The sequence below is a fragment of the Lemur catta genome, chromosome 5 (assembly GCF_020740605.2).
Source record: "Lemur catta isolate mLemCat1 chromosome 5, mLemCat1.pri, whole genome shotgun sequence".
In the NCBI taxonomy this organism is placed as follows: domain Eukaryota; kingdom Metazoa; phylum Chordata; class Mammalia; order Primates; family Lemuridae; genus Lemur; species Lemur catta.
The window spans coordinates 12,043,933-12,115,474 of NC_059132.1; the positions used below are offsets into that span (position 1 = coordinate 12,043,933).

The 71,542-nt window shown below is 43.8% G+C and overlaps 2 protein-coding genes across 4 annotated transcripts; one reads left to right on the top strand and one right to left on the bottom strand.

Annotated features, from left to right (window-relative positions):
* The first annotated feature begins 348 nt into the window (after positions 1-348).
* SPINK6 (serine peptidase inhibitor Kazal type 6) lies at positions 349-10,694 on the top strand. The gene is made up of 5 exons (XM_045552674.1): positions 349-463; positions 664-797; positions 3,075-3,097; positions 9,466-9,581; positions 10,461-10,694. The coding sequence occupies exons 2-5, from the start codon at positions 740-742 to the stop codon at positions 10,504-10,506; spliced, it is 243 nt and encodes an 80-aa protein (XP_045408630.1). The 5' UTR covers positions 349-463; positions 664-739; the 3' UTR covers positions 10,507-10,694.
* A 761-nt stretch (positions 10,695-11,455) lies between these two features.
* On the bottom strand, positions 11,456-23,807 carry LOC123638868 (sperm-associated acrosin inhibitor-like). 3 transcript variants are annotated; one of them, XR_006735496.1, is made up of 6 exons: positions 23,641-23,807; positions 23,060-23,150; positions 22,086-22,123; positions 20,965-21,080; positions 19,851-20,008; positions 11,456-11,819 (listed from the first exon to the last, which is right to left on the bottom strand). XR_006735496.1 is itself a non-coding variant. In XM_045552676.1 (5 exons), the coding sequence occupies exons 2-5, from the start codon at positions 23,124-23,126 to the stop codon at positions 19,966-19,968; spliced, it is 264 nt and encodes an 87-aa protein (XP_045408632.1). In that variant the 5' UTR covers positions 23,127-23,136; positions 23,641-23,807; the 3' UTR covers positions 19,630-19,965. The 3 variants fall into 3 exon arrangements, 2 of the variants coding, with proteins under 2 accessions (XP_045408632.1, XP_045408631.1); XM_045552676.1 differs by lacking the exon at positions 11,456-11,819 and having other exon boundaries at positions 19,630-20,008; positions 23,060-23,136; XM_045552675.1 differs by lacking the exon at positions 11,456-11,819 and having other exon boundaries at positions 19,630-20,008.
* Between the last annotated feature and the right edge of the window lie 47,735 nt (positions 23,808-71,542).

Below are 71,542 nucleotides of genomic sequence, written 5' to 3' on the forward strand. Positions count from 1 at the left end.
ACATATATTACTCATTTCAAATATCCAATTCAATAATTTTAAAAATAAATCTTCTTTTTCTTAAATTGAAAACAATATATTGACTCCCCTGTTCATTTTGACTCAAACTTTGAAAATCACTGGCATTTGACTATAATAATAATTTAAAATTTAACAAGCTGATTCCTGCCCAGAAAATGCTTGTTCTAATGCAAAATACTTGTCTCCTTTAGGTACACCTTGGATGATCTGGACTCTGAAAATCCAAGTTACACCCAAGATTCCATTCCCCTGTGGTTACTCACCTGGACCACAGACATGTAGGACCTGTCTGAAAAAGACATAGGGATCAAGTGGAACTCAACTGGTGAATCATCCCTTTAATGCAGTGAAACCTTAGGGGGAAGAGCAGGGAGGATGTATTGGCTGTTAGGGAAATGTAGGCTACTGGTAGAAAATGACAGCTCTATTAGTAAGGTCTAAGGTGCGACTCCCATAATTGTCCTAATTTTTAAGATTGATGGGGCACATGAAACATTTCTTTAAGTTGGTGACAGGTCCCAATAAATGCCTAAAGTGTATAGGACTGCATATGGTTTGAGAATATGGTTTTTATAAAGAAGGTGGAGATCCCAACTCCCTCTATCATGTCTATATATATATGTGTCTGAGTGTGTGCTTTAGTGCTTTCTGGGAATTGTCTTGCCAGAGAACCTGAGCTGGACAAAGCAGCCTTGATCTGAGTGAACTAACTGGCACCATGAAACTCTCAGGTGTCTTTCTGCTCCTCTCTCTGGCTCTTTTCTGCTTTTTCTCAGGTGAGTTTTTTCTTAAAATTAAGATCCCACATATATATACTGAACTGGAGATGACAAGAGCAGTTGTCCATCATATTTCAAAGTTCTACCAATTTTGATATAAAAGGCCAATCCTAGGAGATCATCATAATGATGATAATGATTGTGGCGATGAAAATGATGTTGGTAATAATGATAAAAATAACTGTTATTTGTTGAGCATATACTATATTCTAGGCATGTACTAAGACGGGCTTTTATGCATTATCTTCAATACTTATAGTAAAGTATTTGTATTCCTATTCTACATCTAAGAAACTGTGGCACAGAGAAGTTAAGAAAATTGCCAAAGAACTTGCAACTAGTAAGTATAATAGAATTTGGAATTTGAATCCAGATTTTCTAGACATCACGGTTGATGTTTGTTCTGTGGAACTAGTCTGGAGGATGGATAAATGGCATTAAATATTGGTTTACACACGTAAAAACACATTTTCAATGGGATTTAGCTGATGAAGAAGCCATTATTCACTGCAGCTAGTCATATTTACAAAAATAAATACACTTAGAAATATGAAAAAAATGGATAAAAGATTCCTATGATATTCTGGAGTAAACTTGACTACTAAAGCCAAATAACCTTCATGGCTATTTCAATTACTAGCTAAGATGGAAGAAAAAGATAGATCTACGTTAAAATTTAGTTGCAAAGATAGTCTCAGAAATCAGTTGCTATCCTCTGTCACTTCTCTTGACAAAGGTGAACTGATCTTTCACAGGAGCTGGTTGACTAGTACATTTAACATACCAAAGCACGGGTGCCTCACAGACACACCGGACAGTATTTGGGGGGACATCTGATGTTAAGGGTCTTCATGTTGAAACAGACAAAAGTGAATGTCAGTCCTAACATTTTCATTTTATAGCTATGTGACCTTTCTGAACCTTATTTTTCTCAGATTAGCATAGGGATATAGAAGGACTATCTCTCTATGAGAAATTAAATGAGAAAAATGCATGTAAAAGGCTTAACAAAATAGATGAGGCATAGCAAGTGTTTAACAAACATCTGTTAATATTATTATAGCCATTATTAAAATTTAATAAAAAGAGTACTAGATTGAACTCAGGGTGTTAATCCTGTTTCTGCCTTGCCAGCTCCTACATACACAACGTTGTGCAAATCCTTCTTCTGATCATGGTGAAGAACTGACTGAAAACTGTAATAGTTAATTTTCCCTCACCATAAAAAATCTCTGAGAATATTTATAAAAATACAAACTCCCCAGACCTTATCTGGTCTTACCTAATGGAATTTTTAAGTGGTTGCTAGTTATGAATCAATGAGGTTGGTAATCACTGCTGAAAATGATCGGTAATGTACTTTCAAATTTACAAAAGACTTGTTCTCTCCTTCCCCCTATTGAAAGAGCTTCCACTCTGAGGATTTTGCAGTGGTCCTCCCATAAGTGCTGGCCAGTGTTGGAGATGGATTGCACCAATCCACACTCTCTCTCGCTGAGGTGGCCTTGGGCTTCCACCTGAAGGGTGTTGTGAAAGGAGTCGCACAGAAATGGCCACCGATCAAAACTGAGCAGCCCCTACCAGGACAGGACCTAGGATTTTTATTATTTCAGTATTTTAAACCACTGAGCTACTTAGTCACAATCTAAAATCACACATACAAATACTAAGAGGGAGGAAGAAGGAGAGAAACAAAACTGTATATATGGGCTCTTTTTCAGGAATTTAGAGATATGTAGAAGGAGAAAGGAGTTGCAGAAAAGAGAATGAGTTGGTCCTTACCAGTGTATATCTGGGCCAAGTCTTAAAAGTTGAGCAGTTTCCAATGCAAAGAACAAATGACAAACTTAATCCCTCTCCCAGTTGCCTGCAACAAAGGCTTTTGGGAGGAACTGCATGGAATGAACCTTGGAGTGGCAGCGTCAGAGAAGCCTTTCCAGTCCTACTTCTCCAAGGTGAAACCAGAGATGATAAAGTTGTTCCCACAGTAAATTAGTGACGCGGCCAGGACTGTAACATAAATCTCCAGATCCTTCTACCATTTTCTGCCACCCCACCTGAACCTCCAACAAATGTTACCCTGTCATGGTCCATGTACTTAAATCACCTAAGAAGTGAGGAGGTGTAAAATGTAAGAAATGCAACGACATACTGTGGCTTCTTGAGGTGGCTAAGAACCAGGAACTGGGATTAGGGATTTCCTAATTTTGTAAATACCACTGTTTGCACATTCATAAATTACAGTGTTTGGATTTTGTGCTTTTTTTTTTCCAGGTGTCTTCAGTCAAGGAGGACAGGTAAGTGTCTATTTTATGTATTCTTTCAACCTGGGGGGTGCTTGGCCAGGTCTTCACTGGCCAAAATGAGGTTTGTCTATGGGTAATAGAGCAAAAGCAATGAACAGGTAGACCAAACGCAGAAATCAGCAGAAACTGCTATTTTTTAACTATAATCTTTCTGTGAGTATGCCATCTTCAGTTTAAAAGAGCCTACACATACATTCTCACATTTTTTCAAAGTAAATATAAATAAAAATAGGATGGATCTGAGATAAAATTCATAATCCATCACTGATTTCATTGTATGATCTTAGGCAAGTTAGCTTTTCTAAGCTGCAATTTCCACAACTATGGAGAAGGGATAATATTACTTCATAGAATTGCAATTATATTTAAGTTGCATGAAACATGTGAAAGCATTTGGCAAACTATAAAAGGTTATATATGAATTAATTATTGATTGGTAATTAATAGTTTCTGAAGGAGTTAGGGCAGAGGTTATTATTTCTTTTTCATAAATAACTGAAAGTGTATAGGAAACTAGCTTAATGTTCTATATTGAGAATACACAGACTGGTTCACTCAAACTTAAATACCATTTGGGGTTAAAAATTGGAATGGGCACAAATTATCTTCATTCTTGGGCTTTTAGCCCCAAATTAATTCACCAATTTCTATTTTTCTTGTTTTAACTATCAAATGACAATACGAGTGCTATTTGTTCTGCCAATCCTGCTCCTGTGTCCATATTAGTCGTTTCTATGTAGTGTTGGCACTAGTTCTTGTTTAGCCTTGGTGTGTTTTGGTATACCCTTGACATCAAAACTGCCAGACACCACTGCCAACTGATTGACAAAGGAGTTGAAAAGTATTTTTCAACCCTGATATATCCATTGTATTATATAAGACCTTTGGTTCCCAGCTTCCGCATCTCAGAAATGAGGATGCATCTTACAATTGGTGATGCCTTAAAATTAACTGCCTGTATGTGTGTGTGTACTTGTGTGTTGTGTATATCTAACATATCCACACATATATGTTGATATTGTCTTATAAAATTATATTTCTTAAAATTGACTAATGTTTAAATAAGTATGATAGCACAGTGTATACCTGCGGTCCCCAACTTCCGGGCTGTGGCCCGGCACGAGTCTGTGGCCTGTTGAGAACCAGGCTGCACATCACTGCCTGAGCCCCACCTACCCCTTCGCCTCCATGTATCCCCCCACCCCACCCACCCTCATCTGTGGAAAATCTGTCTTGCATGAAACCGGTCCCTGGTGCCAGAAAGGTTGGGGACTGCTGGTCTATACCAAACATGAAAACAAACACATAAGGAAAGGACATAAGATGCAGCCATATTTCATATCCCATTAGCTAGTAAAAAATGGTGATAAGACCATTACATATAGATTTAAGAGATAAAGACTTTAATATCAGTTTTCTCATTAACACACAAGTCACTTCTCCTCTTTGGGCCTTGATTTCTTCAGTGTTTTCTAAAGTTCATTTAAAATCTACTATTTACTGATTCTATTCCTTCAGATAGGCCAAAGTCTTACAGTCTGCTTACTTCAGGATCACTTGCGAAGCTTAGTAGATATACAGATTCCCAGGCACCACGCAAGACATGGAATAATAATCACTGGATAGGGGATTTTGAATCTGCATTCTAAATAATTATCCTGGTGACACTTATACACAATAACATCTGAACAGGTTTTTCTAGGTAAGAGGAAGCAAGTTGTACCAGGAAGCAGTGGCTTTGGAGACAGATAATATAGATGAGTCCTAATTCAAATGCTCATTTGCTGTGTGATTTCGGGAATGTCTCTTCCCTTCTCATTGCCTGTGTTTCCATACCTCTAAGATGAAGGTTTGGATCCAGTGATCTCTAAAACCCCTTCCTGCCCTAAATGTCTGAATCATTGTGACCAAAGTCTGCCCTGCCAAAGCTGCTGTCTCTTCTCCACTCAAATATAAAGGACAAGGAGGGCACCACCCTTTCAGATGGCACGAGGGCTTCCATTTATTTCTCTTCTGCATGGCTGGAGGAAGGGCGGAAGTTTCAATGCCAGGCAGAAGATGTTAAAGCTAACATTAGGAGCATGCCTGCTCAAGTCTGATCCAGCCAAGACAAAAGGAAGTAAGATTTCCCTAGCACTCAAGTCATTCTCCTCATGCCAAGAATTCTCTCCATGATAAACATCTGATGGAAGATTACAGGTAGCATTCTAAATTATAGACTTTTAAAAATATCACCTTCTTTTGAAAAGATTATTCAAGCCAAACCAAAAGCATGTTCCCAGAGTTTTGGAATTCATGGACCAGTAAAATTTTCCTTATAAATGTAAATGACTAATAGCCTGCTGGCTCCTTAATTTACCAAGGAAGTACATTAATTAACATTATATTATAATAACAATAATTCTAAAATAAAACTACTATTTACCATCACTAGTGTTTCATTAAATAAATTGTGGTATAACACCAGAATGTTTAAAAGACATATTCTCAGAATAAGAATAGTCCTTGGAACTGAATCAGTTTTGCTTTTTGAATCACTTACTACATAGCCTTTGATGTTTTTTATTTTCCTACCAGGCTCTGTATTTGGGAACCATATCCTCAAATTGCTGTTTAGATGAATAGTTCGAATTGGAATTAACAGAACAAGCCTCTCAAAAACAATGACTGGCAATCATTTTCTGTACATTACTTTTTGGGACAGCTAAGTTTATTTTTGTTTGTATTTTAAGATAAAGATTGGTGAATTTTAATACGGTTAGTAAAACAATTCTCTATGACCAGAATGAGTTTGGAATTCTTCATTTTTCCTAATTAGTTTGATTTTACTTAAAATTAATATGCTGACAGAATATCTAAATACAGTTTAGCGATGTTACCCAGCATCTACAACTTAACTAAAAATCAGAAAACTGAAGTCTCAGAAAGAGGACCTGGCTGGCTTAAGTCTACCAACAGCCACAAAGCTGTGGGGTCAACATCTCAGGACTCCTGACTCTATGTTGAATGAGCTTTCCATGGCTCCACACTACCTTTAATCAGCAACAGAAAGCCATTGTGCAGTGCATGTGAAAGAGCTTTGAGGAATATAATTTTCCAAACAAATATAAGGTAATGATTACTATCCTCACTTCTTAAGCAAAGAATATGATTAAAACAGTAGTTTCAAATAAGATGACTTGTCTCTCCGTGCAGGAAAAATATTGAAACTAGGAGAGAAGGGAGGCAGAGAGAGCAGAACTTACTGTCCTGGTTCAGACAGGAAATGTGGAGGGCTGATGTAGGTAGTAAATTTAGAATTGGCAAAAAAGACACAAAAGGTAACACAAGGAGAAAGAAATGGTAATGTTTCCATTTGAGGGCATATTGGGGAATCTGAAGAACGGTTCTATCATGAAAAATGAAAAAGTTAAAATGCAAAAGCAGTTTGGAAGGAAAGGAAGAGTTATATTTTGAACATAAATGAGTCAAGCATGAATCAGAGTATTGATCAAAGGTGTCTTGTACACTTCTGACAACTGAGAATTAGAGTTTGAGATATTGAGGAAAACTCAAGAAAAAAAGTCTAGGATTTATCAGTACCAACTGGGAAAATATATGTTCTTAGAGAGAGAAAATCAAGTATATAAAACTCTCCTGAAAATGAACATAATAGTCAGGAGGAAATAAGAAAAGACAGCAAAAGAAGAACTGACATATTACAAAAGTTTGGACAGAAGTTTCAAAAGGCTGGAGTGATCCACAGTAGCACATATCATAAGGAAATCGTAAAAGTTTTATAAATAGCCAATGGGCGTATCCTGAAAGGCATCATGTCTCAGAGTAGTTTCAGTGGAGTAGAAAGGGCAAGAAAGCTGGGGGAGGAGGAGCCAAGGGGAGAAAGGGTTAAGAAACTGGTATGGTAAAGAATGGAGGCGATTTAACCACATAGGTAAGTAATGTCTTTCAGTAAAGGGAAGAAAGGATGTCCTCCTACACCCCAAGTCTGTGTGTGTGTGTGTGTGTGTGTGTGTGTGTGGTGTGTGTGTGTGTGTGTGTGTGTGTGTGTGTGTGTGTGTGTGAGAGAGAGAGAGAGAGAGAGAGAGAGAGAGAGAGAGAGAGAGAGAGAGAGACCTTGTGAAATTGTCACTGGCTTTAATTGTAAACCTAAAATATTAACAATCTTGAGTGTTTAGTTGAGTTAATAACAATATAAGCTCAATTTTCCAAGCAAGTTACATGATTTTGTTGTCACTATTAGCAAACATGACTAATGTGGGTACTAAAAATGTCGCTCCCTTCCAAAATATTCTAGGAGGTGCTGTTCTTCTAAGAACCACAAGGGGTCAGGCTGATACTGAATATTGGCACCCATGCGCCTGGAAGGAGTCTCTGGAAACTGGAATATCTAGGGAGATAAATGGAGTTTCTTGTGAAATCCAACACCCAACACCAATCTAGACAACATAAAAAAAGAAAAAAATAAATAAATCTCGCCAAAATAGAGTAAGAAATAATGAGATTCAAAAATTCTAGAATGTTATATAATTTACATTGCTAGGGTTTATAATAGCAATATTCCACATGATTCTTGATTTACAAAGTGTTTTCATGGGATTGATCCTTACAACGGCCCTAGAAGATAGGTATTATCACCTCCCTGTTAAATATGAAGAAAATTAAACTTAGAGCAATGAAGTGTTTGCATAATGTAATGCAGCTGATCAGTGAGAGAAGCAAATTTCAAACCCAGGTCGGTCTAATTCTATCTATAGGATAACCCTCCAACATTAGAGCAGCATTGGGGCATTTCAATCGGATCCAGAGGGATTACAGTTCTCCTGGGTTAGCTAAATGCCTCCTGGAGAAACTTCAAAGGAGAAAAGTTAATCCTCCCTCCACTCCCAGTCTAGACTTGCTTTGACATCTACTGAGAAGCCAATTGTTTGGATTCTAGTTAAAGGAGTGGAAAACAAAAATATAAAAGATAAGGGAATCTGGAGATGAGGTGTGGCATGTAGTTTTTGTTTCTCTGGTTCTTGGTTAAGAAGTTTGAAGCGTAGGTGTTGAATGCTTTGTCTAAGATAACACAACTAGTCAACAGTGGAATGATTTCTGTAACGTGATTCTCAGCTTAATTCAGAGATCACTGAAGGCCACTACAATTTAGAAGTGTGAAATGTATCTGTTCTAAGGAAGTTTGCTCAGATACCAGTGATCGATTTGGTTTTATATATTGAAATCTTTTGCTCTTCCTAGTCTCTGTCCAGGGGACAGGGAAAGGGGGTAAGTGAATTTGGGGAGGGGGGTGAGATCTAGAATTCTCAAAGTAAGTGCCTTCCCCAAGTGCCATTTCCTTATCTGCTTTCTAAGGACAAAAGAGGCTGCATCACAAGATCAGAGGGCCGATTGCCAGGGAAACAATTGATATTATTTTAATGGAACTAGGATAGAGATATAGCAAATTTTCTTTACCCATGTGTAAATGTTTCCGCATTCCACATGGCTGATATTTGGAGTAGTTCAGTTTAACCTATTACATATTTCCAGTACCCTGGAAATAATGGCTTAAATGTCATTTGTACACAAAATGTTGACTCAATTGATATTGCATTGAAAAGAATCTTAAAACCGCAGACTACTTCTGAAATATCAGTATAACTGAAAGACTTTATTAGTGGCATAGATGAGTAGTACCATTCCTTCTACAGCACCCATGGTAATAATTATTAATCAATCATAAAATATGTTCTCAATGAGACCAAATGCAACCTCAGAATCCTTCTAAACACAGTGGCTTAAGCAGCCATTACCAAATCAGTGTAGAAGGTATAAACTTGAAATTCTATAAACAGACTCTGAGACAGAGTAAGTTCATATAAAGACATTCGAATTTTGTTTTCAAGAGACAATAAATGAAAGTTGCATCCACAGGGAAAACTAACAAGCCATCGGGTAATGTCTGGGGGCCCCTTGCAAAGATCATTCATGTTTTTATAGTAATGCAGAAGGAATGCTATTAGAGTACATTAACACAGTTAATAAATCTCATTTAATGACCAAAATTATTCTCAACTGGAGCAATTTAATGTTGGAATAAGTCTTACCTATATCATTGACAACATCTTTAATTTACTTCTAAATATAATATTATAATGTATTTCTTATAATGAGATTCCTGTGTCTCAAAGAAAAAGCCTCAATTATTTTTAATGTATTTTGTTTAAGCAGATATGGAGAACTATTTCTATTTCAGGATGCTTTATGTCATGACTGCATATACACAGCATTTAAAGTTTGCTGTCCAAAGCTTATGTTCTGAGGGACAGTCTCTTAGATAAAATGCGCTGATGTCAACGTCACTGTGCTTACTTTGGTAGATTGACTGTGGTGAGTTCCGTGACCCCAAAGTTTACTGCACTCGGGAATCTAACCCCCACTGTGGCTCTGATGGGCAGACATATGGCAATAAATGTGCCTTCTGTAAGGCAGCAGTGTAAGTATCATACTCACCAAACCTGTCCCTTGCAAACACAAGCTTCCCAAGTAAGACTAATACACTTTCCTTGAGGTATTCTAGAAATCCCTACCTATACTGCCTCATAGAGGCTGAAGAAATAAGCTTCAGGCTAATAGACTGAAAACAAATGGGTGAAAGCAACAACAAAAAATTATATAATAAATTATTTGAAAACATAATAGCCTTATTTTGTTATTATTAATTTTGATGCATCTTAGCATATCAAAAATGTATACATCTTATACATAATAAAACTTTGTTATCTTTAATAATTTCAATAAATTCTCTTTTTTATTTCTAATTAAAAATTTCAATTTCAATAGCAATATATAATGGACATGTTTACATTTATATAAAACATATCTAACTAATTAATACCAAACTTTTCTCAGGAGAAGGTCAGTGGGATAAGATAAGATGTGAATTAATGGATACACATTACTGACAGGGCCTGAATGTGTGGCCTGCTACAAAATGCCAAATGCCTGAATATTTTGTTTAAGTTTTTACATCTTCTGTCAGGATAGAACTACAACACTATAGTCTCAGCCATTATTTCTCCTGTCACTTTTACCTTTTCCAACTGCATATATATTTACTCTGGGAGAATGAGCTATTGATACCAAACGGGATAAGGCTTATCAAAACTCTGAGATTTATTTAAGATTCATGCTGTGTCCACAGTTAGGCCAGATGTCACCTCTGAGTGCATTTAATTAACCTCTGCTAGATTATAGGGATGGATATCTATAGAATCAAATGATTCGATAGACCATGACATAGATAGATCTGTGTCCAACCACTGTTGGACTTATGATACTGCCCTGAGCATATATTTGTCTTTCTTTTTTATAGGAAAAGTGGTGGAAAGATTAACCTAAAGCATCCTGGAAAATGCTGAACGAGAGCCAGTGTTTTGTGCTGGCTCGCCAGCTCTCTCATCCTTCCTTTGTTGTTTCTACTTATACTTTTCTCTAGCAGATCCCTTGAGTGCATAACGACACACCTTCTACTCTGCCTGGGTCTTGAGGAGTTTAATGTATATCTATTTCCCTTGATTTGCTTGTTAATAAAGTAACTTCTGCAGAACAGTGATTGTGTTTTTACTTTGAGATCAAGAAAACATACAGACACAACGTGGAATAATTGACCTGACATAAACTTGGATCAAGAAACTTGTTTTTCTGATCTAAATCAACCATCCAGCCACCATGGGATCTTAGGGAAATTCCTTCTTTTCCCTTATTCTTGGAAACTCCATGTGGAGAATGAAGGATTTTGACAACATAACCATATGTCATGCTTATAGTTATTTAAAAATATCTGTTATTTAAGTATTAGATTGCATTGGTTCTTCCCAATTTCAGAAAAGGTAGATTGTATTAACGTAAAACATTCATACTCTGGTTTCTCTTCAAAATGAATAAATCTTTCACCTTTAACTAAAAAAAAAAAAGTAAAACATTCATCCTCTATGGACCACAGTTTTCTCATATATCTGGAATGGTAAATTTGGACTGTATAATACCTAAAGACATACAAAATTTGGCTTCTCAGTAACATCATAGGATCTATAAGATGGAAAGAAGTAAATTAATATTCAATAAATGGTGACTATTCGATAAATGGTGAATAGATACAAAATCTCTAAAAGCGTATACATTAAAGAATGTAGTCAATTTTGAGCTTGATCTTGGAATGAGAGAACTGGATGAAATATTAGAAATCCTAAGGCCTAGAGAAAGTTTAATTAGTTACTTTCTGAAGAAAACAGCTTTAGGTAAGAGAAGACTGAAGGTTATTTTTTTATTTTTTTTATTTACTTATTTTTTATTTCAGCATATTGTGGGAGCACAATTGTTTAGGTTACATGTATTGACTTTGCCCTGCCCAAGTCAGAGCTTCAAGCGTGTTCATCCCCAAAACACAGTTCTTTAGATAACAATCTCAGTCTCCATGTAGCTGGCTCCGTCCAATGAAGATACACAATTGGATATTTAAATATCTCATTCTGAACAATCCAAATGGAAGTCTTGGAAACTGCCCCTTTGAGTACTTTCATGTAGTAGAGCATGCTTTTACAAATAACATCTTCCTGGGGAAACTCAGACAAAATACATCTCCAGATGCGACGTAGTAACCATCATTCCAGCAGCAAACATTTACCAGGTGCCCCCTCTGTGGTAGATTCTATTCCGAGTGCCTGGGATACAGCTGTGGGTGAGGATTGAAAGGACCAATGATCCCTCAGTACTTAATGAAACTTACATTCCAGCAAAAAGACATAGACTAAAACAATACATACAGTAAACAAGTAAATATTATAACAAGGTAGAAGGTGATAAAGGTTATAAGAAAAGATTAAGCATGATATGCTAATGTGGATGAGAAATGCTTAGGGAGGGGAGGTGGTCAATTGCAGCAAGAAATCAGGTGGTTAGAGTAGTTCTTATTGGGAAGACCTGGAGATGAGGGACTTGGTTAAGCAAATATCTTGGAGAAGAGCAAAGGGAGAAGCAAAAACATAGCCCTTGAGGCTGTGGAGCATGCCTGGTTTGTTCAAGGTTCAGCAAGGAGATGACCGAGGACGACTGAGCAAGTGCGCAAGTAATAGATAAGGACAGAGATGAGCCCAAATCCTGAAAGACTTTGTAGTTAGTGTTAAGATTTTGGCTTTTACCATAAAGCATAAAATGTGTTTCTAACCATAAATAGTAAGATTATGTTTCTTATTTAAAAATCTCAAATATATTTTATGTACATAGACGTTACCCTTTATGCATATAATTGAATAGGACAAAGCCAAACTGAAAGATGCTTCCAATATCTAGGTAAAGAGCCAGCAAGTAGATTAGGTTATGCTAGGGAAAATATATAAGCAATGCTCTTCTATGCTTAAAGAATATTCTCCTTGATGGATAAAAATGACCACATAATATAGAATTTGGGTACATCAGTGATAAAAAGGTGGGTCTTCAAGGACCAGAATATGAGTCATGGCTCTAATGTAAGCTATACAACTTCGACCAATTCATTTTGACTTCTTTGTATCATTATTTCTTCATCTGCAAAATAAGGATAATAGTACCTACCTCCTCATTTTATGGTGAAGATTAAGGACATGATATATGTAAAGCCCTTAAATAGTCTCTGATACATGATAAGAGTTAACAAAATCAACAGTATTTATTATGCTCTGTCATCAATTTCAGCACTATACTGTCTTCACTGATCAGGATATTTTTGTTCTATTTCTCAGCATATAAAAACAGCACTTCTCCCCCCCGCCCCCCAAGCATAGCTTTTAAAATGTCTACCTTCTTTCTGTGTATCTTTTTTGGAAATCCGTACCTCAACTGCTTTGTTCCCCTGTCCTCTTTGTGTCTGCAGACTAGAGCTCATTAGGGAAATTAAACACTTTTCTCTCCTTGAGTTTCTATTCCCTGAAAGAATTTAGCTACTTCTAATGTAAACATGTAGAGCATTATATGTAGTTTAATAACAGAATCACTGTGCATCTTTGAAAGTATTTCCTTCTCCTCTCTTCTATTGGGTCCCTCCCCTCCAGCTGGGCCAGATTCGTATCAGCTGTCCCCAACACAAAAGGTTCGTTTTCACCACTTTGTGCTTTTTTGCCTAAACGGCCTCTTGTGTCATCTTTTGCTGCACCACCTAATCCTTCCTCCTTCACACAAATATCTTATCTGCATCTTAATTCTACCATTTATTTAAAAGCTTATTTCAGGGGCCATATCTGAAAATTGTTGTAATACCATCTCTTGTTTAGTTCTGAGCTCTTCTTTGAGAATTAAAGGAAAACAATTTTAAAATAAATCACAGAGAACCAGAAATCTTACATTTCTTAGAAGAGACAAGTTACATACAACCCTCTCCCAAAACTAAGTCATAATATAAGGATTTGGGTTCCAGAGATGTACATATTTGTCAAACCTCAACAAATATATAATATTTGTGCATATCATAGTTTGCAAATTTTCCATCAAAAGAAGAGAGACAACATTAAGTCTTAACTATGATATGCATAGTGAATTGTTGTTCATAGAAAGAAGGGTACTGATATCTGCAACTTACTATGAATTGCAATTGCATCAAAGATGGATTAAAAGATAGATATATATGTGACAATATATATGTAGAATGTTAAAATAAATAGAAACAGTAGAATGGTGGTTACTAGGGCTGGGGATGGGAGGAAATGGGAAATGTAGGTTAAAGGGTACAAATTTGCAGTTAGGTAGAATTAATAATTCTAGAGATGTAATGCATAGTGTAATATACAGCATTAGGACTATAGTTGATAATTTTTATTATATACTGAAAATTTGCTAAGAGAGTAGATTTTAGGTGCTCTCTCTCTCTCACACACACACACAAAGGTAACTACGAAAGGTGATAAATATGTAAACTTGTTTGAATACAGCAATCAATTCACTGTGTGTGTATATATATACATAAACATGTACACCTTACAAATATATATATACACAATAAAAATAAATTTAAAAAATAAGTATGGTGAAATATTAATGATACACTCTAGGTTTACAGATGTTCACTGTAAAATTCTTTTAACATTGCTATATGTTTGAAAATTTGTATTAAAAAATGTTTTTAAAAATGGCAAAACATATATAGGCTCTGCCAAAAGGGTCAGATGTTCACAATTCTGTTTATGTCCCTTATTATTGTGATTTCCAGGACAGAACACACTGTTTCAAGTATGGCTTGTACTCCTTGCTCCAAAGAATAAAAAGATAGTTAATTTATTTGATCTGAACACTCATATCAGCAATTTTATCTTCAGAAGACAATGGGAACGTAGTTCAAACTGGGTCATACCAAATTGGTAACATTAACTGTCCTCAGGCATTTTTATTCTCCCACTCCAATTGTTACCAAATTTTCAGTATATAACACAAAATTATCAACTATAGTCCTAACACTGTATGCTACACTGTGCATTACATCTCCTAGACTTATTCATCTATCTTTATTACATCTTTCTTAGCTTTTCTCCTCTTACTGGGTTTTGAAGGTAAACTCGCGAAAAAAATGATATACCATGTCAATAATTAGTCTTGAGTGAAGGGGTTGCTATCTGTCTATGACTTCTTGAAGTGAAATACACACATACACACACGTACACTAAAGTAAAAAAGGGTAAAACATGAAAAAAGGCTAGAGAAAAAAAATTACTAAGACTGAAATAACCCATTACCAATAATGTCAACTAACCTATTTACTGAGTATGGCACACATATATCATCATATTTAAATTTAGCAATAGCTGTGAAGTTGTAGCCCCATTTTATAAAAGAGAAGTTTATAAATAGAAGTTGTGAAAGGAGGCATCCTTGTCTTATTTCTGATCTCAGGAGAAAAGCTTTTGTTCTTTCACCATTGAGTTTGATGTTAGCTGTGAGTTTGTCATATATGACCTTTATCATGTTGAGGAAATGTCCTTCTGTTCCTAAAGCATAGAGATTTAAATGATGTGTCCATGATCATATAGTCAGTGAGATGCAGAGTCTGAATTTAAACCTGGGATAGTTAACATTAATCCCATATTCCTAACCTATAAAGCACACAATCATAGTAACTTGAGTGACTTGGATGTAAGCGTTTGACGATTAAATTATTAAAAACCAAAATAACACAACTAAACAACTAGGGTGACTTTTTAAATTCAAAAGCTTCTAAAAGGATGAAATGAGAATATGAAATACATAAAGGTCAGGGATGGGTTGCTAATCGGGAATGGAGAGAGGGTACAAGCATGGATGCAAAAAAGACTAGTAGTGAGAATAAAGAAAAGTAACTCTCAACTTAGTTGCTACAAAAGTGTATGAGGCCATCGTGAGCAAGGGAAGTGGTAGGGGCAGAGGGAATCACACAAATCTCAAGTCAGCAACAGCAGCGATTACCTACATTATTTTATTTATCTTTCATATAAATAGGTTGACTTAAACACAGTTCTTAAGTTCTCTTTACCCAGGAAACTGTTTGCTCACTCAGGAAAATCTAGCTCATTTTTTGGCAATAATCTTGTTGGATGTGCAATGCTTTGAAATGTTTTATAGACTTAAACAGACATCATTAAATACTTTCTTACTGAGTATTTAAAGAAGCATTGAGCCCCTCCTATAGATGTCATAATTAATTATAGGTTAATTTCTGAGACTTACTGAAAACTTTCATATTCTTTTATGTAAGTGAAACCAGCAGAATCTCACGAACACATCACCATGTCTGAATTCCCTCCCACTCCTCTGAGAACACTGGCTTTTTGGTTCTATAATCCTAGAATCTGGGAAGAGATTTGCTTCTTCGTGCTAATAAGCAATGCGCATGTCTGGTTTGTAGGAAACTAGAACTGCTCAGAGGGGAAATAGGACCCTACAGAGATACACTGGGAAGGACAGAAATGTGTACTCCAGTAAGTAGACCAAGTAAAGAAAAAGGGTGACAAAAGACAATAATCATTCTTTATGATAGAAATCCTTCTTTGCTCCTCTAGCTCAAGTGTCATCGCCTCAAATGGGGGTGAGGATTCAACACCCCTTGTCCTCACCATCAGTCCAATCTGCCTGAGAAATCACTCTGTGTTCTCAGTACAGTTTTATTATAGACAGTCTTTCAATCTGTTTTTTCCAGGGGTGCTGAGCCCTTGAAAGGAACTGGATTTGGAGTTAGACAGAGGTCTTTGGTTTGGGTTCTATTAGGAATTATGAGTTACATCATACTTTGATAAAGCTCAATAGTGTCATATGTCCAGCAATAATAAGAGTTCACAGAATTTTAAAAAATATTTAATAAATAACCGTGATGTGTATAAAGTCTCTATGCATACTTTAAAGTGCCACTCTTAGGATATATGCTTCTAATAAAGGACATCTCTTCCAGTTCTGGTGCAACAGTCCTGAAACACACTCAACTGGATTGACAATGAGCTCTGATAACTTCTAATATATATTTTTGGGGGGTTTTTTGTTCTACATTTCATGCTTATCTTCTTGTTTTTGATTAATAATTTTATTTTTAAAACATTTTTAATTTCACAGCAATTGAGCAGGAAATTCAGAGAGTTCCTACGTATGTCCTTTCCCCGACACACACTCAGCCTCCCACACCATCAATATCCTCCGCCATTGAGGAGTTGAGAAACAACTCTAATACTTTATCTTTTTTCTAAGATAGGGTCTTGTCCTGTCTCCCAGGCTGTAGTGCAGTGGCCGGATAATAGCTCACTGCCGCCTGGAATTCCGGGCCTCAAGTGATCCTTCTACCTTGGTCTCCCAAAGTGCTGGGATTACAGGCTTGAGCCACTGCACACAGCCTGCAGCACTTCTTAAAAAATTTAATTAACTCAACAAATATCCTCTACACCGGTACCAAGAAATATTATTTTTAACACATTAATTTTTTTACATGACTCTTTTATTCCAAAATCATAGATGATTTTTACCTGTCAAAAAGATAATGTACAAATTATTTCGCCTGGCATTCAAGTCCATTTACAAACTGTTAGAAACCTCTTTTCCAACCTTATTTATTCTCTATCCATCTATGACCCAGTGCTTTGACCACACTGAATGGGCCACAGTCTCAAGCACGCCAGGACTTCTCTCGTGCCTTTGCTGATGCTGCTCTCTCATTCTGGAAGATAATTACCACCCACTGTCTGCACCGCCATTAAAGAATGCTCATTTTCTCATTTGGAAAGGCCTTATACCTTCTTTCATGTGTCCTACAACTGTAGAAATCTAAGAGCAAAATAATTTTTACTCTGTGATAGTCCTCAGAAATAATTTTGTTGCTTTCTCATCTGTATTTCTACTGGACTACTATTATATTTAATTCAACATCTGTCATATTCTGTTACCTTTCACAAATAGTCTTATCCCTTAAAATGAGACCTATTTAAGGTCAGAGAAAATGTTTTCTCTCTTTTTCAATTCTTGTGTTTGGCACTTACTCAATAAATACATCACCAGATAAATGGATGGATGGGCAGGTGAATGGATGGATTTACAGATGAAAGAAAGATTCAGCAAATGTTTGAGAATATACAAGAAAACTACAAGATGTAAAATACAGTATTATTTCCACTGTAAAATTTCCACTGAAAATTAGCCCACTACAAAAATTTTGAGATGTACCTTTTTATCTATATAGCTAACCTAAAAAATTAGTTTAAGATTTGTTGATGAAATCTAAATTGACTTTCTCCACTTTGTTTTTAAAAAATTTTCTTTTTTTATCTTTTTATTTTGAAATAATTTGACTTACAAAAAAGTGGTAAAAATATTCTAAAATATAGCACATATATTTTACTCAGCTTAAACTATTAAAGTATAAACATCAAAATGAGAAAATTAATATTGATATGCGCTATTAATTAATCTATCACCAATTGTTCCAGAAGTATAATTTTTTCTGGTGTGGGATCTAATCTACAACCACATTTAGTTGTTTTGTCTCCTCACTCTCCTCAACTGTTTTTAAGGCAACAAATATTTTCTTGGAGAAAAATTCAATTGTAAGAGTTTAAATAGAAATTATACTACCTTGGAAATTCAAATTATTGCCACAAAGTAAGTACTCAATGTTTGTCGAGTAAATAGTGAAGTAAGAGAATTTATTTCTTTATGGACTCCTACAAAAGGGATGTAAGAAGAAAACTAAACAACAAAAAAGGAGAAGATAAATTTTTGGAAATTAAATCATACTAAATTAGAGTGGAAATTAGAGGAGAATTTTACTATTTTTTTACATTCACTTCTAGTAAAATAAGTCTAGTAAAATAAGTCCACTCAGCCAAATGTAAAATATTTGGATATTTTGCAACAGAAAATATTTTGGAAAAAATAAACAAATTCAGTCACTGTTTAAACCATACTATACCAAATATTTAGGTTTTTCAGAGATATCTTGTCAATTGACAGGACTAAATGTCTCACTTAAATCCCCATTCTTAGCATATTTTGATACCACCTGGAAATTGATTCTCAATATCTTTCATCTTATTTAAAGACTAACTAAATTAAAAAGGTGAATAAGATATGACTTACTATCTTAAAATGCTTTTAGCCGTGTTGAGGAGTATGGACCTGTATGGAACTTTTCACCCAAGCAAAAGAACACACATTTTTTTCTCAAGTATACATGGAATATTTTCTAGGATAGATCACATGTTAGGTCACAAAACAAGTTTTAAAAAATTTAAGAAAATTGAAATCCTCCCAAGTTCTTTTCTGACAACACTAGAATGAACCTAGAAATCAGTATCAGTAAGAAAATGGGAATATTTTAAAAACATAGTGGACCACATATATGCTGATGGTTCACATATAGGTCACTCTTTTAGATGTGAAAATTTTTACTGAAAAGGAAAGCAGGACTGATACGGTCCTGTGGCAGATTGGTAATTATCTTCTAGTAGTCAGTCTACATTTCTGCCATTAAAATTAAGCTTTCAATGAACACTGGCCACCCAAATAAAGCCTGCTTCTTGTTAGTTGAGAGATGGAAGGGAATGGAGACACAATGGACTTGGACCACAAATGAATATCCTAGGTCGATGAAGACAAGTAGAGTTGCCTGGCAAACCAGGTTCACCACTCTCTCTCTTGACTGATTTATGGGAGGGAAAAACATATAATTTGTTTCTCCCAAGCCTCAGAAATACTATAGTATCTTTGAACAGACTCTGCAAATGCATTTAGTTATAGACATGTCCTACATCTTAGAATTTAAGTCCATATTGCCTAACATTCATGATCATAAGATCCTAAGATTTATATGGGGCACTTGTTAGAATTTAAGTTCCCAGATACCTCTCCTAGAGGTTCTGATTCTTTAGGAAAAAGAGGAGCTCAGGTACCGATAACACTCACGTAGTGTATTATTTGGTCATCTTTGAAAATGTTTCCTTAATTATAGTTACCAAAAGTATTCATGTATATTAATCCACTACCAAATCAAAGAAAGAAAAGACATTTTAATAAAGATAATATCATTTAACATTTCATTGAGTGAAATATTTATAATTGTAAATTACATCAGGTTTTGTATTATCAAATACACAATCAAGATAATGGTTTTTCAAACTGTCATTGAGTGATTGAGTGCAGAAAATAAAAATTATTTTAATAACAGGTTCTTAGCATCAGAAAGAATCTTCAACATCTTATATTCCATCTCATATGCTATAGAAGGATTTACCTGGTCATCTAGGAATTTAAGGCCCTGATTGAGAAGACACTAGCTGGTTGTAGAATCCACCATAAAATAGGATTACATAAAAGCCATAAGAATTTGTAAAAATAAGGTTAAAAAGTCAGCATCTACCATAACGACGAAATTCAACTCCTTCATTTTCTCTGTAAATAAAGAAAAATAGAGAAGGAAGAAAAAATTATTAACAGAACATTTTAAATTTCCCAAGTATTGCATAAAATACTTCTCAGTGAGGAGGATTTGAACACAGGACAATTTGGAGAATCTGTGCTCCATTTCTCCAAGCAGCTGGGCCTCACCTGTTTGCCAACCCTATACAAGTTCTCTCGCCATGTGGGGCTACTTGACTTTTTCTATATGCCTGGTCTTGGAACCTGCCTAGACCTGAGACAGGAGTGGATTAGAAATTGTTTTAGTGGTTCTTCTCCAGAAGCAAAAACAAACTTTGGGATTAAATGTGCAAAGATTTAATAAGAGGAAATACCTGTGAGAGCAAACATGGAGGGAAGGGGGAAGGCTAGCTGAACCTTTCCACTGTAAACTCCTTCAGAATGAAGGTGACAGGACAGGAGATTGGGTGAAAGTGTCCTAGACTGCCCTGTACTCTAAGGAAGGGTTGGAGGCAGTCATGGAGTTCAGGAAACAAAATGGATCATAAAAGGGGTTTCTCCCTAGCATTAATGGGCTGATTGCGATGGATTTCAGAGTTCTGTAGTTAGTCAGATTTCTTGCTCAATTACACTCCTGTAGTTGGACCTACCTCATGGAGATTATCATTCAGCATCTAGAATTTGGATTACATTATTTTGGTCACTAGTCTTCCATTAGTAAAGGATAATAATTAAATTAAGTTAAATTAATTGATTTATACATTTGCAGAATATCTAGCAGAGTTATAGAGAGGTCAAATACAAAACTACTTTTAAAAATGAGAACTTCAGAAGAAGGTACAAATGTGTTCCTGTGACTTTTATGGAGCTCATACGGTTATTTTCTGTATAGATTGTGCCTGGGTCATCAGAAACATGGGTTTTCCTATCATTTTGTGGTGGTTCCTTCATTACTTTAGAAGGTCAGATATTTAATCTCGTGCACTTACAACTTTGCACTGCAGAATTGACATCTATTGCTATAAGTGTGGCCATTCTTTGCACAGACTGGATCCATTTCTCTGGTGCAATGATGTAGTCTATCTGCATACACTTTACAGTCTGGCTGTTAAACATAAAGAAAACACATAGAATTTATTAGATAATGAACTTTTTGAAAAAAATGGTTTTTATTCTATATACATAATGCCATATTACACATCAAGATAAAATAAATATATCTATATTGAGGTTTAAAAATAAACATTGAAGTACCCACAATCCACTTAAACATGAAATATTATCATATCTTTTTACATACCCAATATAATTTTTTTAAAGCCATAAAAATGACTGAAGTTATTTTTATAATTTAGCCACCCTGCCCCCACTTCTTATACCCAGGCCAAATCTCCCCTGTGATTTTATACCACAAGAAATCATAAAATTGAATTATTTATTTGCTCATCCCGTCTTTCTCAATAATTTCATTGCATATGCAAGTATTCATTATATGTGTTTGCATATATGTGTATAACTATATATAGATATAGCTATATACACAATTATTTTAGTGTTGGCAGTATTGGCAATTTGCATAAATAAACAATATTGTGTGCATTATCACATGTTCTACTTTTTAAATTTTGTGACCTTTATCTATTCAGATGTTTAGAACTATAGTTCATTTTCTTCACCTCTATGTAATATTCCACTATGTGACTATATTAAAAATATTATTTTATCCACCTTTAAGTGTATTTTTAGGTTTGTTGTTTTTAATCCTCTTGCTTTGCTAAGATGAACAATTCTACTTTAAACATCCTTTAATGGATATTAGATGTTCATGTATAATAAGGCTTATGCCTGTTAATGGAATTTTTGAATAATGGGATATTTTTACCTTGTCTCTAACCCCAAATGGTTTTATATGGCTGACAAGATTCTATTTCTTGACCTCAGTATAATAATAACATGGCAGGGTGTTGGTTTTTATTTTGTTTTTGTCTTTACTTTTCAAAGGATCATTCTGTTGTACCTTTTATTTGGTAAAATTTGCTGTTAAAATTTATAATATAAACATATTGAAAGTTTCCCTTTTCCAATTTCCAAGTTCATCAGTATAACTTACCGGACTGCGAGTTTGTGTTTTAGATCCCAAAGAAGTTTCTGCAACCAACACACAAAAGAAAAATTAAAAATAACAAGAGGGGAGAAAAGCATAGTTTTTGGTGAGAAATGTTCATACTTCTTAACAGTAGAAATCTATCAAATTGCTTCCAGATGATCCTGCAGATAATAAGGCGAGCCTTTTGTGGCATTATGAAAATAATACATTCATAAAACCACTTCAAATCTGGAAATGTTTTATAATTACCAATATCACTTGTAACAAATAATTTTATGTATTATTTAATAATCCCCAAGGACTTTCCTTTGAAGATATAATACTGGATTTTTTTTTTAATTTTAAAGATAGGACAGCCTAGTCAGAGAAGATAATGCCTTGTATAAAGTCACTAAGTATGTCTTCCATATAGTGAAGATATGAAGAAATTAATTAGTAATTAATTATTACTCAGCTCTAAGGTCAGGGATCTATGCAATACCTCACAGTTACTTTATCCTGACATTCACGAGCCACTTTGAACTTTAAGAAAGAACTCAGCAAAAGGCACAGTGAGCTCTCTCCTTAAACATGGCCTTGACTTTAGAGGACTCGGAGCTTGCAAACAACAGATTGAATTGCCAAGGAATGCCAGATCTAGCAGACGACACTACTCCCTCTTTTTTGAATTTCACAACCATGGAATCTGACCTCCAAAAAGGTAACTATCTCTAGTTACAGACGAACAAAAATCTAAGGTGCACAGCCCGTTCCAACTCACCATTCTGTCTCCACGTCTCTAAGGTAGAAGATGAGAAAAAGCAATTCACCGATGCAACTTTAACAAGGCATTGGTAACATGCCCTGTTTCATTTTACCAGTTTTAAGGATTGCAAACTCAACAAAATCAGTCCTTCCATTCCTAGATTATAGTAGTTGTTTCCTGCGTTGTCTAAGATATGTGAAATGCTTGACCCAGGACTGAAAAGTTTACTCACCAGAATAAAGAGGAAATGCCAAAGCGATGATGAAAGTAGCTTTGATACATGATGACAAGAAAGGCATTTTATCAAGCCTGCGGAAAGAAACCTTTAGGGATGTTTATAACACATGACACAGGCAAACTGCCCCTTTCCGAACAACAATCTCTTAAAACAAAAGGATCTTTTCTAACCCCCTAGATTCCTAATTATAGTGGATTCTTCCCTTTGTTCTTTCCCCAATCCTTAGGATCAACAAGACTTGACATGTGAATAGAAGGCCTCCCAGAGACTTGAGAGAAACCACAGGTAAGTCCTCTTCGCACATTTAAGGAGGAGCTGTTCATTCTCCCAACATTTTTTTTTTTTATTTCAGCTCATCATGGGGGTACATAAGTTCAGGTTATATACATTGTCCATGTCCCGCCTTTTAAGTTAGCCTACAAGGGAAGTGGCTGCATTTAAGGAAATATCCACATTGGAATCTCAGTTTTTCCTCAGAAAATAGAAACAGTTATTTCAGGGAGGAAGGACCTGGAGCTGTCCTCACAGCAATGCTGGACCCCAGGGCTACCTCCGTGAGTCCCTGACTCACCTACCTGAAACAGAGAAGCTAGTGGAGGGTGAGGCCAGCAGCTCCAGAGATTGTGTCTATGTTGTTTCCCTTCCTTCTCAGCCACCTCCACCCAGCTGAAGGGTCTCTTTTATTTCATGTGGGTAAAACAAATGGCCCATGGCAGGAAAGACACGGAGTTATTCTGTGTTCTGCCTGGAGGCTGCAAAGTAGTAACAGTTCTCAGCAGATCTTCCCTCAGCAAGAGGTCTGGGACAATTTGATCTTTTGTACCCAGAAGTGTGGGGAGGGGAGAAGACAATTATAGTGCTTGGAGATCCTGAGATAGAAAAGAAATGTGAAAGCTTTCCAAGCCGTTGAGTTGGAAAAGATAAGAGAAAAAAAGACAAAAAAATGAATTTGGGGAATTGCAATTAGACACATGCTTAGACTTTAGTATTTTGCAACACTAGAAACACATCAGACTTCAGTACAACACAACAGAACTATCGTTCGATGCAAAACCAGGAATAGACATTAGCTGGAGACATGTAACCTATGTCCAGTTCTACATCCAAGATTGTGAACCAATTGTTTATATACGAGACCTGAGCAAGGATATGTTTGAAAAGCTCCTGGATGAGTCTCAAGGCAGCCAGCTTTGGGAACCCGGCTAAAGAGAGGATGTGAAGAGTAGAAATCAGGGAGAAAGAAGGCTCAGGGGTGAAATCAAAGGGACCACATTAGATAATACCTTAAATTATATGTTAAATAATTTGAACTTTACCTCAGGGTTAAGTGGAAGACACTGCCTGGTTTAAAGTAGGGATTTAATCAGAATTATTTAATTTTCCCAGTTTGATTTCTGGAAAAAACTTTGGAAGTTGAAAGTCCTGAGTTCAAGTCCCATCTGCCACTGAATAAACTTAACACAATATTCAAACTTTCTAATCCACAATTTCCTCATTTTAAATGTGAAAATAATTTATGTCTCATAGGTTTGTCATAAATATTAGGGATACAACGTTAAAACATTTGGCACTTAAATTATTTATTTTAGTTATACTTGTCACCCTAATTAACCTGCCTTTTTTTTTTTAGCAGCAAATAAAGCCAAGACTAGAAAACAACCATTGAGTCTAGCACTGTTCCATGCTAATTTAATGGACATGACATTTGAGGGGAAATTAAAGTCAAGATTTGAAGTTATTGTGAAGCTCTTGTGTCCCACATATTGGTCTTCTTCTTTTATATGTGTCATCAACAGAGATTAACAGCAAGGGCGATCACCCATGATTCACAACAGGCCTCATGTGTTTGAAATTAATCAGTAAGAGGGATGTTAGAAACCTGGATGATTTAATACAGCTACATGAAGGAAAAAATACCTATTTTATTTATGCTGTGCCAGAGGCGAAGCGTATCTACTTACTAGCTGTGTGACCTTGGGCGAGTCACTGAACCTCTCTGTGCCTTAGTTTCCTCGTTTGTAAAAGGGACATATAGTGCTTACCTCATTGTGTTCTTCTGAGAATCTTATGAATCAATATATATGAAGTACTTAGAATAGTGCCTAGAGTAAGACAAGCAGGAAACTGAGGCTCAGAGAGGGGTGACTGTCCATGGGCACACAGCAAATAGCTGCACAGTCAGGGTATGTGACGAAGCGCTGGCCTGGCCTCCTTCCTCCTGGCGGAGGAGGCTGACCCCTACTTGGACAAACATCTCGGGGCTGTTTCTGCCTTGCCTGCCGGGAGCCCCAGCCCAGCCTGAGCAAACACTCGGGACTCCTGCTTCCGGCCCTGGCTCTGGAAAAAGCCCAGCCAGGGGCTGCTGAGGTCAACCGCGGAGCGAAGTGGGAAGGAGGAGGCACCCAGGTCCCTGCACGGGGTCAGCCCGGCCTGGCCTGGGCCTCCCGCTGCTTCTGGAGCCACAGCTCAGTGCCTCGGGCTTCAGCATCCCCCATCTGTGAAATGGGCCCAGTTACACCCTCCCGGGAGCACTGTGGGGAGAGGGGATGCCCCTATCTGGGCCTGGCAACAACAAGGGCTGACATTGTGCACAGGGCTGCGAGTGGCTTGGGAAGCAGGGGTCTCCGAGGTCCAGTAGGGACCCCAAGGGATCCCCTGAAGGCACCATAGTGCTGGGAGGGGCAGACCCTCCCTCCCCTTCTGTGGCATTCCCAGTCCCCTTGCCATGTCCACTTTCATTTAGAGCCCTCCCCAGAGCCAACAGACCAGGTGTGGCTCTCACGGTGGCATCAGGCACGGTGCCGGGTGGTGGCAGGCCCTAGCATCACACCCCAGGTGTCTTTCATGGATACTGGTCTCAGGTGGGGCCGTGTCAGGGCAAACCCCGGGCCCCAAGAAGCCAGCACAGGACCAGGTGGGGGGGCGGGGAAGGGGGGCGCTGGCCGCGGACACCCAGGCACAGAGGGCAGGGGCTGCGCCAAGGGGCCTGGCTGCAGGGGACGCATGGAGCACACAGTGCCCCGACCCCACCCTGACCAGGGGCCAGAGGGCTCTTTATGGAAAGTCTGCTTGAGACTGTGAGGGCTGAAGTGTCCCTTGGGCTGTGGCTCCAGTCCTGTCCCATCATTCCAGAGCCTCCTGGTCTCCTGGTTGGAGATTAGGAACCAGGCTAGAGGTGGGGGCAGCAGTGGGCATTTCTAACAATGGAAATGCAGGGAAATGGTTGACAGTGAGCAGTGAGCTCCCCGTCCCTGGAGGTGTGCGCAGAAGTGGCTGGGTGTGCAGGGGGTGACCCTGCCTGCATTTCCTCCTCATGAACTGCCCTGTGAACTGTGGCATGGGCCGGGCAAGTGAATGGGCTCTGGGGTCAGACAGCCCCAGGTTCAATCCCAGCTCTGCTGTGTACTGGAGGACTGGTGGACAGGCCCCTCGGTTTTGTGCATGGAGGGGGAGCCCTGCCCTGCCTCCTGGGCTGTCAGGGACAGAGGGGGAGGCCTGCCCTGCCTCCTGGGCTGTCAGGGACGGAGGGGGACGCCTGCCCTGCCTCCTGGGCTGTCAGGGACAGAGGGGGAGGCCTGCCCTGCCTCCTGGGCTGTCAGGGACAGAGGGGGATGCCTGCCCTGCCTCCTGGGCTGTCGGGGACGGAGGGGGACGCCTGCCCTGCCTCCTGGGCTGTCAGGGAATGGGAGGGAAGGCTGGGGAAGAGCACCCACACACACTGAGCGCAGGGGCACTGTCAGCGGGGCGGCCCCACCGCAGCACCCCACATGGGGACTGTATTTGCCCACTGCTCTGCTGCTGGGGACAGGGCCTGCTTTCTCCACTGCCTACAGGAGTCCAGGTCTGTGTCCACCCTTCAGTCCCTCTAGTTGAAAGCTTTGCCAGATAAACCCTCCCCAGCTGGAGCTGGATTTTGTTTTTATTTTTCAGGCAGGATCTGGTAATGAAGACAATGAAATACATGTTATTTCTTTTCCTTCCGAGCACTTTGTCCTTGTCCAAGAGCCTGTGGGACTGCGCTCCTCACCCTCCCCACCCAGGCTGCAGGGGGGTGGCAGGAGAGGATGAGTGTGGGCAGGGGAGGTCAGGGAAGGGAATGCTGGGAAGGTGGGGGGCCTGGGGGAGCAGTAGGGAAAGACTGCTGTGATGAGCTCCTCCAACCCCGGCCTTCCTTGGCAGCTCCTGTGCCTCTTTGAGATTAGGCATCCCCTCCCCCCACCCCCCAGCCAAGGCTAAACTGGTGTCAGCACCTTCCTGCTCTCAGGAAGCTACCCTCCATCTCCCACTGCGGACTGTATTGGTCTGTGGCCGCCTCCTCTGCAGGACCCTGCACCCAGCACTGGGCCTAAAGATGGCCCTGGGTGGGCAACAGCAGAGCAGAGCATGAAAAGGGACAATGTGACACCAGTCTCTGCTCCCTGGTCCTCACTGTCCGCTGAGGGGTCTCGATCTGGGCTGGGGTGTCGGGGGAATTGGGGAGAAAGGAGTGGAGAAAGTCACACTCACATGGGGGTGGCAGGGGTCGGGGTGGCAGCGCAGGCACAGCGGGGGATGGGACGGTGCACAAGGGCTGGACTTGGACTATTCTGGCTGTGTGACCTTGCGCAGGGAGTTGGCCTCTGGAAGCCCTTTCTGCAAAATGGGGATGAGACCACCACTTGGAACGTCCCAGCCCAAGGCCTAGGGGGGTGCCCTTGTTTAGCAAGGGCAGGAGCTGGGGCTGGTGGCTGGGTGGTGAGGTCTCTTGGCTGGGCGGGTCCAGGGCATGGAGGTGGGAGCAGAGCCCCTGGCCCATGAATCTCATAAATCCTATCCCACCACTCAACTCTTTGTGCTCAAAATGGCGAGACCACCTGCCTTGCCTTCTCCCAGCATCCTCCAGGTGGAGGCTGAGGCTCAGGCAAATGGAAGAGAACTGGGCTGGGGGGTCTGAGGGCAGGACTCACATGGGCTGTAAACAGGCTGCGGCTGCAGCATTTCAGAGCCTTTTTGAGACTCCTCCCTTAACCTCCCGGCCCCTCCCCAGTCACACTGGGCCCAGGGTTGGGTGGGCCAAGGAGGTTCAGGTGCTCAGGGCTTAGTCCTGGGCTTCCTGTTCCCAAGCCCCATTGGTGGCCTTGAGGTCCAGTGAGGAGAGAGGGACTGGGATGACGGGAAGGAGCAGAGGGGGGCACCTCCCGGATTAACCCCTGCGGTTTCTGTCTGGATCTGCCTAAGGGCAACTCAAGGAACCCGGGCAGGAACCAGGGCGTTGCGTTGTGTCCCCGGCCTCCCCCACCCCACCATGCATGCAAGGCACTAAGGCCAACGTGGTCAGGTGGCAGCCAGGGCTCTCTGCTGTCGCAGCTGCACCTTTGGCCTCCGACTGCCTGTGCAAATCCTCTTCCCCCAACCCATCGCGCTCCCCCCACACCCTGTTCATTTTTAACACAAACAATACATATCCTCCGAGTAAAACTTAGAAAATTCAGACACAAAGACGATAAAACTTCAAAACACCCCACCCAGGAGTCACGACCCGACAATGTGTCTGAGGGTCCGACCTGCCTGGTTCTGCCTCTCCTCGGCCCCGTGCCCTAGGCCTGTCCCCTCAGTGGCCAGGCCTCACAGTGCCCATCTGCAGCTGCGCTGCCCAGCCCAGCCCAGCCCAGCTCCGGCAGGGGCAGAGCATTCCCAGCTCCGGCCCGGAAGGGGAAGTTGCTCCTCTGAAATGTCCTTTTCTGGAATACCCATTCTGATTGGATTGGATTGTCCAATCAGAATTGGACTCTCAGCTTTCTCTTATCCAATCAGAATGGTTATTACTGAACACCGCATTCCAATGCGGGAGGTCCTAATTGGCCTTCGTCATTTTGTCGTCCAGAGCAAGCCGGCCGCTAATTTGAAGTGATTTGTCTCGGACTTCGTGGCGTCCTGTGGCTTCCACCCCGGTTGCTGTGGCTGGGGTCGTGTTCGCCGGCGCCATCTGAGTCTTGCTCAGTGACCAGAAGAAACGAAAGGATTTAGCTGCCATGCAGGAGGGACCTCAGGTGAGCAGCAGCAGGTAAGGAAGGACCCCGTGGGAGAGGTCCCAGTCCTTTGCGGTGAGGCGGCTTGTGGTACCCAGAATGTGGGGTCACAGTGTGTGAGTGGCACCCACGGTTGAGTGGCACCATGGCTGGGTTCTGCTGTTGCTTTGCCCTGAGGGGTTTGTGTGACGCTTGGTGCCCGAGGGCCACCATCCATGTGTAAGGACACAACAGGGAGCTGGATCAGGAATGATGTCCCCAGGCCCTGACCCTCGGTGGGCCTCAGTTCTTGGCCGGCCTAGTGGTGTGCGGCCACTGGCCTTCAAAATCCAGAGGAGTGGGGACAGTGTTCTAGGAGGGGCCACAGGGCAGAATGTCAGAGATATCGGCTGTCAAACTTAGTACTTAAGGAAAGTGGAGATTTCGCCTAATCCCTAACACTTCAGAATGTGACTGTATTTGGAGACAGGATCTTTAAAGAGGTAATTAAGTTAAATGAGGCCATCAGGGTGGCCCCTAATCCAATATGAGTGGAGTCGAAGAAGAGATCAGAATGCAGACAGGGACTGGGAAAGACCACCCGAAAACACAGGGAGACAGTAGTCCTTTGCAAGCCAAGGAGGGTGGCCTCAGCAGAAACCAACCCAGCCCACGCCCTCATGTCAGACTTTTAGCCTTCAGAACTGTGGAAAGCAGACATCTGTTATTTAAGTCACTCAGTCTGTGGTATTGTGACAGCCCCAGCAAACTGCTTTATTTCCTTCTGTCTTTCCTCCGTCCTTCTTTCTCTCTCTCCTTCCTGGATCTGGGCGGGACATAAATGATCAAATGAAAGAAGGAAGCAGTGGCTGCAGGGTGAGTCTGTGGCAGATCTGTGCCAAGAAGGGAGATAATGAACACAGGTCCCCTCCACAGGTTCCCAAGAGGGAGGACATTCCAACCCTGTCCCGCCCCCTCCCAGGGGCCCGTATGGAATTCGCCAGGGAACCGTGTTTGGGTTCAGGGGAGACGGAGGGCATGCCCAAGTCCCGAAACACGGCACAGCGCGACAGATGACGTTCTCCAAATCGACGGCCTCAAGGCCGGGGGAAGGTGTGGTGGGCCTGGAGTGCCCAGGCTGAGGAGCGGGAAGAGAAAGGAGGGTGCCTGCGTCCGGCTCCCCACATCTCTGAAATTGTCCCCAAGCTCAAGAAAGGGTGCGTGTGGGTGGGCTCCTCAGTAGTGCTCACCCAGGGGCTACAAGCAAGGCAGGGTGAGACGAGGATCCCGGTCAGCTGACTCAGGAACTGCTACGTGTGCGACACCGGAAGGGCACGGGGCAAGAGGGCCTCAGCCAGTGTGGGGGTGCTTATGTACAAGTAATACACTCCCCCACCACCCACACACACGATCCGTGGGTCGGGTGTGCTCCTCGGCCCATTTCACACAGAGGGAAACTGAGGCTCTGGAGCAGGCAGTGAGCTGGGCCTTGCAGCCAGGGAGCGGTGGTGCCGGGATTCGAACCTCGCTTCGCCTGGCTCCACCGCCCGGCCCTGGCATTGTGGCCCCCCGGGGTCTGAAAGCCCGGGTTTCTGGCACGTCCCAAGCCTGGCGGGAGGCGGAGCTGCGACACAAAGGAGCCGTTCGCGTGCGCGGCGTGGCCACCAGGGGGCAGCGCGCACCCACGGACACCTCCGGGCCGCCTTTGTCGCGGCGCAGCCCCTGCGCGCCCCCGCGGCCGGGTAGGTCCCCGCGCGCCGCGCACCGCGCGCCTCCAAGGAGCCCGTCCGCGCCCGGCGCTCCTCCTCCCGCCCGCCCGCGCTTCCCAGCCCTCTCACCGGAGAAGTGAATTTCGTCTCCCCTCCCCGGGCCTTGCGCAAAGACCTTTCCTCCATCTTCTGCACATATGGCTTGACGCATCCTCCGCAGCTGCCTGGCCCAGCCACAGCCCGCCGGTCCCCAACCACTCCCCCCACAAACACTCGGTCGTGAAAGCCTCTCAGCGTCCAGTTTGGCGACGCGAGCCTGCTCATTGTCATCTAGATGGATTTCAGAAGCCCGCAGAAATCGGGGGCTGCGGGCCTCCGGGGTTGGGAGAGCAGCCTCAGCCTGTGTCTGTCCCCATGCTGTGCAGGGGGCCCAGGAAGGTCTGTTTATGGATCTTTCATCAGCCCGAGGAGGGCAAGTTCCTCGCCGGGACCACACCTGAGTCCCCACTGTGCCCCCAAGCCCATTTGGTGTCTACCGGTAAAAACCCTGTGTGGGTCCCCAGGGGTGCCCTGGGGCCCGGAAGCCCCCTCAGCAGTGCCTGTCCTGAATGCCTCTCTGGATGACGTGTTAGTTGTTATCCACCTAAGGTGAGCCTCGGCTGAGACAACCTGGCAAGAACAGACCTGAGATCTCAGCGCTTGTACCCCGTGGCTGCTCCACACCCATCCTACCCCCACCCACCCAGCCCTGCTCACAGGAGGACGCGACAAGTGTGGTGCTCACTCTGCACCAAACAGTTCCTCCCGCCTGGAAAATGTTCTTTGTGTGTATTTCCTCCTTTCACCCTCAAAAAGCCCTGCAAAGTAGAAACACTGCCACAGCCATTCTGCAGATGGGGAAACTGAGGCCCAGAACAGGGGAGGGACCTGCACAAATTCCACCTCCTGGGAGGCCTCCCAGAGCTGTGCCCTCTTCCTGGAACCTGCCCACCCCCTCCCCCCTCTCCTGCTATTGGATTCCATGGCACTCTCCCACTCTGCAGCTCCCCAGCCTGTCTCTTTAGAGGCGGCACAATGTGTCATCATATACTCTCATGACTGCCACTGCCTGTCTTCCCTTCTCAGCTCCAAGCTTCATCCAAGCAGGAGCCATGCTAATTTTGTTCACCATTCTATCGCCGACTCCTAGCACTTTGCCTGACACATTCCAGATATTCAATGAAATGTGTTGAATGAATGGCTGAAAATTCAAAACACCCGTTGGGAGTAGGCAATAGCATCTCCATCACCACCCCATGTTCCAGAGGACGAATCTGAGACTCAGAGCTGTTACTAAAAAGGAAAGTTTCTGATATAAATTAATCAAAAAGTCTATCAAAGTGTATTTGGTGAAAGAGTTTATCAACATGAAATTACACATATGTATATTGCAAATACTTGGCATGTGTTATCAACAGAAATAGAATGGACAAAAATAGTCGACTTGGTAAAACAAATCTCTGTGCAAACTACATGAGGACAAAGACGGTGGAAGGAGGTGGCTTTGGAGAATTTACACTCCTGTTACCATAGGCTCTCCATGAGCCAAACATAGCTGGAACTTGACCAAGTGGAGTGGAGTGAGCCAGGCAGAGGCAAAAATGTCCAGGCACTGTGCAGACAGCCCTGGTCGGCTCCCTCCTCCTGTTAATGGGTTTATCAAAATAATAATACAAGCTACAAGCAAATAAAGCAATGGAGGGGCTATGCCAACTGTAGCTTTGCTAGCTGCACCCAGGGGAAAGGTTGGGAGGGTTTGCAATGAACTTGAGTTATTCATGAATTTACTGTTCTGACCAGTGGATATGGAGCCCTTAGGGGTGCCCAGGCCTGCTGCAGCACCCTCTTGCACACTGATCTGTTGGGATGAGTTCAGGTTGCTTGTCCAGATTGTCCCCATTTACGAGTGAGGGGAAGTCGTGGAGGGAGAGGGAGGGGTCAGTTGAGAGAGGAGACACCACTCTCCTGACCTCACAGTAGGTAGTGGGGGGAGGATCCCCGCCCCCATCTCCCCCCTAGTTCTGCACAGCTGCCAGGGCTGCAGACTGAGTCCTGGGGCTGGACCAGAGCTGAATCCTAGCAAACTTTGCCATCTACAGTGCCAGTCTTGTGCCATGAATTATTCTTCCAGCATCAGGGAAACCGTCTGAGCCCGGCGACATCACTGGCTTTTAATTTATGATGCCTCCCAACAGAAGGCTGCTGGAGGCAGAGCTTTGAGCCGCTCAGGAGAGCCTGCAGTCCTCATTCCCTCTGCAAGTTTGTCAAGCCCCCAGCATGGGCCAGGCCTTGGGCTCAGAGCCCAGTGAGCGGCCTCAGGAAAGGCAAAAGAGCTGAGTTCAGACCTCTGATCTGCCTCTTACTAGCTGTGTGATGCTGGGAAAATTACTTGATCTCTCTGGGCACTTTTCCTTATTTGTAAAATAGGGCCACACAAGGTCTTTATATCACGTAGACAAGAATTTGTATGTGAAGTGGGGATGTGCTGATATAATCAAGACAAGAGGACCATCGGGCTCCTGGCCCCCAAGACAGGGCTCCTTCCAGATCAGAAGGGTGGAGGTGGTGGTGGGGACCGAGTACAGTGGGGCCTTTGAAGGCTGGACACTGAACTTGGATTTGATTGTGGGAGTCATGGAAAGTTTGGAGAGAAGAGTTCAGATTTGCATTTCAGGAAAGTTCCATAGGAGGGGCGCGACTGGAGGCTGGATCTGAGAGAGGCAGGCACAGGGAGATTTCCGGGTAAGCACAGCAGCTGGCCAAGGACCAAAGAGCTGCCCTGTGTCCATTCGTGTTCCTGTTATGGGCCACATTTGTGCTCCATCATTGAAGACCCACATCCCCTGGCTCCCTGCAATTTGAGGGTCTCCTCACTTAGCTTTTCCCCAAATCCTTGCTCTTTTAAAGGAGGCTGCATGGCATTTGGAAGGGAAAATGAGAAAAATGTGGCCTCGAGTTTTGCTCCGTGCTGTTCCTGTTACTCACGTAGTACCTCAGGCAAGTTCCGTCGGGCAGGCTGAATAAAGGCCCCAAAGATGTGCATGTCCTAACCCCTAGAATCTATGAATATGTCACTCTCTGTGGTAGAAGGGCCTTTGCAGATGTGGTTAAGAATCTTGTGCTTGGAACACTGTCCTGGGCCATCCAGGTGGGCCCAACATAATCACAGGGTCCTTTATGAAGGGAGGCAGGAGAGGGATTTGAAGATGCTGTGCTTGCCGCTTCGGAGAGGAGGGAGAAGCTGCGGGGAAGAAGTGCAGGCAGCCTCTGGACGCTAGAAAAGGCAAGGAAGTGCCTTCTCTCCTAGCGCCCCCAGAAGGAAAGCAGCCCTGCTGATACGTTACTTTAGCCACTGAGGCCCATTTTGTACTTATGACCTCCAGGACTATAAAAATGAATGTGTGTTGTTTTATGGCAGCTAATGCATGGTATGTTACAGCAGCAATAGGGAAATAGCACATCCGTTCTTTTCCTGGGCCTCTGTTTCCCCATTGAGGATGCAGACACAGGGATGCGTCGTGCTTAGACTTCAGCGAGCAGAGCACAAGGCTGAGTGGAGATAAATAAAGCAGACCTTTCCTGCTAGGGAGGCCCAGGCTGTCCTGCTCACCAGGGACAAGGCAGTTGAACATTCCCAACTCAGATGCCTGCCCCGTGAATTCTGGACGAGGTGAGTGGGTAACAGGGGCAACAGGGACTGGTGGGGCCTGTGGAAAAGCACAGAGCAAAGGCCTTGGCTACAGGGGCAGCCCCACTGTGTGGCCAGGGTGGCCTGATCATCCTGCTCTGCTTAGAGAAGTCAAGACAATTGGTTTTCATGTGGAATCTCCAGTCTTTAGTCGTTGCCAACCAATTAGAAAAGAGTTAAACACTGAGCCAGCCAAACTAAACACATCTGTATCCCCACCTGGCCCCCAGGCTGCAGCACGGCTGCCTCCACCTTGTTCATTCAAACTCCGGGCTTTGGAAACAGCCAGATCCCACCTGTGCCAATAGCCATGTGACCTTGGGTAATTTGCCTGATCACGTTTGGCCTCAGTTTTCTCATCTGTAAAAAAAAAGAGTAAAAGTGCCCACCTCACCAGTAAGAAGGGCCTCTGTGCCAACCCATAATGGCAACTCAGACGGAGCTCAGAAAAAAGACCCCAGTAGCCTACTGTGTCTGAGTTTACACCTGGGGGAATGCGTGTGGTGTTGTGAGCGCACAGCACAGGTAGCCTGGGGCAGGGATGTCATGTGAAAGTGTGCTACGGAGAGCAAGGTGGAATTCACTGCTACACTGAATCCCAGTGCCCTCTGTCGGCATCCCATTCTGTCCCTTTATAAAGCAGCATTTGCCAACCTCTTCAGATCGCCTATGCCCCACCGGGCACAGAGGGATGTACAGTTTTGCAGCAGCCATGTCCCCTCATCCAAAGACATTGGTGTTCTTAGTGCTTCCTGAACTGTAGTCCTTATGCTACAGTCAACAGCTTCTGCAGTCATTTGCTTACTGTTTTAGGTCGACTCATTCCTTATACTTATTTAAATTTTGCTCCATCTTAGCAACACAATATGTAAAACAATGAGTTGGCTGAGCTAATTTTTTTTCTCTTACACATATTAAGAAAGAAGCGTCTGTTAAGATTTTCAAATGTGTCAGTGTTGGGTTGGAAGATCAGCCTGCCTGCCCTTGTGACGGTCAGGACACCCCCTTCAGGCTGGGTGTGGTGCAAGGGCAGTGCCAGTGCTCATTTCCCTGTTCCTCCCTGTGGCGCTTTCGCCCTTCCTAGGTCCCTGCTGCATCCTCTGCCCTGGGGACTCAGACTTCGGAGGGAATGAGTAGAATGAGCAGTCAGGAGACACTAGGAATGCTCCTTCTGGCATCACTACCAGGCCTTGATTTTTTTTTAAATGGATTTTACAGTGCATTTGAGTCATTCATTCGTGCCTTCTGCCTATAAAATGGTTCCCAGTCCTTTCATTGGAATTAAATGTGTGAACTAAGTGTGGCATCTGCAGCTCCCATGTCTGTGAAACAAAGTCCCAGCTCTGGGCATGATATTGGGGGCCCTCCATGGCCCCTTCCAACACTTTCCCTCCTGCCACAGCCCCTTTACTCTTTGTGTTCCAACACTACCCGGCCACTCAGGGTCACCCCTCTCTGATCTTACACATGCTGATCTCACTGTTGGAGAAACCCCTTAGCCTTCACTTGCTGAGCAAACTCCTATTCAGTTTTCAAAACCCTACTCAGCACCACCTCCCTTGTGGAGCTTTCCGTGATTCACCCTCTGAGCTCAATCTCCTCAGAATAGTTGGTCACAATTTCTCCAAAAATCCGTCAGCTTTTTGGCATCTCCTTGGCCGGGACCATGGGCTGAGCCTACAGCACTTGTTACCCAGCTAATGACAACCACCTCCCCTCCCCACCTCCCCTCCAAATCTGATCTCCAGTGCCAGAGAAACTATGGAAAAACTTACATTGGAGCATTTCACTCCCCTGTTCAAAATCATCTAGCAGCTTCCATTGTATACAGAATAAAATTCAAGCTCCTGATCAAGGAACCCCCAAAGGTGTCATCTGGCCCCTGCCTCCTCTCTGGCCTCATCCCCAACCTCTCTCTACCAGCTCACTGGCCCAGCCTTCCTGCCCCCGAGTCTGTAGCTGCTGGTCCCCCTAGTCCGGAATGCCCTGTGCCTCCCTGCCCTCCACTTGTGTGCTCCCCAGACCCTGCCCCACACGTACTCATACTCTTTTCACCTGCTGGGCTCCTGTTCATTACTCAGGTCTCGCCTGGATGGTCACCCCTTGGGGAATCCCTCAGTGACTTCTCCAGTCTGCCTCCAACCAGGTGCCTGGGCACTCCTGGAGGGCAGGGATTGCACTGCATTCATCTGTGTGTCCCAGGCTGAGGGCAGGGTAAGGCTCAGTGCACATGTGGAGACCAACTCTGGCCTGCTGGGTCCCAGAAGCAGAGCCAGCTCCTTGGGTGACATGATCCCTCAGCCAGCCTTCACGAGGGCTGCACTTAGCAAGAGTGAGCACTCGGCCTCGATGCCCCTCTGCCGTAGGGGAGGTGCTGGGGGCTTGGAGAGTACACCACCTGCCTATAGATCAGGTGGCATATTTAGAAAGAGAGAAGCCGGTGTGTCCCTTCCAGGTGAGACAGTGTGGGCAGAACAGGTACGAGACAGGGAGCCAGGAGAACCAGGCTCCACGTGAATTCAGCGCGGCCCTGCCAGTGGCTGCCATTGCTGGGCCTCTTCCCTGGGCATCAGATTAGGGTTCTCTAAAGTCCCTCCCCGTCTGGGATGGGTACAACTCAAACCTTTCACAGAACCTTAGTTTCTTCAGCCCCCAAACAGGGGTATGTATAACACAACCACGCTGTTAGGGTGAACCGAGACAAAACAGGACACAGCCTCACAGTGCCCTGCCCCCAGCAGGACCCCACTCAGACTCGCGTGGGCCCTGAGCATTCTGGCCTCATTAAAGATATTAAAAAGTATATTTTATGACTGCACTGGTATGAAGACAAATATAATCCGGGCTGCATGAGATTCACTTTTCCCTTCTTTTAAAATAAGTTGAAATGTTTCCATGGGTTCCTCAGAATGTCTGTTCTTCCCCCATCCCACCCTGCGCTTCACCCGCACCCAGCCCCTCCGGCACAAGGGTTCTGGGTTCTGCTGGGGGCCGTGGGGTCAGCCGTGCTTACTGTGCCTAGTAGACAGCGTGAGTCAGTCAGCAGGTCTGCTGATTCACTCAGTGTTTGTAACTAGTGCTCGTAGTAGCCAACATCTATTGATGCTAATAACTCTCTTTGCAATGCCTTAGTAGAGTGGGTTCAATAGTATCCTCCAAAAATTCATGTTTACCCAGAACCTCAAAAAGTGGCCTTATTTGGAAATAGGGTCTTTGCAGATGTGATTAGTCAAGGACCTCAAAATGAAATCATCCTGGCTTTAGGACAGGCCTTAAATCCAATGATTGGTGTCTTTGTAAAAAGAGGAGAGGTCACAGAGACACAAGGAAGAAGACAATATGAAGATGGAGAGGGAGAGTGGACTGATGCCTCTCTAAGGCCAGGGACACCGAGGACTGCCCACAGCCACCAGAAGCCAGGGGAGAGGCCTGGGACACTTTAAACAGAAGCAACACTGCTGACATCTTGATTCCCAGCGTCTGCGAGAATGCGTTTCTGTTGCTTTTAGCCACGTAATTCATTGTCGTTTGTTATGGCAGCCGCGGGAAACAAACACACTCTACTAATCCCTGCAGCTGCCCCATCCGTGACGGGGGCATTCTCACTGTCCTGCAGTTTAGGATGAGGTCAGCGAGGCTCAGGAAGGCTCGGTAGCTTGCCCAGAGTTACCCAGTGCACCAGCCCCTGGCCATGCAGGGACTTGGGGCTCAGGGAGGAAGGAGAGAGGGGCTGGGAGGTGAGACAGGCATCCCACCAAGGGGAGGGGTCTGCAGCCATGGACACTGGTAATTAGAAGTACCGTAGAGCACCTCGGCTACGCTCACACCCGAACTGGAATGAAGGAAACAACGTGAAGCAAAACAGATTCTGCACCAAGATCTCAGCTCTTCAAAAACAGAGCTGCCTGTGGACAAGGCCTGCAAATACACAGGCTATCCTCACAAGACGCTGGATTGGGGAGAATTTTCTCCATCTATTTTCCAAAATTGCCCTGATGGGATGTCATATTTTGTTTTGCTTTTAATAGGGAAGAAACACGGACCTTTTCCCCTGCTCCTAAAAGCAGCAAAAACCTGAAGCCCCCGCAGGCAGCTCCCTGCATGTGCTCTGTCCACTCTGCTGCCAGATTCCCAGCCCCTCCTGGGCCTCCGCACTGCGGAGCCACAGCCCTGCTGGAAACCCATCCCTGGACAGGCAGAACAGCTTGCTTGGGCTGGCTTCTCAGGGAAAGGACAGGGAGACTCGTCATCTCCAGGCTGACATCAGAGGCCCCTGCCAGAGCCCAGGACCCTGTGTCCGAGGGCAAGGGGCTGGGGAGGGGAGAGGCATTGTAGGGTGCAGGTGGGGGAGCCAAAACAGCCTTGGGTCTCCACTGTTGCAGTGCTGCCAGTGCACAAAGAGCTGTACTTTTCCAGGGTGCCTGCTGCTGATTAGTTAACTATTCCTTTGACTTGCCAGGCGAGCTCTTCTGCAGGGCGTGGGAGCACATGGCAGAGGCTTGGAGCATCTCACGGCATGGTGGCAGCTGGACCTTTTAGTGTTAGAGGTCCCAGCCGAGAGATCGGGGGTCTACAAGACTGTCCCAATTCCTTTCAGAGAGCTTGAGGATATGTTCATTTCTCTATATAATCATTTATTCCTGTAAATCAACAAGTATATCTGGAGCCCCTGCCGTGGGCCAGACACAGTTTTAGGCCTGGGGATCAAATAGAGGGCAAGAAATATGAGGCCTCTGCTCTTGAGGGGTTCATGGGCAAATGGGGGTGACAGCTGCATCATCATCCCACACATGTTTAATTACATGTTAGTGAGAAAGACGAGGAATAAAAGGAGACGGGATACCTCTGGGCCCGTGAGGCCAGCTTCTCTGTGGAAGGGCAGCTCGGCATCAGGCACAGCGGGAGAGGGAGGTGGCCTCGAAGGCAGAGGGAACAACAGTGTGTGCAAGGGCCCTGGGGCAGAAGGGAGCACAGCGCATTAAGGAATTGAAAAAAAGCCGTGTAGCTGGGGCAGAGAAAGTGATAAGGGAGTGGGTGATGGGGTTCCAGGGAGGAGGAATCCAGCCACCGGAGGGGGCCTGGTGGGATCAGCAATGGTTTTGGTTTCTAGCCTGAAACAACCGGAAGCACTGAACAAGTGCACATGGCCAAGCGACAAATCAAATGTTAACAAGACCGGGGACCTGTGAGCTAGGCAGAAGCCCTAAAACTCCATGTGGCTGGGGACATGTCACTGCATTGCTCCAAGTCATTTCCTGCTTTGTAAAGTGAGAATCAACAGGACCAGCCCATTTCATTGGGTATCTGTGAGTGCCATGTGGATATAATCCTCCTCTCTTGTGGATGAGGAAACAGGCTCAGAGAGGTGCAGTGACTTGCCCAGGGACACACAGCAAGCGGGAAAGTGACAACGGTTGGTTTGAACTTGAGTCTGTCACAATCCAAAACTCTGTCATTACAACACGGCCCTTGGTTCCTTCAAGATAAAGGACAAATAACAGACGTGGAACTGGCATCTCTGCACCCTTTCCTCTCCCTTCACCTGAACCTCATCAGATGAACAGAGAAAGCAGGGGTGCGTGCGTGCGTGCGTGTGTGTGTCTGTGTGTGTGTGTGTGTGTGTGTCTGTGTGGCCCTAGTTATTTTTGGCAGCAAGGGAACTTAAGAATTGAGCTCACGGCTTTCCTGCGCATTAGCTGGGGATGCAGGATGAAGCAAAGGAGCCAAAGTCAGAGCAGACTGCAGATACTGATGCCCGAATAAAGAAACTCGCAGGGCCTTCCAGTGGGACAAGGGAGGGAGTGGGGATACTATTTTGGGACCTGGTCATGCATTGCCAACCCAATCTGATAACGTTCTGTTTTCACAGGCAGGATTGTTTTGGGGCCTGAGTTGGAACAGAGACTGGAAGGGTACTGTTCTTGGCAGCAGCAGAGGCTGTGACAGAGGGTGCTTAGGCAGGGACTGTTTCTGGAAAAGCCTTGCCCATGGGGCTGGTTTCCCTGGAGCCGTCCCCGCTCCTCTGCAGCTCCATATCCCTCCTGCCCACCTCTCCCCTCCTGGGCCTTTCCCTGTGGTCTCTGGAGCTCTGGAGGCCGTGGATCCCAGCCCCGCTTCAGGATTTCAGAAAGCTTCCTGGAGCATTCACCCAGAACAGGCAGCTGCACAATGAATCCAGCTTAGAGATTTTGTTTGGCCTGTGCTGTATTTTAAAACAATGTGAACCAATATCCTCAGAACTCAAGATTATGTGCAGAGAACACAGCTGTGTGTCAGCCCCCAAGCTGAGTGCTGGGGGTCGAGTGGGAGCGGATGGCAGCCCAGGGAGATGGACGGCAAACAGGTGTTCGTGCACACCAGCGACCTCATGTAGATGGTGATGAGGCCATGCAGGTGACACGTGAAACAGGAGGAGGTGGCTACGAAAGTTGGGTGGTCAGGGAGTGTCCGAGCTGAGAAGGCAGACAGGTAAGGGACAGGAACAGAGAGGATATCAGGTGCAGGTAAGGGCACCATCAGTGCGGCTGCAGCTTAGCCTCCCAAGTGACACCAGCGAGAGAGGAGGACTGAAAGATGGGTTGTGTCAGGGGACCAGAGTCTCAAAGGTCATAGACCTTACAGTAAGGTCTAGGGGTGGGCAAGGTGGGGGGATTACTCTGGTGCCCAAGAGATTATTGTTATTAATTTGTTGTTGTTGTAACTGTTTCATTGAACAAGAATGACTTGTAGAAGTGGTCAAAAACCAACTGTCCCTGTGTCTCCTGAATTAGAGGGGAAGTCCTCATGCCTCTCCTGGCCCTCCCTCTGGGGTGACAGAGGCAGACCTAAGCCATGTAAGTCCCAGCCACAGCCTCAATCCAGGAACAAGGAGTGCTGGTTCTCCCTCTCCACTAAAGGTAAAGTCGCCTCCTCCTGCCTCTCCCTCAGCTGAGGCCGCCTTCAGTGGAGGGGACAGGTGGGGTGGACCTGTCATCTTCTCTGCCCATGCCACCTGCCCTTCTCTGCACCTGCTGGCTGCTCTTTCATATCCACCGGGGGTCAGAAGGGGGAGAGTGACAGTTTTTACTCAATGAGTTAACTTGGCATTCTCTGGTGCAGGCAGGTCGTTAAAGCTGAGTTTTTCTGCTAAGGGTGTTTCTGTGGGTTTTCTGGGGGCTCCCAGGCTGGGCCCCTCTGCTGTAACTCTCATGATGGTGAAGCCATTTGTCTGCCACATACTCCCTTCCTGGGCCCTGGGCCTTTGGCTGCCCTTTCATTCCGTTCTGGCTGCCCCTTACAGAGCTTAAAGCCATGCAACTCCCAGCTGCCCTTCTTCGCTGCTGGGACCACATCTGGTTCAAGCCGATTCCTTGACTCACCTCAAAGTCAGTCAGTTACATCATCAGTCTAAACCAGGGGTAGATAAACATTGTCCTAAGGGTCCCAATAGTAAATATCTTAGAACTGATGGTCCATTTGGTCTCTGTCATAACAACTCAACCCTGCCTTTGTAGCTCTGCTTACATATGTAGATGAGTGAGTGTGGCTCTGCCCCAGTACAGTTTGATTTATAAAAATAGACAGCCAACCTCAGGTTATAGTTTGCCAGCCCCTGCTCTAAACAGACTTCCAAGATAATATTTCCCTGACTGCATGAGAATCCAATGGCCAAGCTACCCTCCAACACAGGACACAAATCCAACTTGCTGTAGGAACTCAGTCTGTGCAAATGTCCACTCCTATGCGGAATTAGACTCACAGTGATGCCCCGTGTACCCAACACTTAGCTTTAGTAACTCTCACCTTTCTGCCATTCTTAAGACCATCTGATGAGAAAAAAATTGACCGGCAGTGGCGGTGACCAGGAGATAGCCAACTAGGATGTAGGATTCAAAGGGAAAAAGAGCATCCAGGAAACATCTTCTCTCTGTTGGAGGAGCTTGTAGCTGTCTCTTTCAGTCATTTCAGAGGCCCTGATGGTTTGAGGTCAGGGAACTCTTAGAGCTTCAAACCTCGAGGCAGAGATATTTTCTGACACAGCTGCCCTGGCCTTGTCTGACTTCCTAGAATAGCTGAGGATTGCTGCCAGGATGCGTCTTCTTTGTAAGTTAAGTGACTTTGGTGAGTCTTGCTGATAGTGGCATCTAGGGGCCATGGAATGTTCCATGGGCAGCTGTGAGTTGGGACACAAGACACACCCCCTGCTTGACCTTGGGCAAGGCACTTTGCCTCTTGAGCCTTTGTGTGCACATCAGCATGATGGGTTAATAACACCTGACCCAGAGGGTGGTGGCAAGGATTAAAGGAATAATAAACATCGTGTAACTTTGTCTTGAATATTTGAACTGGGTAAAGATATAAACGTGAAGCTGTTACTTTCTCCCGTCCCTCCTTTGGCTGTGTGTGGTTACAACTTGCTTTTCCATCCTTTGCTGGTATCCCTTGCAGCTGATGGATACTTGCGAGTTCCCTGTCCCTGGATCCAACCCAGCTCATTTTCTTTTGATTTCTCTGCCTTGTAAAACCACTAAGTGCCCTCATTTATCCATTGCGCAAAGATACACTGGCATCTGTTCCATGCCACGGGGCACAGTGATGAAGAGGGCAGGGTCCCTGCCAGCCAGAGCTTGGGGTCCAGGAGGGTTACCCAAGACCAGCTGACCATGGCCCTCAGATGGACGAAGGTTTGACCACCCTTGAGGGTTTACTGAGAAGGGCAGAATAGGCACCGCAAAACCACGCTGAGCCTATCCCGTGACTGCTGTGCTAACTAAGAAGGGGACAGGCAGGCAAGGAAGAGAGAGTCTCTGGGATTTGAGTCATCTGCTGAATGCAGCGTGCAGGGGCCTGTCTCTCTCCTCCTCCAGGCCCCACACATGTGCCCATGTGAAAGCCGTTCTAGCACCTTCCACCCTGAGGTCATCAAAGCCCCATCAAGTGTTGACTAGAGACGTGGGAAGTGACAGGCAAAGACCGGGGAGGATGAGAGCAGTCAGTGAGCAGACACATTTGCCCTTCTCCTTCTTCTTCCTCTTTCTTGTCCCTAGAAGAGAGGGAAGGCAGGAAATGTCTCAGAGACAGATGACAACAGCTCCCTGTAGTCCAAGGTCAGAGAGAGCAAGAAGGAATAAAAGAGCAGCCTATGTGCTCTCCCCTCCAAGCTTCATGAGCCTCAGCCTGGCTGGTGATGAGGAGAGTCGAGGGGTAAGGGAGGACGTGGGACTACACCAGAGATGCTCCCTGAGACTGGACTTCTACCGACCTACAGTGCTAGAAACAGCAGTTGCCAAGCCCCTTACAGATGGTAGCCCATTTAGACCTCACCACAAACAACGTGTGAGTCAGGACTCATTTGCTGGCTAGTTAAGGAAACCTCGCTCAGACTAGATTAAGCAGAAGAAGAATTGATTACTCTCACAGTTGAAGAAAAATAATTGGCTCTTGAAGGAAGGGCTGCAGGAACCAGTGCCCCAGGAATTAATTAATACCTGTAGCTTGTTTGTTCTCTCTCTTTCTCTCTCTCTCTCTCCCCCCTCTCCCCCCTCCCCCCCTCTTTCTTCTCCCCACCGCCTTCCCCCCACTTCCTCTCCCCATCTCATATCTCCCTCTGTGTTTTATTGCATGGTCATTTTATATTATTTGTTCATTGTCCAGTAGCACTGGGAAGCCACATGGATGTCTATACTGGTTTCTAATTATTGCTGTAACAAATTATCACAATTTTGGTGGCTTAAAACAATACAAACTTCTTCTCTCTGGAGATTAGAAGTCCCAAGTGGGTCTCACTGGGCTAAGGTCAAGGTCAGGCCTATGTCCCTTGGAGGGTCTAAGGGAGAATCCATTCCCTTGCCTTTTCCGGCTTCCAGCGGCCACCTGCATCCCTTGGCCTGTGGCTCCTTCCACCATCTTCAAAGCCGGCAGTGCCAGTTGAGTTCTCATGTCACATTACCCTGACACCGACTCTTGTTCTACTGCCCTGTTCTACTTTTCAGGACCCTTATAGTGACATTGGGCTCACCCACACAGATAATAAGGATAACCTCCCCATTTTAAGGTTGGCAACCTTGATTCTATCTGCAACCTTAATTCCATTTTACCATATAAGGTAATATAGTCACAGGTTCCAAGGATTAGGATGTGGACATCCTTCAGGGCCATTATTCTGCCTGCCACGACATCTCATAGGCCCCTCAAACTCGTCAAGTCCATATCTGAACTCCTGCTCTTCCCCAGTCTGAGCTGATGGCAGGTTCAGCCTTCCCGTTGTGCAAGTCACAAAGACTTGGCTCTCCCTTCTCACATCCTGCCTCCAATTGGTCAGCCAATCCTGTTGGCTCTGCCCTCAACATCTACCCAGAATTTGCTCACTTCGCACCAGCCTAGACCGGCTACTGTCTCCTTGCCTGGATGCCTGCAAGAGCCTCTGCTCAGGTCTTCCTGACTCTACCCTTGCTGCCTACAGCCTATTCCCAACAGAGCAGGCAAAGGGGCCCTTTAAAAACCTAAGTCAAATCAGGTCCCTCTTGATAGGAAGCCTTATCTGACTCCTGCACTGACTGAGAGGGAAACTGTATTAACTATGCTTCTACTTTCTGTAAACTTGATGCTTTAACACTTGCCCTACGTTATTTATTTATTTATTTATTTAATTTTTTGAGACAGAGTCTTGCTCTATTACCTGGGCTAGAGTGCCGTGGTGTCAGCCTAGCTCACAGCAACCTCAGACTCCTGGACTCAAGCTGTCCTCATGCCTCTGCCTCCCAAGTAACTGGGACTACAGGCATATACCACCATGCCCAGCTAATTTCTTTCTATTTTTGGTAGAGATGGGGTTTTGCTCTTGTTGAGGCTGATCTTGAACTCCTGACCTCAAGCGATCTTCCCACCTTAGCCTCCGTGAGTGCTAGGAGTATAAGCGAGAGCCACCACGCCTGGCCAGCTTGCCTTACATGTTGAGGCCAGACACACCTTGTTCTGTACAACCCAGTAAAATGCCTGGGTCACCTCACTTCAGTCTTCTGTGTCCTTTGTTGTCTCCACTGTCATCCCTGCCCCAAGGAGGAGTCCTCCCCCTTAGGGCCCACTTTTCAAATCTAAACTAGCCAATCCAGAGTTCACACCCCCAGCCATGTCCTCTATCAGGCACTCATACTCCGAGCGATCATGCATCTTCCCTAACCATCCAGGCTACTGGGATAGCCCCAGTGCTCCAGAGCCTGCTGAAATTATTCCAACTGACCAATCCTAAACCTACCTGCCCTGCCTCTCCCATTCCTTCCCACAGGAACCACAATAAAGGCTCTTGCCCCAGGCCCCCGGCCCCCTGCCTTGTGACCAGCCCTGGTGCTTGCCCTTGTGGCATGGCATGCCCCCCCCTTGGGAACTGTGAATAATAAAATGTCTTTTCAATGCTGTTCATTTCCTGATCTACTGAATTTACTGTACCTCAAATGTTCTACAAATATACTATGCTTAAGAACAGAAAAGGGAACCAGAGAGAGGAAGATAAAATGCTACTCTATTACTGATAAAAGCTATGCTAGAGGACTTGGCTTCGGTGGGACAAAAAGTTTGTTAAAACTCCCCTGAATTGAGTTTACCCACCCAAACTACAGGTGTCCCCCTCTGAAGGGCAGGGCTCTGCTAAGATGGCCAAGCAGAAAGACTGAAATACTATCTTCCTGTAGTCAGGCAGAAGGGGAATAGGTCTAATCCAGCATCATCTCCCCACCTTCCAACCTGGAAGAGGAAGTAAGGAGTGTGGAGGGGGCCTTGAGTGCTCTGGGGAAGTCCCTCCACAGGCAAACAACATGAGTGGGGTATACATGTTCCTTTGTCATTCTTACTGATGCTTTCTTATGAGGGGACTAGTTTTCATTGTCCAGACAGAGGCACATTTCTTTATCTAGATTTGTCTGGGGAGGGGGCTTGGACATAGACGGTGGGGCACGAGCACTAGGGGGTGTTGTGGAGAGCAGACACTTCCTAATTACATGCCATGGTGTGGGAGGTAATTCCAACATGGCTCCCATGACCTCCACACCCTCGTGTAATTTTCTCTCCTTGAGAGCATGCTGGCTGTAGTGACTTGCTTCTCATGAACAGACACAGCAAAAGGGATGGACCATCATTTCCTAGATAAGGTTTCAGATCTCTCTCTCCTTCCCTCTCTCCTGCTTGCCCTGAGGAAGGCAGGTGTCATGTAGAGAAAGGCCCACGTGTCAAGAAACTGAGGGTGTCCTCAGGTCAACAGCCAGTGAGGAACTGAGGCTTTCAGTCCAACAGCCCAGTTGGAAGCAGATGCTTCCTCAGTTCAGCCTTGAGATATCTACAGCCCCGGATGCTACTCTGAGCACAGCCTATAAGAGACCTGAAGCAGAGGACCCAGCTAAACCATGCCCAGATTCCTGACCCACAGAAACTGGGATGATAAATTGTGCTGTTTTAAATGGTTATGTGGGGGGGTAATTTGTTGCACAGAAGTGGCTAAACATAATGCCTTAGCACTGTGCTCGGCACATAAATGCTCAAAAATTGGATGCTATTTTTTGTTATATCTGTCTTCAAGACCACTTTCCTGGCTATTTCCTACGAGTGGCTGATTTACTTCTAAGGTTAGAGATATATTTTCCAGATATCTTACTTTCTGTGGTTCTCAGCTATCTCTCAGTCTTAGAAAATTTAGGAGCAAAGGTGGGAGAAAGGCTCTTTTTCCCTTTAGTTTGAGAGGCACCAAGAGACTGGAATGGAATTGGGATTTTTCCCACTTGCTGTGATTTTGCTGGTCCTGAATTTCCTCCTCACTCCCTGAATTTAGTTGCCACCCAGATTCAGCCCCAGCTGAATGGCTCTAAAGTGGTGCCAGATAAAAGCAGCACTGCCCACATAGAAACAAGCCTCCCATTCCCACAGTTGCCATAGAAATAAGAGGAAAGGTGACTAATAAAAGGCTTTGGCTGGATCTTGGTAAAACAGACCCAATAATGATGTCCATGAGATTGCTCACGTGCAAAATTCTCTGGAGTTTTGTTCAGATAAATAGCTCCAAGAAAGCTGATCCACTGGAAAGGTTGTAGATACACTCATCAGAAGAATCATGCTCCTAAGGTATCTATGTGGCTATTTTTTATGTCTAATAATAATGTTCCTTGAGGCACCATCCCATTTCACCCTAGGTTGTATTAGTGATGGATTCCATATGGGCACATACCCCATGCCAGCCAGTGAAGCTTTGTTCTGGGATCAAAACTACTCATTTTTATTTTGTTCTTCTTCTTCTTCTTTTTTTTTTTTTTTTTGAGACAGAGTCTCGCTTTGTTGCCTGGGCTAGAGTGAGTGCCGTGGCATCAGCCTAGCTCACAGCAACCTCAAACTCCTGGGCTTAAGCGATCCTACTGCCTCAGCCTCCCGAGTAGCTGGGACTACAGGCATGCGCCACCATGCCCGGCTAATTTTTTCTATATAGATTTTTAGCTGTCCAAATCATTTCTTTCTATTTTTAGTAGAGATGGGGGTCTCACTCTTGCTCAGGCTGGTCTCAAACTCCTGACCTCGAGCGATCCACCCACCTCGGCCTCCCAGAGTGCTAGAATTACAGGCGTGAGCCACCGCGCCCGGCCGATCTTAATGTTCTTAACACACACAAATAAAATACCTTTGTGAGGCAGTGGATATGTTTATTCACTTGATTGTTTCACAATGTATACATATATCAAAACATTGGGTTGTACATTGTAAATATATATAATTTTTATTTGTCAATTATACCTCAATAGAACTGGAACAAAAAATAAAGAGAAAAAGTGCTGCTAGATTATGGATTTTAAAAGACAGCAGTTCTAGAGATAGTGAGCTCTGAGCAAAGCCCTGTGAGGGGCTAGTCACATGCTTTCAATGAGAACCACTGTATAAAAAATTGTGTAACACTGACTCCTATTTTCCTGCCCTTGCCGTCTCTCTCCATATGCTCAATTATTTGTTCTGGGAACAACTACATGTAAATGACATTGTGAGGCTCTAACTACAGTCGTGCATCTTTTTTTTTTTTTTTTTTTTTTGAGAGTTGGGTCTTACCAGTGGCGCAAGCATGGCTCTCTGCAGCCTCCAACTCCTGGGCTCAGGCAATACTCCTGCTTCAGCCTCCTAAGTAGCTGGGATTACACCTGGTTAGTTTTTTAATTTTTGTAGAGACCAGGTCTTTCTATGTTGCTCAGGCTGGTCTTGAACTCCTGGTCTCAAGCAATGCTCCTGCCTTGGCCTCCCAAATGCTGGGATTACAGGCGTGAGCCTCCGTGCCTGACCCTTGTTTTTCTATTGTTTCAATCAAACTTATCCATAGAGACTTCATCGTTTTCCCTCCACCCCACTTTCATCCACGCCCACAGTTCTGAGATTGGTCTAGACATCTGTGCAACCAAACCATGGCATGGTGCTATGGCCTGATTAGTTGGAACACCAGTGTGTGGGTTATGGAAATCATTTAACAGCAATTACATTTGTGCATGTTTGATATTTCCCCTGCTTTTTTTTTTTTTTGGTGTCGTTACTGTTTTCAACATAATTCATGTCAGCCGGGCCTCCTCAAACCTATAGCTAAGACTGCTGTGAGCCACCAGCCCCTGGCTCAAAGTGAGACTCTTCTATTGGATTTCTACCAGTTTGTGGGGACAGGGGATTGTGTGCCCATGGTTCCTTCCACCTCAGATCCTACAACAACCTAGACCTAAACACAAAACTCGGCCCCAGCACTGGTTGTCCAGAGGGAACCCACTTAGCAAAACAAGGTGAGGATCTCCGTAGCGCTCAGTGAAGAGGTGGTGAGTTGTGCAGTGTGGGAAAGAGGTGACACTTGCCCGCTGCCTCCATTTAGGGTCAAGACAGACTTCTCTATTTTTTCCATACATACCAGTTAAGACAGGATCTTTTGTGGCTTACATGTGCCCATGGGGGGCTTCACCCTCCACCCCACCTGGCTCAGCCGGAAGCAAGTTACAGGGTGCTTTGTCCTAAAGAAATGTCAATGAATAAAAAAGTCTCCATTTTTTTTTAAACATCAAGAAATATGTCCCTGTATGAGTTGGCTAGGGCTACTGTAACAAAATACCACAGACCGGGTGTTTTAAACAACAGAAGTTTATTGTCTCACAGTACTGGAGGCTGGAAGCCAAGATCAAGGTGTTAGGAGGCACCTTCTGAGCCCTCCTCCCCTAGCTTGTAGCCGGCTGTCTTCCTGTTCACACAGCATTCTCCCAGCATGTGCGGCCATCTCCAAATTTCCCCTTTTCATAAGAATAATAGTCATATTGCATTAGCCCCACCCTGATGACCTCTTTCTAACTTAATTATCTCTGTGAAGACTCCATTTCGAAGTCAGGTTGCATTCTGAGGTCCTGGTGTTAGGACTTCAATGTATAAATTTTGGGAGAGTACACAATTCAACCCATAACAATCCTAGTCTCCAGTTCAACAAAATTCTGCATATGAAATGACTCAGATTTCAATGACAAAAAAAGTTGAAAGCATATGCACATCTCTGGTGGTCTTTATGCAAACGGGGGTTACATTCTGAAGGCACATCCCTGTCTTGGGCAGTAATGGGCAGTGGTGTATCCCTGAATCAGGTGGCAGGTAGAATCTGCGGTCGTGAAGGTCTGACCCCGAGCACAAGTTTGGCAGCTTTGCCAAAGTATTTGGGAGGCCAGAATGCCAACTTTCAGTTTTGGAGTTATTATTGTTGCACAAATGATTAAAAGCTGGCTCTTTGAAATTTGAGTAATTAATACCTTTGGTGATTCTCTCTGAAGGGATATCAGCTTGACTGAACATGATGGACTTTTAATTAGCTCTTATTGTTGGCAACACAGGATTTCCCCATTAGTGTGGGCTTATAGAGAGGTGTTCCATTATGTTGCTAAATATGCTGTCACCTTGCTGATCTATGGCAAATCCACACTTTCGCTTTGCCACATAGAGAATGAAAATAACTCCAGATGGCTCAGAGAAGTAATCCCAACATAGACTGAATTTGTAGCATAGAGACAGTGAGGCCAGGGAACGTGTTTGCTCATTTGGCACCACCTAGCAAAGCTGGTGTCATTTCTGGGTGGCAGTTACACCGGGACTGTAGAGACATAGGCCAGTATGGAGGGAAAGGAAGCTTGTATTTGGTGTACGGGGGTGAAGAAGACACTCGATTATAATAGCAATGAAAGATACATTATTAGCTATTTTTCACAAAGGGGAAAAACTCAGCCTCAGAGAAGTTAAGAGATTTACTGGAGGTCACGTACCTTTAAGCAGCTGAGCCCGGATTTAAATTTTGTTTTGATGCCCCAAAGTTCTTTTTTTTTCTTTTTTTCTATTTTTATTGCCTGTTATTTCTCTCTCTCTTTTTTTATTTCAGCTCTTCATGGGGGTACAAAAGCTCAGGTTATATACATTGTCCATGTCCCGCCCATCCCTCTGAGTCAGAGCCTCAAGCATGTCCATTCTCCAGACAGTGCGCCTGGCACTCTCCATGTAGTCATACCTCCATCCCCTCCCCCCATTCTTTTGACCATTCAATACAGGTCCAGCCCTCTAGTGGCCATCAGATCTCTTTCCCCTGGTTTTTCTTTTGAGAATCACTGTCTATTCCTTCACTCTGGGGTCATTTGGTGTAAGTGCAGCTAATCTCACATCTTCCACTACCAGGTTGGACATGCGACCCTGCCTGACCCATCAGAGTGGCGATGGGTGCTTTGGGTGGGCATGTGACTCAGTCCTGGCCAGTGTGTGCTGACAGAGGGGCTGTCTTCCCACGAAGAATTGGGAGCTGCCTGTGGCCATCCTCGCTCAAGCTTGGGAAGAGCCTGCCTGAAAATGAAATAACTGACAGAAAATAGTCATGGCCAAAGTCAGAGTTACCCCTGGGCTTGTCAGTTAAGTGAACCAATAAGTTTTATTTGTTGCTTAAGTTTGCTTGAATTGAATTTTTTATATCTGTGTTCAAAAGAGTAGAGATTAATTCAAATCTTTATAATTTAAAGTGTCCAAAGTACATGATTGGATGGTGCCAGAAGGACCAATCTGGTGGACAGGGACCACCAAAGGCAGGCAGTGCTCAAACTGAAGTATGCATTGGTGGTGATGTGGTCTCTCGGGGCCTGTCTTGTGGTAGGGAGGTGCTGGCAGATGCTGGCAGACACACTAGGCTTGTGATGAGTGGGGGAGGGGAAAAATGGACTCCAGCCTCACTCTAACTGGTGTGTCTGATTTCGTGAGCTGGGTTAAAAACAGGGTTCTGGCTCTGATAGTTAAATCAGGCAGCTCCATGTCACTTCCTGCCATCACCAGAATGCCTTCTCCCCGCAGAATTCTAGCACCCCCTCGATCAATACATTTAAGAATTCCTGGGATGTCATTTAATTCAAGGGTTCAGCAGTACCAGTTGTTCCAATAGCCTTAAACAGAAAAAAAAAGTGCAAGGGAAATCCATTTATGTTTATTGATATAATTAATATGTTTGGTCACAGTTCTAATTATTTATTTTATTTATAAGATAAATATATTAAAAGTTTTAATGTATGGTCCCTGCTCTTTTTTGTTTTATTTTTATTTCTTTTGATATTTAAGAAGATCTGTATCTTTGTTTTAGTGATTACCTTTATATTATTATCTTTACATAATGTCTAGACTTACCTTTTTCCTTTAGACAATGTCTGTCACTCCCTCAACATGATATTAGGTTGCAATCCTGCCCTCTTCCCTCCCTTCTCTCCTTCTCTCACCCACTCTCAGTCCACAGCCTGATCTTTCCATTCAAAAGTAGACTTAACCTTTGGTTATTTGGTCTGTCGCCTTGACATGATATTCTTTGATTCTTACCTATTACCTTTAAGGCACGCAATGAGCTTACTCTGTCTCCCTCAGTCTTATCCCCCTTCCTCTCATTTTAAAGGCGTGTTCTTTCCTGTTACATCAGAGTGTTTAACATCTGCAGACCAGTCCCCTCTTCCACTCCGCTGTGCTCTTCCATCCTAACATTGCAGTTCAATACTTCCCATCAGTAATTTGCCTAAGTTGATGAAAGTTCGCTATCTTGTGGATTCTTTAGGAAGAGTTCAAGGGCACAATTGCCCCTGAGTTTGTGCATATTCAAAACTGTATTTCTTTGGCCTTGACACTTGAAGGACAGCTTGGCAGCATTCCGCTGCATTCGACTTACACTTTCCTCCTCAGTGTCTTGCAGACCTTACACAGGTTCTTCCGAGCCTTCTTGCTGCAAAGGCTGCTCTTGAGAAAGCTAATGCCAACCTGATTTTTTTTTACTTTTGGAAGATTCTTTGGTTTCTTCTTCTTCTTTTTCTTTTCTTCTTTATTCTTTCTTCTTCTGTCTGGAGGCCCGAAGAATATTTTTTCTTTATATTTAAAGCATAATCATTTCACCAGGATATGTTTTGGAGTTAGCCTCTCTGGGTCAATTTTCCCGCCAAGTTCATAGTGTATCCTTTTAATATATAGGTGCAGATGATTTCCTTGTATTAAATATTAAATTTTTAAATATTATGTTCCAGTGTTTCGATTTTCCTTTGCAATTCCAATTATTCATATGTTGAAACTTCTTTGCATGTCTTCTATATCTGTAACTTTCTCTGTGATCTTTTTATCTTTATTTCTTTTTCAATGTCTCAGTTTTTCTCATTTCTGTATTCTAGATCCCTTCAGAATTTTTAGTCATACTTATTCTCCCTACTGTACCTGAAATTTAGTCTTTATTCCTGTAATGATTTTGTCTTTTCCTTTCATTTGCTTTGAAATGTTTGCTTTTGACATTTTTCTGTGAGTTTTCTATATTGCTGTTCAGTGGCATCTTTTTATGTCTGCAATTGTTTACAGAATTATTTTTAATTTAGGTTAGAATATTAATGCTGTAGTGTTCCTCTGCTTTTTCATGAGACCTTTCTGTTGTCTTTTTGCCTATGGAAAAGTTTTTATTCTTATTTTCTGTCATTTTTTTAATAAAATTTTTGAAATTTTATTTCTTCTTCTTTTTTTTCATATTTTAGTGTGGTGGATTTTCCTGAACTAGTTATTAACGGTGGTTCCAATGGCAAGACGGATAGAGGAAGAGGAGTTTAGGTGTCTTTTCCAGTTTCTCAGTTCTAAGATTCCCTTTCCTATTCCTACAGGGGAGGGCAGTGTCTTTAATATATGGCATCTTGGTGTTGGGAACTAGTTTCTTCTGAACTTTTCATTCTCTTTTGTACAGAAGTAGGGTGACCAACCTTCCTGAGTGGTCTGGGACTGAGGGGTTTTCCAGGATGTGTAATTTTTAATATGAACTCTGAGGAAGTCCTAGGCAAGATGAGATGAACCAGCTGCCTTAGGCTCAGAAGGGCTCTTCTTACCAGCCTCTCTCCTTCCTTTATTAGGGTTCTGGCACCAAGGCACTCCGCCTTCCTCCCCCAAACCAGTGTGTTCCCCAGTGTGTCCCTCCCATCCTGTGTACTTTCCAAGGCCCCCCCCCCCCCCCCCCCCCCCCGCCGCTCACCCACCACATTTCAAACTTGCACTCAGTGATTTCCTCTAAGGAGGCTCTCTCCTTCTGGGTAAACCTTGGTGACGTGTTCTTTATACTCTGTTCTTCCATCCAAACCCTATGGTTCTCCCTGCACTGGTCTGAGGTTGGCTTCAGCTCTTGTCAACTCAAATAAATATTTCTTGACTCTTGCGTAAATTGGAGTTTGTAATCTTCTCTGCCTCCTCATTAAGCTGCAGTTGTAGTTGTAGACAATGGACGTTTTGTTTTCTCTTCTAGTTTGTCTCTGGAATTTTAGGAAATGTAGGAAGATTAAAATCTAGGGAAGTCACTATTATCCCCCAGGAACTCAGATACCGAGAAAGCTGGCAAATTGTATCAATATACTGATGGGTCTCACACTCTGCTGCCTTCATGGCCATTTCTGCCATGCCGCTGCCATAGAGCTTTGGGGAGCCCAAGCACCCTGCCCCGCCAGTCTTTCCTGTAATTCCTCTTGGGTGGGAGGGCTCAGGAGGAACTAGTCACAAGGCATCTTGCTATTCCCAGAAAATATGTTAAGTACTTTTATGCCTCCATGCCTTTGCTTATGCTGTTACTTCTGCCTCAAATACCCTCTGCCTACTTCTTCATCTGCAAAAATTCTATGCATCCTTCAAATTCAGCTCAAATGTCATCCTTCTTTCTGAAGCTTCTCCAACTCTTTCCTCCCATCATCACCAACATATTCTGCTGTGTTAATGCATCTTCCTTCTGCTGTGTTACAGCGTTGCTTGGCTGAAGTCCTCATGTTGTAGTGCTTGTTCTGTTGGATGCAGCATCCATGCTCTCCCTTACTAGACTGAGTTCTTCAAGGTCAGAGAATGTGCTGGATCCTTCTTTGTGTCCTAGGCATCCAACACAGTGCTTGGCATATAGTAAGTGCTATCAAACCTTTATTGAATGAATAAGTAGATAAAACATCTTTTGCCAGGCTTGCATCTCAGACAGCTCCGCTGTGTAGGCAGCAGTCGCGCAGGGCTCTTCTCGCCATTCACAAAGGCACAGCTGACGTTGCAGACTCGGGCCTTTCGTTAGGAAGCAGTGGGCTCTTTTATTCTGCTTCATTATTATTTTTTTTAAAGAAAACAATATGATGCTTCCTTAGTGCTCCCACGGCACACCAATCAGCATACTAATCACCCTGCAGTGTCATCTGAATCTGCCAATTTCATAAATTTGCATATTTGCCAAACAGTCCCCTCCCCCTTTCATTAGCTATTCTTGGAAGAGCTATACTCCCTCCATATTGCTCAAACTGACTTGATTTTTATTTCACTTTGTAAAGACAGATTTGTGAGATGATGAATTAGTCATTGCCAATTTCATGCATTTATGCTCTGTGCGTTTACACCTTATATTTATTCAGCCCCATTCTCCCTTTCTGGCTCCAGATGGTGTGGTGATACAGCCTCGGGTGTAGATGGCAGAAAACTCATTCTCTCTCCTTCCCTCCTCCCACGATTTCAGCTCCAGCTCGACAGTGCCGGGTTTGAATGGTGCATCACCCTCTGGCAAACATGGCTTTTTCTGCAGATGTCACTGCCACTTAGGAACGGGAGATGTGAGCAAGACAACGGGGACTATCTGACATGGGCTCCTGTGGCTCCAGACCCTGCCCCCCAAATAAAGCCACAGTGGGATCATATTTTGATATATTCACGGATATGCTTTTTCTAACTAATGGCTTCGTTCATTCAGGCAGCAGGCCCCTGGCATCGCAAGAGAACACTGACACAATGGAGCTACCAAACAAAAGAGCCAAATCTTTTGATTTTCAAAAGTCCTGGTGGCAGATAAACAAGATTTGGAAGAGCATGTGGTCAGGCCAAATCCACATTTTCATGCTTTTTTGTGCCCCAGATGGGCATCCAGATAAACATGTGAAACAAGGAATAGTGTCTGTAGAAGTACGTCAGAGACAAAGATGTCGGTGATCTTTGAGAGGAGCACCCTGTACCTGCCCATCCCCCAAAGCCGAGCCCCAGGCCAGAATAGACCACAGGGCATGGAAATCTCTGGTGACTATCAGGTGGTATCTGAGGATGGACTAGATCTGGTCCTTGCTTTCTGAATGGGGCCAAGGGAGGTGGCAAGTTTGTTTTGCTACTAGCCCCCAGGTTCATTCAAGTAGAAATGGTGACATGTCACATCTAGGAGGACCAGAGACAAGCCCTCAGGATCTGTGATTAGAAATTTTCCTGTTCCCATGAGAAGGAAGCAGGAGCAGCTAAGGGGGTGGGACGTGGTGAGGATGGGGAGTCAGCAGTGAGTGAACACACCATGGGAATGCATAGGGTGGATAGCCAAGGATGACTGGGAGTGGCAGACACTGGCAGATGTCAGCAAGAACATAGGACAGCCCGTGAGCAGACGGCCCTCTTTCCACGATGCCGTGGCCCTACATTAGCTCCCCAGAACTTAAACACAGTGGGGGCTGGGGGAGCAAGGAACCCTGACTTGGCTGAAGAGACCCTTGATTGAGTGAGATGATCTGGAATCTCAATCCAGACCCAGAATGGACTGCAGACTGGAGGCTGGAGGTAGCCATTAAGGCTGGCTATAGGGCAAATAGAAGTGATTTATTTCCTGCACATCTGTGTTTGGGCCTGGAATTTATAAAGTCTGTATGCTGTATTGATCAAATGCACATGAATTCACTTCAAAGTTCCTGTGACTCCTAGACTCCTAGGGGGATGTGGAGAGATCATTCAGGGCAAACACATCTTTTGTGAATCTGGCAATTTTATGCTGTGTCCCTGCCAATGTTCCACAACCACTAAGAAGTGGAGCTAAATCTCCTTAGCTGCAAGTTTTCCAAAACCTCCCAAATCCATCAATCTTCTCAGAAAAGCTGGCCGTATTTCTCAACATAGGTGTCCACATAAAACCATTTCACAGGGATGTTTTTAAATATCTGTGTGGAGGGCACGTGTGTGTGTGTGAGTTTATGCAGGAAATGGCAGCGGGATGGAAAGGTATCTGGGAGCGGAGGGTCTTCAGCTTGCTGAGATGGTGGAGTGAGTCCCTGCAGCTCTGGGACTCCTCACAGAGCACTGTGAAGACAGCTGGACCAGGACTGATACTACTGGCAGAAGTATGACCAATTTAAATAGCTGGTTTGTTACAAATAACAAGTTGTTTGTAAGCCTTAATATAGTCACAGTTTCAGGTTACAAAACAGAATGAATTATAAAAGGAGTGGTCCAGTTAAGCCCAGTTGTCTTTTCCCAAGTTTTCTCATTAATTTACATCTGCCCTGTTTGCCTCCCAGATGCCGTCTATGCAGAAGCCCAGTGAAAACTGGCATGGGAGCAACGAAGAAAATGTGTAGGAAAAGCACCAGCCATTGTTTTCAACTGTTCCGCAAAGTGGGGGTGGGGGAGAGGAGGGAAAAGTAGATTATTTGATTTTAGAAGCAATTTTGTTTTCTTTTGGTAAATGCCCATTGAACACAAACTCGAAGCCAAGAACTCCAGTTGGTGCGGGGGAACCAAGACGACCAAGGGTGGTCTCCGTCCCGAAGAACTGAAGGGCCATAGAGCCAAGAGTCCAGGGGCCAGGGCTCCCGCACCCTACACGGATACAGCCTGGCCTGTCTGGGGACCCTACAGCCGTTGTGGGTGGAAGATGACCTGAGAAACAGGGAGTGTAGTAGCACACAAGGAGGCCAGAGGGAGGCACGGATGGAATGTCATTTGACAGCCACCACTCCCATGACTTATGCAGGGGGAAGACAACTGTATGGACATAAACAAAATCCTGGAACTTGGCTGTTCTTACCAAGGTCTAGATGTCATATAACCAAACCACTTAGGTCAGAGGGTCTCAACTCGCAGATGGGGGAAAGTTAGAATAATTGTGGTTGGCCTACAGTCAGTTACCAGCCAAACTAGACTCCTCCTACCTAACTTCCGCAAAGCCCTTTTGAAAGGCAGTTCCTTGCTGAGGCTGCAGCCAGGCAGGATAAAAGGGGCATCCCATGTGGCTGTCATACCGCTAGTTTTCCATAGTGCTGGCCCAGTCTGGGAGGACTTCCTGAAGGTGGAGCAGGTCTCCATGGACTTAGCTCAGTGTCCTTACCACGGGAGCCCCTGGTATTGGGGTGGGGGCATCACAAGGAGACCAGAAGGAAAGGAAGCTGGGCGTGAATGTCACATCACAAATGCACGTGGGGAAGGAGAGTAATTACTGTTTCTGAGCACAGGAATAGGATGTGGAAAGAGAAGGATGAGGTAACTTCTAGCAGCTACAAGCCGAAGAGTTTATGAAAAAGTGAGTGCTACAACTCACACCTTCCTCCTGCCTGGAAAAGTGCACCCAACCCTGATTCTTGAGGGTCGACTGTCAGAGACACTGGCCACTGCCTTCGAGGGAGTGAAAGCTCAGCACTCACAAGAGATGCTTATGTAGCATCTCTGCCCCTTTATTACCAGCCAGGGGGTCTTGGACTAGTCACTTCATCACTCTGAGCCTCCATTTCCTCCTCTGCAAAATGGGTGTGTTAAGCAGGGTTCAATTGCAGAAAAGAGAATCTACTCTCACACATTTAAATGGCTTAGAGCATCTACAAGAGGGCTGAAGAAACAAATTCTAGATTCAGTTTCCAAAACACACTGTAGAAACGGGGCTGCCCAGGAAGCTGCTGCCTCTGCCTGGGTAAGGAAATGATAGAATCAGGAAGATCCTTTCCAGATTGGGACCCCACTATGCCCAGCTCCAGAACCACATTGTCTTTGCTACAGTGCATACCTGCAAGATGATGCCCTTGACCCCATCTAGGCAGCAGCAGACACTACAAGCCACGACTACAGCTGCCATAGAAAAGCCAAACACCCCCACCCTGCGGCTGCCAGACGAAACAGCAGTGGCCAAATGCAGCCCCTGCTCACCAGGCTCCATGTCTGATTTCAAATCTTGTCACTGCTTGGGTGAAGGCAATCACATCGGAAATGGCAAGGGCGTCTGGGAATTGCTATCTTTAGTGGCCCATCCTCCGAAGGTGGACTAGAGGGCGGTTGGAATGAATTTTGAGAACAAACTCACAGTGTCTGCCACCAGACTGCTTCTCACAGCGGTATGGAGATAGTTCAGGGGGATGATGCAGACTGCCTGGAACGCAGTAGGTCTGTAGCCAGGAGCAGTCCCCTTCTACTCCCCGGTGAGGAATCCCATCAGATTCGTGCTGAAGGCAGTCAAGGATGACTTGACCTATATCACGGGAGTGACCGGATGACTGAGTTGCCAAAAGGTGAAACAGGTTCTGTTTAGGTAATAAACAGCCATCACAAAGCCTCACATCTTGAATATTTATTTTATTGTGAAGATAGTAACCCCTAAGTGCTTGCCAAGAAGATCAAATGTAAAATAAGCTGCAGGCCATAGTACATGGCAGCCCTGAGAGGTGCTAAGAGATGGGAGAGAGACAGAGACAAAGAAACAGAGAGAGACAGAGACAGCCCTCCAGTGTTAGCAAGCAAATAATCTCAAAGAGTTTCCTAAAAGCAACAAGTTATACAGGACATTAATTCTTTATAACTTAACACACATTTTGTCATTTTATCTTAATTTCCTTCCTTCAGTTAAAAATACTGGTTGGGCTCCTCCCAGAGCTGGGTGCTGTGCAGGGTTCAGTAGATGCAGTGGGACAGAGGCAGAACTGTCACTGGTGGTGTGGCCTCGCCTTCCTCCGGCCTGCGGTTGAATCCAGGCTCCCCAGAGCTCCCCTCCTTGTATGCGATATGGTTGACCAGAAGCAGTAAAATCCCAGGTGCTTGTGCTTTGAAAATGTTGGCTTCCGTTTCCTGAGAGACCCATGTGGGGCTGACAACTGAGACCCCACAGGTGTGAGGACTCTACTTGGCTTATTCATTCAGAGGTTAATCTCTGCCCTCAAGGAACTCACAGTCTGTTGGAGGGCAGAGAGTCGAAAAGGAGCAACAAGAATGCAGGGTGGTGTTTCCTGTAGTAGAAGATTCAATTTGCTTTGTCTAGTGGGAGATACAAAAATTTCTTAAATGGGGTTATGCTTAAGCTGAGTTGTAAGAATGAGTAGGAGTTGGTCAACCAAGGAAGATAAACAGGAAGGGTGTTTCCAGCACAAAGCACAGTATTAATATTTGCAAAGGCTGAGAGGCATGAGACATTAAGGTGAGCTAAGGTGGCAAAGACCAGTCAGGGAAGTGTGGAAGTCCCTGTGCCACTCTCCCACCACAGACCCCGCCACAGGCAACGTGAGAGTTGGCTGGGAGGATCCTTCATAGAACGTCTCAGAGTCAGCAAAAGCCTGGGTGACTCAGTACTTCTGCACCAGAGCTTGGTTTAACTTTAATCTGTTAAACACCAGAGAGTTCACTTGGCATGCCCTCTGCGCCTAGACCGAGGTGGCCCAGAGAATACAAAAAGCCAAAGGCACTGTCCCAGCCCTTAGGTCACTCTCTGTGATGTTTAATTTCAGGTGTTGACTTGATTGGATTAAGGGATGCCCAGATAGCTGGTAGAACATTATTTCTGGGTATGTCTGTGCAGGTATTTCCAGAAGAGACTGGCATTTAAATCCATGGAGTAAGAAAGAGCCATCCTCACTCAATGGGTGGGCACATTCAATACACTGAGGGGAAAGACAGAACAAAAAGCCGAGGAACAGACAATTTTCCTCTCTGTCCTGAAGCTGGAACACCTTCTCCTACCCTTGGATGCCAGATCCCCAGGTTCTCCAGCCTTTGGACTCTGAGAATTGCATCAGCAGCCCCCAAGTTTCTCAGGCCTTCGGCCTCAGCTGAGCGTTGCCCATTGGCTGCTCTGGTTCTCAGGTCTGGGAACTTGGTCTGAGCCATGCTGCCGGCTTCCCTGGTGGGACTTCTCAGCCCCCGTGGTCATGTGAGCCAATTCCCCCAACAAGTTCCCTCTCATGTGTCTATCTCTCACTATATATCTGTATATCCCCTTGGATCTGTCTCTGGAGAATCCTGAGTGATGCATTGCCAGTCTGGCAGAAGAAACAAGGGAATAAATGGGCCAGTACAAGGGAAGCGTGAGGGACAGAGCCGGGCTGCAATCCACAGTCTGACAAGCACTCCAGAGACGCAGAATTGCCCCTGAGGAGAAGTTATGACGCACAGCTGTATTTTATTTGGGCCACTACATTTTCACATTTTAAAAATGTAATTGCCAATATTTTAAGAATTGACCTAAGAAAAATGCAGATTCCTAACTCTCTTGAAAAATCTAGGATTTGTATGCACAGTGGCCCACCTTCTACCATGGCCCACATGTTTTCCTGGAGCTGTGTAGCAGGGGCTCCCTGGATGGGGTGCTTTCTCTCCATCCCACCTCATCCACTTTCCTCACTCAGTTGCATCAGCACTGTGGCCCCGAAGTCACCTACACTTGAGGTCACTGACGCATGCAGACCACCAGCCCAGGGCTTGACACACACCACTGGGAACTCGGATCACAGTAACAACAGTGATCGTTATTGTCCCTCTTTGCTCTCACTGCTGTCTGCTGTGTTGGGCCCCAACAGCTCTGACTACCTTCTTGTGCTCTGGAAAATGTGACAAATGCTCAGGTTTTCACTTAAGTGTCAAAGATACAAGTGTCTAAGAAGACCCCAACCTGCAGAGACACAACCCCTCTTGCTGCGGAGGGAGGGAATATAGGGAAGATGTCACTGGGTACAACAAGCATTTGTCCCAGGAAGACCCCAGCAAGGGGGTCACAGCATGGAGGTGACAGCTGCAAGCAAAACAGAGGGTAGCAGCAAAAACCCATACTTCACTTTGCAACGAGCAGAGCCTAGCTCCAGCTAGGCCGAGGTCTAATTTGTAGCAAACGAGTGCATTTATGACAGAGCCAAATGTGAATGCTTTCTTGGGTCTCATCTATCTAGACACCTGTTTTCTTCCATCTTCTTCCTCTAATCAGCATCCCTGGGGAGCAGCTGAGCAATTATGGCTCCACTACAGCACTGGGGACTCTTATTCCTCCTTAGCCTGACTCTTTCTCTCCATCTGGGCTTATGGCTGTATCCACAAAGCACTTCCAACAGCTGTTTCACCGCTGTTCTATGAACATCACTGGATAGTGCAGCGTTCCCTGAAGTGGTGTGCAGAATAATTTTGGAAGGTACATGGATGAGCATTTTCAGACTTGAACTTATTGTAGTTTGTGTGTTATGGATCCAATTGTGTGCACTCAAAATTTACATGTTGAAGCCCTAATCCCCAGTGTGACTGTTCGGGAGATAGGACATTTAAGGACATAATAATTATAGTTAAATGAGGTTGTAAGAGTGGGGCTCCAATCCAGTAGGACTGGTGTCTTCATAAGAGGAGGAAGAGACCCCAGGAGTATGTGCTCAGAAAAAATGCCATGCGAGTTCATAGTAAGAAGGTGGCCTCACCAAAAGCCAACCCTGCCGGCACCTTGATCTTGGACTTCCAGCCTCCAGAATTACAAGACATTCAATTTCCGTTGTTTAATCCAGCCAGTCTGTGCTGTTTTGTTATGGCAGCCCCAGCAAACTAATGCAATGTATACCAGGAAAAAACAGATGATTAGCACTTCAAAATGCAATCTCACAGGTTATACTGATCAGGCTTAAGTTTTTGAGTTTAAGAAAAATATTAAACAAATAGAGTACATGGAGCTGCAAGAAATGATTAAAACTGTAAAGGTATTATCCAAATAGTTGAAGTATTAGGCCACACTGTCGAGTTGAAAAGTGGCATTGGAATAAGGCTGTCCTGAGTTTGAATTCCAGCTTTGCCCCTCCTCATCTATGGGAGTTTGGGAAAGTTAACCTCTCTGAAGTCAGGTCTTCATGGTCAAAAACAGGCAATAGGACTTCGTGTTTTAATTTTCTTTTTAATGTGTCTGTCAGCTCCAGGGGCTGTGAGCAGCTCTGAGGCCTGTGCCTTGCTGGTGTTCTTCCATGTCCCCTACGCCCAGCCCAGGACCTGCCACTGGCAGGAGGGGGAACGACTAGATGTGTCCCCTTGGGAGAATCATTCAATCTCTTTCAAATTCTTATTTCTCATCTCTGAGGTGGAGATGATAATAACAACATCTACCTGAACAGCCTCGTTTGGAGAATTAAATGAAGTGTAACCCCTGTGAAAGCACTTAGCGCAGTGCCTGGCATATCTTAACAGCTAAACAAAGTATTATCATTAGTCTTAGTTCTTAGTAAATGCTAGTTGAATAAACAGTGAGTGAATCTTTAGTCAAATGGATGGATGTCTAGTTGGTGGATGAGTAGGTGGGTGGGTGGATGGGTAGATTTTTTAATCAATGAATATATGTATGTATTTGTAAGTGAATAAGTTGATTGATAGATGAGTAGGCAGATGGATGGATGGATAAACTTTTTGAATGAGTGGTTACATAGGATGGGAGGGTGGATGGATGAATGGATGGACTGTGGCTGATCCGTTTGAACTATCATTGCTTCTCTACATAGCTGAAGCCTCCAGCCTCCAAGGTAGTGATCAGAACATTAAAAATAGACAGTGAGGGTGGCCTTGGAAATAAGAGTTTTAGATGAGAGTTAAGTAGCAGTTGGAGACTGAGCTTCCTTTTAAATGGAAAGCCTGATTATGGGTTCGTTGACAGTCTTCTTAAAGCTGCGGAAGTGAGAGCATTGTTTTGGGTCAAGAACATCAGCATTTTCAGTGTTCCTTACCATTTCTCTTTTCCCTCTCAGAAGTATATTTGCTTCTAATCTGATAAGCAGAAACTCAGCAATCAGACTTGGCCCTCAGGTATAGCATTATTAGCAGACAGGCCTTGGGTAATCTTTCATACCTCTTTAATTACCAAGTACCACCCTAGAGATCACAAGCCTTTCTGTGGAGTCTGGGCAGGTTTTGAGTCAGACTGGCAAAATGCCAAAAGAGAATTTGCCACAGGAATTTCATCTGAGGCTCTGGTTTCTTTCATGTAATCCAGGGATAGTCTCGGAGCCCCCCGAAAGGCCAAGTTCTCGGGCAGCCAGATGTCTGTGGCTTCATTCAAAGAGCCTGGCTGGAGTCTCAGGGCATCCAACAGGGACAGTGCTACAGACCAACTGTCGTGAGCCCAGAGTGAAAAATAAACGTGCTCCCTTACACACACACCTGTTCTCTCTCCTCTTCCTCCTTTTCCCCCCTCACTTCAGTGACTACCTGTAAGCACAACTCAAGAATTCCATGGGAGCACTACTGGTCAGCAGGATACAGCTTCCAGCCACCCACACATCAGCGGTGCCCGGCTTCGTGTGGGGACTCCTGCTCCTCCACCCTCTGTGTGCCTCCGTCTCTGCCAGGGGCCACAGCAGACTCTACCCAGAGACAGGACTCGGAGGCAGCAGACAGCCTCCAGTTCTGTTCTACTTCTTACTGTCCGGGAGGCCTCGGGCTGATAACTCCCCTGAATCACTGTTTCTGTGTCTCCAAAATGACACAAATAAACTCTTTTCTCACAAGCATACTTTAAAATGAAATTATGTACACATCGCATACCTCTTTGCTCATGTTAGAAACTTACAAAAATGTTGAACTGAGTATTCAGGATCCTGGCAGGCCACAGATGGAAAACTCAAAGGGTTTACCAGAGGTGGGGCTGGTGCAGAGGCTATTTACAGAGGTGTGGACAGGGTTAACAGGACCCACGGGCAGATCCCACTCCTCTGATCTGTAGCCTCCTAGGCCCAAAGGGGCAAGGGAAGGGAACTGTGTTCCAGGCCTGGAGACAACTCTGTGAAGTCGGTGCCATTAGTGTTTTATAGATAAGGAACCTGTAGCAGGTACAGACCTGTCCAATCTCCCTAGTTCCCTTTTGTGTCCAGCCACCGCTCACAGTGCTCCTCACCCCACAAAAGAATGCAGGGCCCAATTAGGGGGTGGGTAGCGAGTTCCCTGGTACCCTTGCCGTACAGGAAGGTGGACATCATAATTATGCTTTATGCAAATATACCCAAGTCATGGCGCCCACAACCTGGTAGGCCAGCCAAACATCTTGGGTATTTCAAGCCAGCACTGATTCAAAATCTTGCCAAGTACCCAAACTTCACAAAAGCAGCAACACCTTGGCTCCCACGGAGGCTGCTGTGCTGGCACTGCAGGGTCTCAGCCCAGAAAGCCTTTCTTCTCTGTGAAAGCTGCTGCCCTGAGATGCCCATGGAGACCCAGCGAGGACAAGACAGCTCCTAAAAGCTTTTTTGTTTCTTGTTTGTAATGTTTTTTTTAACCAGCGATAGTATACAACTTCCTTTTTACCTGGATTTAAAGAGCTATTTCTGTTTCTTAAATAACCAACGTGTGCTAATTGGTAGCTCATAAAGAAAATGAAATAGGGTGAAACTAGGCAGAGTGAGTTATTCATGGCTCTGTTTTCTGCCATCATCTTCGACTGGTGTCTCTCTTTAGAAAGAAACTTAATAATGAGACAGTGAAAAATCTCCCCGTCATCCCTTTTTCTCAATAGAAGCCCATTTACTGTCGTGGCTGAACCATGCCATGGCAGAAAGCAAAATAATGATTACAATAATTACAGTCATAATCGTAGCCAGTGGGGTTTGGTTCTGTTTTGTTTGCATTTGTGAAAAGGAAAAAAAAGGTGGTAGTACTTTGCTTAACCTCGCATTCTCTGTTTGTTTGACAGTTCGCATCGAGAATCCTACTGTGTGGCGACTCCGGGCTCCTTGGCAGGAATCCAGGCCTCACCCCAGCTGGGCTGGGAGGTGTCACACTTTCATCACACAGCCTTGTCATTTACCTGGCTGTGCCCATCACAGAACCGTGAGCTTCCTAATGTCGGGGATAGTATTGCATCCACCTTCCCGTCCCCCCAGACCTGGCATTATTCTTGGCCCCAGAAGGGCTTGAAAGCTAAGTAATGAATAAAAGGGATGTAAGAAATTGAAAATCATTCAACCACATCCTTCTATATGAGAAAAAAAAAAAAGAAATTGAAAATCAGCTGGAAAGTGTACTCATTCAATAAGTAGCTACTGAGCCTACTGTGTGCCTAGGACTCCTCTAGGCGCCTAGGATCCATCAAGGAACACAATGCAACAGCAGTCCCTCCCTTCTGGAAGTTTTATGCTGGCAAGAGGAAACAGAAAATAAACATAATAAAAAAGAAGGGGATAGAGTATATCAGAAAGTGCTAAGTACTCTGAAAACTGAAACCCCAGGCACAGTGCAGGGTTGAAGGATGTGGGAGTAGAAGAGGGGGGGTTGCGATGTATTGGTTATGTTCCTTAATTTATTTCAGCAAGATGTTATAGTATTTGCCTTCATGGTTAAGTTTATCCCTAAGTGTTTTATTCTCTTTGAGGCTATGGTAAATGGGATTATTTTCTTATTTTCTCTTCAGATTGTTCATTGCTAGTATATAGAAATGAAACTGATTTTTGTGTGTTGATTCTGTATCCTGCAACTTTGCTGAATTTGTTTAACATTTTTTTTGTGTGTGGAATCTTTAGGGTTTTCCACATATAAGATTATGTCATCTGATGTCATCTGTGAACAGAGACACTTTGACTTCTTGCTTTCTAATTTTGATGACTTTATTTCTTTTTCTTGCCTAATTACTGTGGCTAGGAGTCGCACTATCTTGAATAGAAGTGGCAAGAGTCAGTATCCTTGCTTTGTTCTTGATCTTAAAGGAAAAGCTCCACTTTTTCACCATTGACTATGATGTTCACTGTGGAGTTTTCATATGTAGCCTTTATTATGTTAACTTAATTTCATTTTTTTGCTAGTTTGTTGAGAGTTTTTATCATAATATGGTGTTAAATTTTGTCACATCCTTTCTATGTATCAGTTGATCATCTGATTTTTATCCTTTGTTCTGTTAATATGATTATGTTATATTAATTGATTTTCATATGTTGAACCATCTTTGTATTCCAGGGATAAATCCCACTTGGTCATAGTATATAATCCTTTTAATGTGCTATTGAATTTGTTTGCTAGTATTTTGTTGGGGATTTTCACATCAGTATCCATCAGGTGTATTGGTCTGTGGTTTTCTTCCAGTTTCTTTTTGAGTTTTCTTTTTTATAATTTCCTTGTCTGGCTTTGGTATCAGGGTAATGCTAGCCCCACAAAATGAGTTTGAAAATGTCCCCTCCTCTTCAATTTTTTTGAAAAGTATGAGCAGGATTAGTTTAATTCTTCTTTAAATGTTTGGTAAAATGTAAATAAATGTTTGGCAGAATTCTCCAGTAAAGCCTGGTCCTGGGCTATTCTTTGCTGGGAAACTTTTGATTACTGATATCTTTTAGATATGTTCAGATTTTATATTTCTTCATGATTCAGTCTTTGTAGGTTGTATGTGTCCAGGAATTCATACATTTCTTCTAGATTGTCCAATTTGTTGGCATATAATTGTTCATAGTAGTTTCTTATTATTCTTTTTATTTCTGTAACATCAATTGTAATGTTTTCTTTTTCCTTTCTGATTCTGTTTATTTATTTGTGTCTTTTTTTCTTAGTCTTATTGATATTTTTAAAAAAACAACTTTTAGTTTCATGATTTTCCATTGTTTTTCTATTCTCTATTTTAGTTATTTCTGCTCTGATCTTTATTATTCCCTTCCTTCTGCTAACTTTGGGTTTTAGTTGTTCTTTTTCTAGTTCTTTGAGGTGTAAAGTTAGGTTGTTGATTTGAAATCTTTCTTTTTTTAATATAGGTGTTGATCACAATAAGCTTTTCTCTTAGTATTGCCTTTACTGTATCCCATAAGTTTCAGTATGTTGTGTTTTCCTTTTCATTGGTCTTAAGATGTAATCTAATTTTCTTTTTCATTTCTTCTTTGACTCTTAGGTTGTTCAAAAGTGTTTTAATTTCCACATGCTTGTGAATTTTCTAGTTTCCCTTCTGCTATTGATTTCTGGTTTCATTCCATTGTAGTAGGAAGTTGGAATTATTATTAACAAGTCAAAACTCAGAAGTCTTTCATTGAAACCTCAGGGGTCAGAATTACTAAAACCATTTCTAGGGAGCAAAGAATGGTAACTAGAAATTAACTGAGAAGTGCTTATTATAAGTAAAGTTAAATGTGTGGCATGTCTTTGATACGCTTTATTCACCTGCACTTAAAGGGATTTTAATGTTCACATATAATGTGGAGATGGAACGAGGAACATTTCAGAAAGGGAACTTACTGGGTGCAGACACTTTTAATATGTCAGCTCATTTAATATCATGATATCCTATGAACAGAGATTCTCTTCAATGAGTAAATGAGGAAACTGAAGCTCAGAGAGGACAAGTGACTACTTTTTTGCCCAGTCATGCCAGGCCAGCTGCCATCCATAGAGATTCTTGATGAACCATCACGACAGCCCAATAAGATGGCGAAATAGGCATTTTGATGGAGTGACTTGTCACCCTGGAGAATCTGTTGCAGCACCTTGTCCCTCCCCACCTCAGTCACATGGAGGACCTGTGACCCATGAAGAAGCAATTAGAATTTTGTCTTCCATTTCATATTTAGTTGCTTATTTCCATCTCCAGCCAAAATGGAGTCATGGGAAGCAGATTTAGCCTCCTGCCTGAAACAACCAAAAAAAACATAGACATTGGAATCAAGCAGTGCAGGACACTTTAAGCCTGGTTCCCTTTGTTGTTGCAAGACGGCTGCCAACATCTCCTAGGGCTACCTGTTTGTTCATCCATGAGAGAGAAAGAGAACATCTGTTCTGTCATTCCAAGCAAGAGTCGCAGTGAGATAAGTCTAATTGATTGGACCAACTGAGGTGACAGAATGACCACAATGGGAATGGAGTGGAATGCATCAAGGGGAATAGAATGAACTGATTAGCACCTACCCCTGGAATGAGGAAGGAAGGGAGTTCTCCCCACAGTCCCTGGGCTGCGTGGAGAAGACAGAGTCTTCTGAATGAAAATTAGACAACTATTAGAAAAATACTCAGATGAATTCTGAGTAAACAACCAACACGTATCCATTACAATATACAACAATAGTAGACTAGTTAAATAAATTAGGGTACATCCACAAAGTAGAGTGGAAAGTTTTGCAGTCATTGCAAATAATTATGATATGGATCTATATTTATTTTTGTAGGAAAATGTTCAGTTTAAGTTAAAAAATAGATACAAAATGGTTTACATGACAGTATCCCCATTTTTTTTCTTCAAAGGATAGATAGGTAACAAAATATCTGGAAGAGTTATTAATATATTAAAATGTTAACAATGGTTGAGTGATAGGAATATGTGTTTGAATTTTTTCCTCTTTCTACTTAATTTTTAATTTATTTTTCTGTAATAAACATTTGTTACCCATAAAATAATAATAATAATACTAAGGAAGGGAAAAATTTCTAAAGAAAAAAATACCATCTTAAATTTGAGTCCATTGTTACTGGTCATCAGAGAAGCTAAGGCATACCACTGTTCAGAGCATCAATTCACTCTTCCAGTTTGGGTCGCAACAATCATGATGACATTAACAACACCCAATTAATGAGGACTCAATAAACTCTTTATGTACTTTATTTTATTTAATAGTCCCCAAAACATTTTGAGGTAAGTTCTATCATGTTCCCATTTACAAGATAATAAAACTGAGATTATGGAGGTGCAGCGACTTATCTGTGGTCTCACAGGTAAAAGCAGAGTTCAAGTTTGAACTGAAGGTTGTCTGGGTTTTACGCCACTTTTTCCACTGTAACATACCATCACCTTGATCTTTGAACTAAACAACAATCGGAATGTGGAGCAGGTTTTTTCAATATAATTTAGGATACTCTACATTTACTGTTAAGGGTTCAGATTGGAGGTGATGGCAGTTGACTCAAGGATTCAAGTGTGCCTAGGCACTGCCTAGGGCATCTCTCCGTCTCCCACGGAGTTGCAGACATAGGGATTCTCACAAGGACCATTGGCAAAAGAGAACTAAGGTATCACTGTGTCACTGTTTGGGCTCCTGGTACAGCTGACTGGGGTGCATAGCCTAGCCTCAAGGCCTAAGCAGGGAGTTGTCTTTCTCCAAAAACTAAATTTTATAATCTTATCATTATCTTATGAAACATGGTACAGGAACATGGTAATGGCTGTCATGCTTGGGTGTGCTCACAGAGACAAAGAGACATGACCACGTGAATTTGGGAAACAGCAAGATGGTGGGACCAGGGCGCTTGTCTCAAGCTGAGTGAAAGAGGAAGTTAGCGTGACCTTTCTTACCCTGTAATGGAGTTGCTCTAGCTCTAGGCAATTCTATTAACTCGCCTCCCTTGCATGAGAGCAAGGAAGGAGGAAGGAAGAAAGGATCAGGGATCTTCTACTTTTAGAAGCATACAGCATCACTTTACATATAGCATCACATTTGCATACAGCATCACATTGAGGGAATAACCTATTTTGGAAAAGTGTGACTGTTTAGGCATTTCAGTATGTATTAGGGAATCATGCATGGATTTTAAACCATTTCTTTAAGGCATTCTGAAGATAAGCAACTCCTAAGTGTAATCACATGGGTTGTTTTGTGGAATTCTCTCCCTGTCCTCCTTCAAGCATGAGAGAAAACAGGTGGTCAAATGGGCATGACCTCTGAGAGGTTTGTGAGCCAGACCACTTAGCCAGGACTAGACAGGGACATTGAACATGTGAGACAATGGGAACAGTCAGCCCAAAACATCAGGTCTATTTCCCTTCAGAGCATTTTGAATTAATTTTTAATTCCCTCTGTGCCTTGCCAGTTATGAATAGAGATGCCAGCACCAGCACAGCAGCTGGACTGGGCAAGCCCTAAGACTGATTTTGGAAGAAGTATGAACAATGATCCAGGGCTCGGCAGCCTTGTGCCTTTGCATTAAACGTTTTAGCATCATGTTATGTAAATTCCCCTCTTTACATCATGGCCACCAGTGGAGTAGTTAGGTCATCTGCTAATGGCACTTCTAAAGTAGAAATGACCATATGGCCTTCATGATAGTGTGAATTCTAGCTCATAACCTAAAAAGCAGTGAGCTGCTAATGACAAGAATAGAATCATAGATTGTAATAAATTCTTACTACGTGCTAAGCACTGTAACATACGCAGATGTAGATTCTTAGTTGTGGTAAAATATACATAACATAAAATTCACTATCTTAATCATTCTTAAGTGCACAGTTCTGTAGTGTTAAGTACACTCACATTGTTGTGCAACCAATCTCCAGAATTCTTTTCATCTTGCAGAATTGAAACTCTGCACTCATTAAACAATAACTTCTCATCTCCCCCTCTCTGCAGCCCCTGGTAACCACCATTCTATTTTCTGTCTCCATGAATTTGGCCACTCTAGGTACCTCATATAGAAGTGGAATCATACAGTATTTGTCTTTTGTGAATGCTTATTTCATTTAATATAGTATCTGCATGGTTCATTCATGTTGTCATTATGTGCCAGAGTTTCATTTCTTTTTAAGGCTGAATAATATTCCATCATATGTATATACCTCATTTTGTTTTTCCATTCATCCATCAGTGGGCCATTTCCCTGGTTGCTGGGGCCTACT

Coding starts and splice junctions, on each gene's coding strand:
- SPINK6 (XM_045552674.1), top strand. CDS start 740: ATGAAACTCTCAGGTGTCTTTCTGCTCCTCTCTCTGGCTCTTTTCTGC. Junction 3,098..9,465: donor TCTTCAGTCAAGGAGGACAG/GTAAGTGTCTAT, acceptor TTACTTTGGTAG/ATTGACTGTGGTGAGTTCCG. Junction 9,582..10,460: donor GCCTTCTGTAAGGCAGCAGT/GTAAGTATCATA, acceptor TCTTTTTTATAG/GAAAAGTGGTGGAAAGATTA.
- LOC123638868 (XM_045552676.1), bottom strand. CDS start 23,126: ATGCCTTTCTTGTCATCATGTATCAAAGCTACTTTCATCATCGCTTTG. Junction 22,124..23,059: donor GGCATTTCCTCTTTATTCTG/GTGAGTAAACTT, acceptor TGTTGGTTGCAG/AAACTTCTTTGGGATCTAAA. Junction 21,081..22,085: donor AAACACAAACTCGCAGTCCG/GTAAGTTATACT, acceptor TATGTTTAACAG/CCAGACTGTAAAGTGTATGC.